This window comes from Haliotis rubra, unplaced genomic scaffold (assembly GCF_003918875.1).
Source record: "Haliotis rubra isolate DU_JTF1 unplaced genomic scaffold, ASM391887v1 Scf203, whole genome shotgun sequence".
NCBI lineage: Eukaryota > Metazoa > Mollusca > Gastropoda > Lepetellida > Haliotidae > Haliotis > Haliotis rubra.
In genome coordinates, this window is record NW_025766037.1 from 1211640 (window position 1) to 1274803 (window position 63164).

At 42.5% G+C, this 63164-nt stretch overlaps 1 protein-coding gene across 1 annotated transcript; it reads left to right on the top strand.

The window, feature by feature from the left end:
* Positions 1-10379: 10379 nt before the first annotated feature.
* Positions 10380-53756, top strand: LOC124275842 (epidermal growth factor-like protein 7). Its single transcript, XM_046711523.1, has 8 exons — positions 10380-11187; positions 45037-45162; positions 45858-45976; positions 46706-46801; positions 49763-49882; positions 50889-50977; positions 51393-51612; positions 52690-53756. Exons 1-8 carry the CDS (start codon positions 11084-11086, stop codon positions 52734-52736), a joined length of 921 nt encoding a protein of 306 aa, XP_046567479.1. The 5' UTR covers positions 10380-11083; the 3' UTR covers positions 52737-53756.
* Positions 53757-63164: the final 9408 nt, after the last annotated feature.

The window sequence follows — 63164 nt, forward strand, 5'->3', positions numbered from 1 at the left end:
ATACTCACCCCTCACCACATACTCACCACCCTCACCACATACTCACCCAACCCTCACCACATACTCACCATCCTCACCACATACTCACCCCTCACCACATACTAATCACCCCTCACCACATACTCACAAAACCTCACTACAAAATGCACTAACTCACCACATACTCACCCCCTCACCATATACATCACTTAAAGCTCACCTCACATACTTAAGAAATTCACTACATACTCAAAACCCCTCACCTGACATAATCACCACTCACCACATATTTCAAACCTCACAATACATATACTCACAAGTTCTCACCACATACCTAACATACCTCACCACATACTCACTGTACACTCCTCACCATAGATCCTAATATGCTCATCCCTCATGTTCACATACTTCAACCCTCATTACATACTCACCCCTCACCACATACTCACCATCCCTCAGTAGTCTTTCTCACATACTAGCATTTTCCCCTGTTAATTTCACCACATACTCACTAACCCCTCATAATATTCCACCCTCACCATATACTCACATTGTGAATTCACCACATACTCAAAACTCACCCCCTCACCACATACTACCACTCCCTCACCACATACTCACCACCCTCACCACATACTCACCCTCACCACATACTCACCCCCTCACCACATACTAACCACCACACAACCTCACCACATACTAACACCCCTCACCACATACTCACATACTCACCTCACTACACCACATACTCACCCTCACCACATACATCCAACCTTTTCACCACATACTCACCTCACCACATACTCACCCCATTCACCACATACTCTCACCCCTCACCACATACTCACCCTCACCACATACTCACCACCCTCACCACATACTCACCACCTCCCTCACCACATACTCACAACCCCTCACCACATACTCACCCTCACCACATACTCACAATCCCTCACCTACATATACCCTCACCACCACTCACACACATACTCACCACATACTCACACCCTCACCACATACTCACCACCTCACACCACATACTCACCCCTCACCACATACTCACCCTCTCACATACTCACCTGCCCCTCACTCACATACTCACCACCCTCACCACATACTCACCACCCTAACCACATACTCACCCTCACCCTCACCACACTCACCCTCACCCTCACCCATACTCACCCACCCTCACCACATACTCTCACCACCCTCACCACATACTCACCCCCTCACCTCATACTCACCCCCCTCACCACCCCATACTCACACACAATCACCACATACTCACCACTCTCACCACTCACCACTCACCACCTCATGACATACTCACCCCCTCACACCCATACTCACCACCCTCACCACATCACTCACCCTCACCACCCTCACCACATACTCACCCCCCCACCACATACTCACCACCTCACCACATACACTCACCTCCCTCACCACATACTCACCCCCTCACCACATACTCACCACCCTCACTCACTCACATACTCACCCCTCACCACATACTCACCACCCTCACCACATATACTCAACACCCCTCACCACATACTCACTCACTCCACCACCACATACCTCACTCCCACCCTCACCTCACTCACCACCCTCACACTCACCATACTCACCACCCTCACCTCATACTCACCATCATACTCACCACTCACACCCCCTCACCACATACTCACCACTCACCCTCACCACATACTCACCCCCTCACCATATCACTCACCCCTCACCCTCATACTCATACCTCACCACATCACCTCATCCCCCTCACCACATACTCACCACCCTCACTCACATACTCACCACCCTCACCACATCACCACCTCCACCACAAACTCACCACCACTCACCCTCACCTCATACTCATCACCCTCACCACATACTCAACCCTCACCACATACTCACCACCTTCACCACCGTCACCCGTCACCTCATACTCACCACCCTCACCACATACTCACCCCCTCACCATATACTCATACCTCACCACATACTCACCCCATTCACCACATACTCACCACATCCTCACCACCACCTCACCACATACTCACCACCCACTTGTGTGGACACACTCGCTGCAAGTGTTTCTGACACAGGACGTCTGGTTCCTCTCAGTCCGGCTGCCACTAAATCCCGGTAAAGAAGACAGACCTGCTGGGGCCGGGGATATCAAAACTAGCCTGGAATTAGCTAGCGAACTACTTGTTGTTAGCAGCTGTAAGAACATCACACCACATTGGCGGAATAGCATCATATAGCGTTCCTACTTAGCTGACCAGATGTTCTGAAGAGGCGGCGGAGGGACTTCGACGTCTGGCGGAGGTGTAACAGGGTCATGAGGCTTGAACCTCTATAAGAGTCTGGATAGGTGCGCTGTTTACAGTGTGACTTTGATTACTTCACTATCAAGTGTCCCACACAGGCTTACAATTGATGATGATGTGGGATGGGTGTTTATCCAGCTACCTTGCAAGTCACGCCTGGCGCACCCGGCCACCTGCTGACCACGTGTCCCAGCTACGGGCTTTCGTGTTAGTGTTGAGTAAATGTAGTGTCAGTGTTGTGTTGTATCAGTGTTGTATAAGTGTTGTGTTGCGACAGTGTTGCGTTTTGTCAGAGTAGCATTAGGGTTGTATTAGTGTTGTGTCAAGGTTGTGTCAATGTTGTATCTTTGTTATATTGTGCGAGTATAGCATTAGGGTTGTATTAGTGTTGTGTCAATGTTGTATATTTATTATATTGTGCGAGTGTAGCATTAGGGTTGTATTTGTGTTGTGTCAATGTTGTATATTTATTATATTGTGCGAGTGTAGTATTAGTGTTGTGTCAATGTTGTATCTTTATTATATTGTGCGAGTGTAGTGTTAGGGTTGTATCAGTGTTGTATCTTTATTATATTGTGTGAGTGTAGAATTAGTGTTGTATTTGTGTTGTGTCAATGTTGTATCTTAATTATATTGTGTGAGTGTAGCATTAGTGTTGTATTTGTGTTGTGTCAATGTTGTATCTTTATTATATTGTGCGAGTGTAGCATTAGGGTTGTATTTGTGTTGTGTCAATGTTGTATATTTATTATATTGTGCGAGTGTAGTGTTAGGGTTCTGTTAGTGTTGTGTCAATGTTGTATCTTAATTATATTGTGCGAGTGTAGTGTTAGTTGTTAGGGTTGTATTTGTTGTATCTTTGTCAATGTTGTATATTTATTATATTGTGTGAGTGTAGCATTAGGGTTGTATTTGTGTTGTGTCAATGTTGTATCTTTATTATATTGTGTGAGTGTAGCATTAGGGTTGTATTTGTGTTGTGTCAATGTTGTATCTTTATTATATTGTGTGAGTGTAGCATTAGGGTTGTATTTGTGTTGTGTCAATGTTGTATATTTATTATATTGTGCGAGTGTAGTGTTAGGGTTCTGTTAGTGTTGTGTCAATGTTGTATCTTTATTATATTGTGCAAGTATAGCATTAGGGTTGTATTTGTGTTGTGTCAATGTTGTATCTTTATTATATTGTGTGAGTGTAGCATTAGGGTTGTATTTGTGTTGTGTCAATGTTGTATATTTATTATATTGTGTGAGTGTAGCATTAGGGTTGTATTTGTGTTGTGTCAATGTTGTATCTTTATTATATTGTGTGAGTGTAGCATTAGGGTTGTATTTGTGTTGTGTCAATGTTGTATCTTTATTATATTGTGTGAGTGTAGCATTAGGGTTGTATTTGTGTTGTGTCAATGTTGTATATTTATCATATTGTGCGAGTGTAGTGTTAGGGTTCTGTTAGTGTTGTGTCAATGTTGTATCTTAATTATATTGTGTGAGTGTAGAATTAGTGTTGTATAAGTGTGTTGTGTCAATGTTGTATCTTTGTTAAATTGTGTCAGTGTAGCATTGGGGTTGTATTAGTGTTGTGTCAGTGTTGTATCTTTATTATATTATGCGAGTGTAGTGTTAGGGTTCTGTTAGTGTTGTGTCAATGTTGTATCTTTATTTTATTGTGCGAGTGTAGTGTTAGGGTTAAATTAGTGCCGTGTCAGTGTTGTATCTTTATTTTATTGTTTGAGTGTAGTATTAGGGTTGTATTAGTGTTGTGTTGTATCAGTGTTGTGTCAGTGCTATGCTGTGTCAGTATTGTATTTGTGTTGTGTCAGCATTGTATCAGATTGCATTCGTGTTGTAAAAGTGTTTCGTCGTGTCAGTACTGTGTTGTATGATTGTGTAGGTTGTGTCGGTGTTTTGTGATGTTGTGCCAGATGTTGTGCCAGTCATGATTCACGTCATACAAGTACCTCACAGACCATGTATACACACATGAATGAGAGTTTGTGCCTCCAGACAAACCAGTTGCTGGCTGCTAAACCACGTTACTCTCCAATACACAATCAGTTACGTGACAGTTGGTATGGTGTCAAATAACTATATCAAATCAGAATTTCTTCAAATGTTACATGGTCAAACAACGTATGTATTTATAAAATACTGTTATCTTAAAAGCAACAAACAACCACCCTAATCCTACAACCAGAGTGTCTGCATATAGAAATCCAAACTTCGGTCGAGTTGCCGGACAAAGAAGTAATTTTCTAATATATAGAGAAGACGCCAAACAGAACACGAAGCTTTGTGTTCAGCTAAACGAAGCTGGGTATCGATCCACAAAACGTTCGTATAGCTATGACATTCGTAATCCTACGATAAACTATAGACTTACGACAGGTCGTAACATTACGAAAAGTCTGTGGATCGGAACCCTGGGTGTACAGATTAGCATTTAGACTTTGAAAATGTGTAACTATGCAAGAAACAAAGAGCTCAGTTTCAACTGAAAAGGAGCTCAAGAGAAATAGGATATTCAGAACGTGAACCAGAGGAAATCTAGACTTGCTTCATTCAGAGCGTTTGCACGAGAGGCAGTGCTGAGTCAATGGGAAATACTATGATTCAGGGACTGAAGCACACTACTGGGTGTGCAGTAGGGGTGACTATTGATGGAGAAACAACTATTGCGATAGCGATAGCCTATTGCGACCAACTACTTTTTCTCTCCTTGAATTGTCTCATTTGAAGTCATTTCCCAAATGAATCTATACTTTATTTGAAATAAAACAACTTGAAGTAGTTTCAGTCTCTTTAAATAACTGACAAGAAGCTTGAAACCCAGATCAAGTTTGTTTAAGAGGTAACAGGGGCGGATAACTCTAAATCAAAGTGAACGAATCTGGTACTTCCTGTATTTTGCACTGCTCATTTATCACTTAGTCAATTACTAAACTATCGATAGTAACACATACTATCGATGCATCGATATATTTTCGTTTCTACTATCGATTAATTGCTATCGGAGACTCAACAATTGCAAATGGATCGATTGTTCGATGCATCGTTACAGCCCTTGTCTACAACAATACAAAGCTTGGTGTAATAAGACGTTTGGTGTACAACAATACGAAGCTGGGTGTACAACAATAGATGCTTGGTGTACAACAGTACAAAGTTGGATGTACGACAATAGAATGATGCTGGGTGTACAACAATACAAAGATGGATGTACGACAATAGATGCTGGGTGTACAACAATACAAGTTGGATGTACGACAATAGATGCTGGGTGTACAACATTACAAAGTTGGGTGTACGACAATAGATGCTGGGAGTGCAACAATAGTAAGTTGGGTGTACAACAATACAAAGTTGGGTGTACAACAATAGATGCTGGGAGTGCAACAATATTAAGTTGGGTGTACAACAATACAAAGTTGGGTGTACAACAGTAGATGCTAGGAGTGCAACAATAATAGAGTTGGGTGTACAACAATACAAAGTTGGATGTACAACAATAGATGCTGGGAGTGCAACAATATTAAGTTGGGTGTACAACAACAATACAAAGCTGGGTGTACAACAATAGATGCTGGAGTGCAACAATATTAAGTTGGGTGTACAACAATACAAAGTTAAGTGTACAACAATAGATGCTGGGAGTGCAACAATATTAAGTTGGGTGTACAACAATACAAAGCTGGGTGTACAACAGTAGATGCTAGTTGGGTGTGCAACAATAGTAAGTTGGGTGTACAACAATACAAAGCTGGATTGTACGACAATAGATGCTGGGTGTACAACAATATTAAGTTGGGTGTACAACAATACAAAGCTGGGTGTACAACAATAGATGCTGGGAGTGCAACAATATTACAAGTTGGGTGTACAACAATACAAAGCTGGGTGTACAACAGTAGATGCTAGGAGTGCAACAATAGTAAGTTAACAACAATACAAAAGCTGGGTGTACAACAATAGATGGTGGAGTGCAACAATATTAAGTTGCTGGTGTACAACAATACAAAGCTGGGTGTACAACAATAGATGCTGGGAGTGCAACAATACAAAGTTGTCTGTACAACAATACAAAGTTGAGTGTACAACAATAGATGCTGGGAGTGCAACAATAGTAAGTTGGGTGTACAACAATACAAAGTTGAGTGTACAACAATAGATGCTGGGAGTGCAACAATAGTAAGTTGGGTGTACAACAATACAAAGTTGAGTGTACAACAATAGATGCTGGGAGTGCAACAATAGTAAGTTGAGTGTACAACAATAGATGCTGGGAGTGCAACAATAGTAAGTTGGGTGTACAACAATACAAAGTTGGGTGTACAACAATAGATGCTGGGAGTACAACAATATTAAGCTGGGTGTACAACAATACAAAGTTGGGAGTACGACAATAGATACTGGGTGTACAGCATTACAAAGCTGGGTGTACAGCAATAGATGCTGTGAGTACAACAATATTAAGCTGGGCGTAATAATAGGAAGTACAACAGTAAACAAACTACCTGACATCAGTACCAAGTTATCATATAATAAACACAATAAACAACAATAAACAAACCGTGTACACAGCAATACCGTTGGTCTTTATGGTGCATCATGCCATACTACCTATATGGCAGATTAAAGGGCAGTCTGTACAGCTGCCAGATTCAACTATCTGGCAATTATGGCTTCTCCGCTCATAACGATATATCTACATTTAGGCTGAGATAGACTATCGGCAACCTCGTACGATCAAACGTTCGACGAGATCTTATCACACAGTACGCAAACTCGGGGCGCGCCATGTTGAACGTCAAGTGAGGGTTTTGTGTGTGACAACTAACTTATCGTGGCAATGCTTTGACGTAGTCTCGCGAGACCGGGGTTAACTATCGTAATGACTGCAGACGATAGCCCCCTGCTGCGCATGCGCCTTAGCGAGGAAGAAATGAAGTAGGCAACGAGTTATTGAAATTAGCGACCTGATGTAGATCAAGATCACCTGATAACGAGAGTTACGCCAAGTCATAGGCTTCCTGTATATGCTGACAGACAGGATTTGCGCTATTACAGATATTAAACGTTTACGCCAGGCAATCTCTTAAAGCGTGATGTATCTTTCTGAGAACAACTGCACCAGAAGCGGCTAGTATGGCGTGGAAGGAAGCTGACTGAGGACTTGTGGATATCAACAGGAATCCTTCTAGTTTGTTTGTTTAGTTTGTTGTTTAACGCCACACTCAGCAATATTCCAGCTATATGGAGGCGGTTTGTAAATAATCCAGTCTGGACCAGACAATCCACTGATCAACAGCATGAACATCCATTTACGCAACTTGGATGCGATGACATGTCAGCCAAGTCAGCGAGTCTGGCCACCCGGACCCGTTAGTCGCCTTTTATGATAATCATGGGTTGCTGAAGACCAGTTCTAACCCGGACCTTCTCAGGCATGCATCCCTTCAGATACAGTGTGCGGGGTCTGTTCTGGACACCGATTGGTTCACCCTTTGTAGTTACAGTGTGGGTGATCTCTTCAAGCTAAAGTTTTGTCATCCTTTCTAGATACAGTTTGGACCGACCCCTATTGAAACAGTGCTGGTTCTTTGTTATAGTCATCTCACTTATAAATTTAAAGATACAGCGTGGGTCATCTCACTTAGATACAGTGTGGGTCATCTCACTTAGATACAGTGTGGGTCATCTCACTTAGATACAGTGTGGGTCATCTCACTTAGATACAGTGTGGTCATCTCACTTAGATACAGTGTGGGTCATCTCACTTAGATACAGTGTGGGTCATCTCACTTAGATACAGTGGGTCATCTCACTTAGATACAGTGTGGGTCATCTCACTTAGATACAGTGTGGGTCATCTCACTTAGATACAGTGTGGGTCATCTCACTTAGATACAGTGTGGGTCATCTCACTTAGATACAGCGTGGGTCATCTCATAGATAGATACAGCGTGGGTCATCTCACTTAGATACAGTGTTGGTCATCTTACTTAGATACAGCTTGGGTCATCTCTTGGTCATATATACACAGTGTGGGTCATCTCACTTAGATACAGTGTTGGTCATCTTACCTAGATACAGTGTGGGTCATCTCACTTATATACAGTGTGGGTCATCTTACGTAGATACAGTGTGGGTCATCTCACCTAGATACAGCTTGGGTCATCTCACTTAGATACAGTGTGGTTCATCTCACTTAGATACAGTGTGGGTCATCTCATTTCACTTAGATACAGTGTGGGTCATCTCACTTAGATACAGTGTGGGTCATCTCACTTAGATACAGTGTGGGTCATCTCACTTAGATACAGTGTGGGTCATCTCACTTAGATACAGTGTGGGTCATCTCACTTAGATACAGCGTGGGTCATCTCATGGGTCTTAGATACAGTGTTGGTCATCTTCACTTAGATACAGTGTGGGTCATCTCACTTATATACAGTGTGGGTCATCTCACTTAGATACAGTGTTGGTCATCTTACCTAGATACAGCTTGGGTCATCTCACTTATATACGGTGTGGGTCATCTTACGTAGATACAGTGTGGGTCATCTCACTTAGATACAGCTTGGGTCATCTCACTTAGATACAGTGTGGGTCATCTCACTTAGATACAGTGTGGGTCATCTCACTTAGATACAGCGTGGGTCATCTCACTTAGCTACAGTGTGGGTCATCTCACTTAGCTACAGTCTGGGTCATCTCACTTAGATACAGTGTGGGTCATCTCACTTAGATACAGTGTGGGTCATCTCACTTAGATACAGCGTGGGTCATCTCACTTAGATACAGCGTGGGTCATCTCACTTAGATACAGTGTGGGTCATCTCACTTAGATACAGTGTGGGTCATCTCACTTAGATACAGTGTATGTCGTCTCTTCTAGACACAGTTTGTCACACCCAAAGATATACAATATGGGTCGTCTCTTGAAGATATAGCTTGGGTTATCTCACTCAGATACAGTGTGAGTAATCTCATCGAGACACAGTTTGGGTCACCCTTTATAGATACAGAGTGAACATCTCGTCTAGGTACAGTGTGGATGAATGAGATGGGGAGTTAACGACAGGCGAGGGCTGGAGGAGATTGATACGTACTGGGAAGAGTTGGGGGAGATTGATACGTATTGACACGAGTTGTGGAGATTGATATTTACTGAGACGAGTTAGGGAAGATTGATACGTATAGAGAAGAGTTGGGAAAGATTAATACGTACTGAGAAGGGTTGGGGAAGACTGATATGTAGTGAGAAGGGTTGGGGAAGATTGATACGTACTGAGAAGGCTTGGGGAAGATTGATATGTAGTGAGAAGGGTTGGGAAGCTTGGTACGTACTGAGATGAGTTGAGGGAGATTGGTACGTACTGAGATGAGTTGAGGGAGATCGATACGTACTGAGAAGAGTTGGCGGGAGATCGATACGTACTGAGAAGTGTTGGGGGAGATCGATACGTACTGAGAAGAGTTGGGGGAGATCGATACGTACTGAGAAGTGTTGGGGGAGATCGATACGTACTGAAGTTTGGGGAGGTTGATACGTACTGAGAAGTATTGGGGAAGATTGATACGTACTGACACGAGTTGGGGAGATCTAGACTGGCTGTATTTACGGCTGGGCGGAAGGGAAAATAATGAGGTTCAGGAACCGTGAGACAGACAAGATACAGACGGGATAGGTTTGTATGAGATTAATGCGGAACGGGAGCTGAGAGAAATAAAATGGATGCAAAAATGTTAGGTTGATACGGGTGGCAGCACAGCGATGTTGACTGGGAAACTCGATAGGCAGTTAAACACCCCCTATAGTCAGTAATAATGACTCCCCAGTACATATAGACCGCAATTTCACTGATTCCATCTCTAGTTGGTGTTTATAATGGAGATAATACCGATATTGTGTTTCACAGCTGCACAATTTAGTGTTTGTTTTGAAAGCAAACTAAGGGCATTTACCGACCAGGAATCTAACTTGACGATATTCCGGCGTCAGGACGTTGATCGCGGGAAGTCCGTCAATGCCGTCGTCCTCAGAGGCCACGCGCTGTTCTCAGAAGTAGCCACGCAGCAAATAGTTTCTCGGATACGTTAAGTAAAGTGTGTTATAGATGGATATAAGGCTAGCATCTGGTGAAATTCAACATCGTAGACTATCAGTTTAAAGCATATCAGGTGACAGAGAAAGAGATGAGCTGGCGCTGTGAATGAGTGGATGTTACACAAGTAGGTTCTCCACCAACTGCGGACTCGCTCCGAGGGTAGGACAGATCGGCTTGTCAGCTGCCGTCCCTCGACGTTTGACTATAGGAAAGAGCGAGAGGGAGAACTCTCTAACGGCCGGCTACTCGAGAGTTGAGAACGCACCCCCTCACAGACGGGAGTTGGAGCGGAGGTTTGGCTCTCCGTCGTCAGTCAAGTGTAGTAGCTGTGAAACTGTGAGCAGACGATCGTAGGCAGACGACAAGGAGCGCGCGCTGTGAAGACGGACGTCTCAGGTGGACACGAGACGGACTCGACTGTCGGTGTTTGCTGACAGATGTGCAAATATTTTTATACTCAGTGGAATTACTGTGAAGAAAATCAAATAGTCATTTCCATTTTTTTGTGATATTACCCACTGATTAATGTCCCCCGCGTCGGTGGGCAGTTGATTGTGTGGTCCAGTAGATGGCTGGCCAGTTGGCCGGAGGTTGATCAGTGGACGCGTGAGGATACCTGGGAGACTAGAGAGGACAACGTCGTGTGGACGAGATGGAGCTGAAGCCGTGGTGGTTGCTGTTGCTATTGGAGACTATTGGGATGTACGCCGTCGTGGACGCCGCACCGGACAACAGCACGAGGCACTTTCGTCATGGGTAAGTGCAATTTTATCAGCATGAACTGAATTCGTGTTGTGGGTCTTAATGACCAGCTGACCAAAAAGGAACAGGTGTCTCTTTCATCACCACACGTATCTGGATTTGGCGAATATGGGACATCAGATGTCTAATTAATCCCCATAAATACAACTAGGGTATGGGTTTTTAATAAACAGTGGACCAGATAATGGAAACATATGTCTTCTTCATCAAAATACCTTTAACTCATGTACAGTTCTTGCGACCATTGATGGATCAGATGTCATCTTCGTCACATTGCCTTTAACTCACGGTTTTGGCGACCATCGATGGATCAGATGTCATCTTCGTCACATTGCCTTTAACTTACGGTTTTGGCGACCATTGGGAGATCAGATGTTATGTTCGTCACATTGCCTTGAACTCATGTACAGTTTTTGCGACCATTGATGGATCAGATGTCGTCTTCGTCACATTGCCTTTGACTCATGTACAGTTTTGTCGACTATTGGGGCATCGGATGTACGATCTTCGTCACATTGCCTTTAATTCCTGTACGGTTTTGGTTATCACTGATGGATCAGATGCGATCTTCGTCACATTGCCTTTAACTCATGTACGGTTTTGGTTACCATTGGTGGATCAGATGTGATCTTCGTCACATTGCCTTTAACTCATGTACGGTTTTGGTTACCATTGATGAATCAGATGTGATCTTCGTCACATTGCCTTTAACTCATGTACGGTTTTGGTTACCGTTGATTAATCAGATGCGATCTTCGTCACATTGCCTTTAACTCATGTACGGTTTTGGTTACCATTGATGAATCAGATGTGATCTTCGTCACATTGCCTTGAACTCATGTACGGTTATGGTTACCACTGATGGATCAGATGTGATCTTCGTCACATTGCCTTTAACTCATGTATGGGGCATTGGCGACGATGGAGGGGTGACGTGTCTGTCGTACCTAAATCAACTACTCTCTATCACACATTACACAAACTCTTTTGTCACGTATTTGGGACGTTACTCCAGATCCCAAACGTGACATTAAACAGACTATAGTCTCGCCTACTAAAACACTACAGTATAAAGTACAAACAAAGTAAAATCTCCCTTCATTATACATTATACATTATACTCATATTCATGCTATACCTATACGTCTTTGCTTGTTTAATAGCACGCCCAATATCAGACAGTTGTCCCCCTAATTCACTCTTTTGTCACATCGTGTCGTATACTCGTGTTACCTTACATCACACAGGCACACGACGTCACAAATATTCCTGTTTACATGGCGGAAACTTCTTCTTATCATGGGCATAAATGTCAAAATGTCATGTCACACTTTGTGGAACGCCAGGACGAACATATTCATCTTTCAGTTGCTCACTTCCCAGGCATCGTGTTGCAGACGTGAACGACCTGACTTGCCAATGTATACTTCTTTATTAACCATATCACATCTCAACGTTATTTTTACATTATACCGGTATGAATATCACTGAATATACCACTGTATGTACCACTGTATGTACTACTGAATATACCACTGTATGTACCAATGAATATACCACTGTATGTACCAATGGATATACCACTGTATGTACCAATGAATATACCACAGTATAAACCACTGTATGTACCAGTGAATATACCACTGTATGTACCAATGAATATACCACTGTATAAACCGCTGTATGTACCACTGGATATACCACTTTATGTAACACTGAATATACCACTGTTATGTACTACTGAATATACAGACAGTTGCCCCCTAATTCACACTTTTGTCACATCTTGTCGTATATTCGTATGTACCTTACATCACAATATACACGACGTCACAAATATTCCTGTTTACATGGCTGAATATACCACTTATCATGGGCATAAATGTCACAATGTCATGTCACACTTTGTGGAACGCCAGGACGGGCATATTCATCTTTCAGTTGCTCACTTCCCAGGCATCGTGTTGCAGACGTGAACGACCTGACTTGCCGATGTATACTTCTTTATTAACCATATCACATCTCAACGGGTTTTTATATTATACCGGTATGAATATCACTGAATATACCACTGTATAAACCACTGTATGTACTACTAAGTAAACCACTGTATGTACCAGTGAATATACCACCGTATGTACCTGTGAATATACCACTGTATGTACCAATGAATATACCACTGTATAAACCACTGTATGTACCACTGTATGTACCACTGAATATACCTCTGTATGTACCACTGAATATACCACTGTATGTACCAGTGAATATACCACTGTATGTACCAATGAATATACCACTTTATCTAACACTGAATATACCACTGTATGTACCACTGTATGTACCAGTGTAAATGTCATTTTATAGGTCAATGAGTGAGTTTGAGTTTACGCCGCTTTTAGCAATATTCCAGCAATATCACCGCAGGGGACACCTGAAATGGGCTTCACACATTGTACCCATGTGGGGAATCGACTCCGGATCTTCAGCGTGACGATCGAACACTTTAACTACTAGGCTACCCCACAGCCCCATTTTATAGGTATACAAACAATAATCTATGTACCGCTCTATCCAATGACTATATAAAACTTAGACTAACACTTAGCCTCTGAATATATATATAATTTTGATTGTAACAAATAAATCCATTTAAAATGAAAAGGAGCCCCAGTGAGTTGGGAGATTCAGTCTGAACCTGAAGAAATCTAGACTTGCTTCATTTAGGGCTTTAGCATTGCAGAGAGGGCTAGCTGTAGGGAAAATAATATGGTTCATGGACTGTGAGACAGACTACATAAAACCCTATATACCATTTTATATACCATTGTTTAGACCTGTATCTTATACTCTATATATCGCTCTATCTACCAGGCTATGACCCGGGTTCGATGTGTGGAGCCCATTGCTGGTGTCCCCCACAGTGGTAATGCTGGAGGATGGCTAAAAGAGACATGAAACTAAACTCACTCACTCTTTCGACATGTATTATACTCTATATACCGCTCTATCTATTTTTGTACCTCTCTACCCTTGCTGTATACAAGTCCATATATATGTACAGCACAGTATGCTTTTGTACATACCACTCCGTATACAACTTTATATATCATCCAATATACCACTTTTCGAAATTCCACCCTATACCCCTATGGGTATAATGATCTATATACCACACTATATTCCGCTCTTGATTCAACTCTTTATCCGACTCTATATATCAATTGATCTATATATCTCTCTATATACCACCCCGTATGCCACGCTATAAACCACTCTATTCCACTCCATATTCCAGTCAGGGGCGGTTGGGTAGCCTAGTGGTTAAAGCGATCGCTCGTCACGTGGAAGACCCGGGTTCGATTCCCCACATGGGTATAATGTGTAGCCCATTTCTGGTGTCCCCCACTGTGATATTGCTGGAATATTGCTGGAATATTGCTATTGTACTGCTCTAAGATGTCTAAGTACACCTCTGTATGTCGCTTTATATCCTACTCTGTATGCCAGCAAGTATATCTCTATAGTCCACTTCATAAACCGCCCTATATACCATATATATGAGACTTTATTTATCTCATGCCGCGCAATATATCACTCTGTAACCACTACCATACTCTTTGTCTGTGTCGATACATGTTATCTGATACCTTTAGACCGATGCTCATAATGTCAATCACTGGATTGTTTGGACATTTAGCTGGAATATTACGGAGTACGGAGTTAAATGGCAAACTATATACAGCTCTAAATACCTCTATATACCACTTATACAACCCTTTATACACCGCTAGAGAATGTCTTAATCGTATCAATACAGTGTGACGTAATACAAAAGTGTAGGCGCATTTTATCTTTTAGCGAAGGATCTTAGAAACAAATATCTATCACTCCATGTCACACATGTATAGGGATCCATATGACATACATATGCATATACCACTCCACATGATCCTAAATCTAAGTCTCATAATATTACGTAATGTTGACGTCACACAGCAAGTTGATGACGTCAGAGTAAAGGATCTGACGACATGAATGGTAGTCTCTGTAAAAAGAGCAATCAGCAATGAAATACCAAAACTTGAACCGAATAGAAGCTAATAATTTCTACATTGTGATTTTAGCCGTTTTATTTGAAAATACTGCTATGCATTCGTCGTCTAAAACGTAGCCATCTGTGACACACTACGGGGAACAGTCCCCCAGCTCTCCGAGTAATTACGAAGGAATTGAGCCATGCATTCGGGATAGGCACTTACACTTACGCTTGGCTTGTAATGTGCAGTGATTAAGCGCGTAGCGTACACACGGTCTTTCCCTCAACACAGACCTCTCTATATACACGTATTAAAGCGATACATTGCACTGACAAAACGGTACGGTCCCGCCCACTGCTGCCGGTGCCTATCCTATAGACGTTACATCAGATCCAACGTGCTTACGATACCCCTGATATATCCCGGTCTGCATCAGATCCACTTGCATTTGGACTCCGGCATTGAAGACATTCTTGCTTTTTACGTGAAGATTCCGTCCATTACGACAAGCGCAGGCAACACGTAGAGTGCCATTCTGTTCGTTACAGACAGCGTGGCTGCAGTGTCACCTCCCGCCGAGCCGAGGGGCAGAGAATACTGAGGAAGGAATGGTCGGTCAAACTATCCCAGAAAAACGATTATGACTTTTGTGTATTGGTAACAAAGAAAATAGCATCGTGCCAGACAGCACGGGCTTGGAGGGATGGCGGTGACGGCTTCTGCTGCAACGTGCTGTGCTACGGCTGTGCTGTGGCTGTGGTTGGGGCATGCTGTGTCGGCAGGCATGAGAACATGGGTCCGGGCTTGTCGAGAGTTTCTAATGTTTAGACTGTGTGTTATGAATGACAACAAAATTGGGCATGATCGCGGGTAGTACACGTTTAGAAGTGTTCCCATGCCGTGGAGTGACGAGCTGTCGTTCTGTCCCGTCGTGTTGCTAGCCAACCATGGAGGTTTTTTATCGTTTTTGTTGCACGACTATACTTAACCACATTCAGGACGATACGCTTGCATGTATTATCCATACGTTCGAAATGAATTATTCTGTAGTTTTTGCCTTCATTGCTTAATTCGTTCATGACCATTTCTTATAGAATTCTGACACCGTTGTTGATGTGAAATGACGTCCTCTTATATCCTTGCTGACATATGGACAATGTTTGCAATGTTAGATATTGTCATTTCTCGAAATAATTATCTTGTAATACGACTGGCAAATTCGCGCCTCGGACATGACGTCATGGCTGACCGACCGACTATCTACCCACCTACCTTACCAACCTACCCACCCACCCACCTACCTACTCTACCTACCTACCTACCTAGCCTACCTACCTAAACCCACCTATCTACCTACCTACTACCTACCTACCTACCTACCCAACTAACTATCCATCAACCTACCTACCTACCCACCTAACTATCCATCAACCTACCTACCTACCTACCTATCCATCAACCTACCTACCTACCCACCTAACTATCCATCAACCTACCTACCTACCCACCTAACTATCCATCAACCTACCTACCTTCTACCCATGCACCTACCTACGTACCCACCGACTTAACCACCTACCTACCTATTTACCCAACCACCTACCAACCTACCTACCTTACCACCAAGCACCATCCTACCTACATACCTACATACCTAAAAATGCCACTCACCCAGTCACCCACCTAACTACCTACCCACCCTACTACCTACCTACCTACCTGCCACATCGTGGGGCGACCTCCCTGATCAACAAAGTCTCAGCTCCAGACAGACCCAAGACTCATGCATGGCATGCTGTTTATTTGGATGTTTATTTGATCACATTATTCCGCTATTGTCGATGCTTATTGCAAAGAATATCCCATTTCATCATTATTTCCATGCCCCCTCAGCGCCCTCTATACCACCCAGTCTGTGGCAGGTAACATTGGGTTACGTCCCCTTGTTACGTGGGTGTTTGTGTGTGTACGCCCGTCAGGATGTCAACAATGACGTGTCCCGTAGCTGCCAGACAGAATGATGCTCTACATGCACACTTCCGGTATCGTCGCCGCCTGGCGGACATACTCACAAGTCTAGACAGTATTCCTTAACTCACACCATCATGTCGTCGCCCAGTCATAATAGTAACATGTTAAGACGCCGTTTCAGACACTACTCTATACACAGTTTCAGACACTCCTCCATACACAGTTTCAGACACTCCTCCACACACAGATCCCAACACTGATTTGGTTTTAGCCCACAAGTGTTTGGTTTTCGCTGACGGATGTTTTGTCATTTTGCTAAAACACCACTAACCAGACCATTGTCAGATAAAACCTAACATCTGTCAGAACACGACATAATTGATCAGGACATTGTATAAAATGAATCTGACTGTGCTTTCTGGTTTGAATTGAATCATAAACTGGGAGCGTCGCAAATTTTGCTTGTTCAAGATCGTGTTTGCTGAAAACATTAACCGTTCGTCAGGAAAAAGGAAAAATCTGATAGCCATAACCAAACCTTCGTAAGAGAAAACCCTATATTCGACAGCTAAAACAAAACACGTCAGCGAAATCAAAAGTTTGGACCAGAAATCAGACATTGGTCAGGGAAATATAAGCATTGGTCAGATGAAACGAAATATTTGACAAGTAAAGCAAGACGCAAAAGCGGGCTGGATGAAAATGACTCTTTCATGTGTTAACTAGAGTCTTAACAAAACCGTCACAAAAAAAAAATTCAGAAAAAATGAAACGTTTGACATGGAAAACCATCCACTTGACACTTGAGACCAACGTTCATCAGGGAAACCCAGTCATCAGCCAGGGACATCCAAACATTTGACAGATAAAATTCGACAATCGTCAAGGAAAACTAAACATCTGTCTGCTAAAGCCAAATATTTGATAGATAAAACCAAATCTTTGACAGTACATGACAAAAGTGACCAGATTAGAATATTTCTGACTGCAATTCCCGTGTGACGCAAACAAAGGCATGCAGCGACTGTAACAAACATACTGGTATGCGTGTGTCCACTACCCATATGATGTTACATTCATTCTCTCAAACATCATCACACACGGTCTATATCTCTACGACAACGGATGTTGGGCACCTATTGATGTGCCGATGTTGCAAGCTAGACGCAGGTGGACCAGTGACGCCATGGCAAGTGGTAGAATCGTTAGCCCACTTCGCATCATATATTCCCATGCAATCCCTGGACGAGGAGAGATTTGTGTGAGTTATGGTGATGATCTGTCATGGTTCAGTTGCAGAAGGGAGCATAAATAGGGAATCTGCGTCTAAATCTATGTTCTGTCTGTCTGTATGTTGCGTGTCTGTATGCTGCTTGACTATGTGATGTCTGTCTGCATTCTGTCTGTCTGTCCATGTGCTGTCTGCTCTTGTGCAGTCTCTCCTTGTGCTGTCTGTATGTTGCGTGTCTGTATGATGCTTGACTATGTGATGTGCCTGACTGTATGATGCTTGACTATGTGATGTCTGTCTGCATTCTGTCTGTCTGTCCATGTGCTGTCTCTTCTTACACAGTCTATATATCTTTGTGCTGTCTGTCTGTGGGCTGTTTGTCTGTGGGCTGTCTATGCGCTTGCTGTCTTTGTGCTGTCTGTCTATGCTTTGTTTGTAAGTGCTTTTTCAGTGCGATGTTTGTGTGCTGCTTGTTGCTATGTTGTTTGTTTGTGCGCTCTTCGTCTGTGTGTGGTTTTGGCCCTCTGCGCGTTTCATTTCTGTGTTCTGCCTGTGTCCTGGTCCTTTGTGTTCGTTGTCTGTGTGTTGTTTGTGCGCATTGGGATTGTTTGTAGTGTTATTCTATGTGCTTTGCGTTTGTCTATGTGCTGTTTTCTGTCTGTTGTTCTTATGCTCTTTTTGCACTGCGTGTGTGCCTGTGCGAGAGAAATGGTAGAAACGTTAGCCTACATCGCATAATACGTTCCCTTGCAATCCCTGGACGAGGAGAGACTTGTGTGAGTTATGGTGATGATCTGTCGTGGTCCAATTCCAGAAGGGCGCATAAATGGGGAATAGGGAATCTAGTTCTTAATTTAACAGTATGTGTTCACTGTGTGTCTCTGTCTGTCTGTCCGTTTGTTTGTGTTCTGCTTGTCCGTGCGTTGTTTGTGTGCTGTCCGTGTGCTGTTTGTCAGCGCGTTGCTTGTGTGCTGTTTGTCTGTTCGTTGTTTGTGTGCTGTTTGTCAGTTCGTTGTTTGTGTGCTGTTTGTCTGTTCGTTGCTTGAGTGGTATTTGTGTGTTGTTGTTGTTTGTGTGCTGTTTGTCTGTTCGTTGTTTGTGTGCTGTTGTCTGTGTGTTGCTTGAGTGATATCTGTCTGTTCGTTGTTTGTGTGCTGTTTGTCTGTTCGTTGTTTGTGTGCTGTGTTGTTGTTTGTGTGTTCTGATTGATATGCTTGAGTGATATCTGTCTGTTCTGTTTGTGTTGCTGTTTGTCTGTTCGTTGTTTGTCTGTTCGTTGTGTGCTGTTTGTCTGTGTTGTTGTTGATTGCTGTTTGTTGTTTGTCTGTTCGTTGTTTTGTGCTGTTTCTGTTGCTTTTGTGTTTGTGTGCTGTTTGTTGGGCTGTTTGTCTGTTCGTTGTTTGTGTGCTGTTTGTCGTTGCTTGTTGTTCGTGCTTGTGTGCTGTTTGTTGTGTGCTGTTTGTCTGTTCGTTGTTTTGTGCTGTCTGTGTTGCTTGAGTGATATCTGTCTGTTCGTTGTTTGTGTGCTGTCCGTGTCTGCTGTTTGTGCTGTTTGTCTGTTCGTTGTTTGTGGGCTGTTTGTCTGTTCCTTGCTTTGAGCTGTTTGTCTGTTGCTGTTGTGTCTGTTTGTCTGTTCGTTGTTTGTGTGCTGTTGTCTCTCTTTATCTGGGTGCTGTTGTTCCTCTGCATTATATTCCTGGAGGATGTCTATGTGCTACTTCCATGTTGTTTCTCTGTGTTCTTGTTTGTCTATGTGCTACTTCCATGTTGTTTCTCTGTGTTCTTGTTTGTCTATGTGCTACTTCCATGTTGTTTCTCTGTGTTCTTGTTTGTCTATGTGCTACTTCCATGTTGTTTCTCTGTGTTCTTGTTTGTCTATGTGCTACTTCCATGTTGTTTCTCTGTGTTCTTGTTTGTCTATGTGCTACTTCCATGTTGTTTCTCTGTGTTCTTGTTTGTCTATGTGCTACTTCCATGTTGTTTCTCTGTGTTCTTGTTTGTCTATGTGCTACTTCCATGTTGTTTCTCTGTGTTCTTGTTTGTCTATGTGCTACTTCCATGTTGTTTCTCTGTGTTCTTGTTTGTCTATGTGCTACTTCCATGTTGTTTCTCTGTGTTCTGTTTGTTTGTCTCTGTTTGTGTGTGCTACTTCCATGTTGTTTCTCTGTGTTTTGTTTGTCTATGTGCTACTTCCATGTTGTTTCTCTGTGTTCTGGTTTTTGTCTGTTTGTGCTACTTCCATGTTGTTTCTCTGTGTTCTGTTTGTCATGTGCTGCTGTCTTTGTCTGTTTGTCAGTGTGCTTGCTGTCTTTGTTCTGTTTGTCAGTGTGCTTGCTATCTTTGGTCTGTTTGTCAGTGTGCTTGCTATCTTTGTTCTGTTTGTCAGTGTGCTTGCTGTCTTTGTTCTGTTTGTCAGTGTGCTTGCTGTCTTTGTTCTGTTTGTCAGTGTGCTTGCTTCTGTTTGTCAGTGTGCTTGCTATCTTTGTTCTGTTTGTCAGTGTGCTTGCTATCTTTGGTCTGTTTGTCAGTGTGTGCTTGCTGTCAGTGTCTTTGTTCTGTTTGTCAGTGTGCTCTGTTGCTCTTTGTTTTGTTCTGTTTGTCAGTGTGCTTGCTGTCTTTGTTCTGTTTGTCAGTGTGCTTGTTGTCTTTGTTCTGTTTGTCAGTGTGCTTGCTGTCTTTGTTCTGTTTGTCAGTGTGCTTGCTGTCTTTGTTCTGTTTGTCAGTGTGCTTGCTTGTCTTTGTTCTGTTTGTCAGTGTGCTTGCTGTCTTTGTTCTGTTTGTCAGTGTGCTTGCTGTCTTTGTTCTGTTTGTCAGTGTGCTTGCTGTCTTTGTTCTGTTTGTCAGTGTGCTTGTTGTCTTTGTTCTGTTTGTCAGTGTGCTTGCTGTCTTTGTTCTGTTTGTCAGTGTGCTTGCTGTCTTTGTTCAGTGTGTTTGTCAGTTCTGTTTGTCTTGTCTTTGTGTCTTTGTTCTGTTTGTCAGTGTGCTTGCTGTCTTTGTTCTGTTTGTCAGTGTGCTTGCTGTCTTTGTTCTGTTTGTCAGTGTGCTTGCTGTCTTTGTTCTGTTTGTCAGTGTGCTTGCTGTCTTTGTTCTGTTTGTCAGTGTGCTTGCTGTCTTTGTTCTGTTTGTCTGTGAATTGTTTGTGCGTGATTTATATTTGTTCTGTGTGCTTGCTGTCTTTGTTCTGTTTGTCTGTGAATTGTTTGTGCGTGATTTATATTTGTTCTGTTAGTCTGAGCGTTGTTTATATGTTGTTGGCCAATGCGATGTTTGTGTTCTATTTGCTCTCTCTGTGTTACTGCATTTAACTGCTTGATCTTGCTTGATGTGAATTTCGGGTGTGAATGCCGGGTGTGAATGTCGGTGTGAATGTCTGATGTGAATGTCGAGTGTGAATGTCGGGTGTGAATGCAGGTTTGTTTACGACATCAAGAACACAGGAGGGCATTGCAGTCGGAGCAGGAAAACCTATCATGTCTTCCACTTGTCAAGTGTTAAAGCTGCTCACAGTCTGAGGTTTTCAAAAAAGGAACGAAAAAAAGTTTCTAAGGAGATATCCCGTCTCTCTGGCAGATCTGTTATCTGCATAAATATAGGTCGAGTGTTTCCCTAATTCATACAGCAATGAAAGCTCAAAGAAGTAATCCACAGTTCACTGCAGCTATGAATACTTTCTCGGCAGCCTTATCAACAGGCAGTGATATCTAAAGGCATACTGTCTTTATAAACACTCTAGCCTACCCTGTATGTAACTGTCCTACCCTTCACGTCCTCCCAAATTGACTACCCTGTATGCATATACCCCTCTGCCATACCTTTAATATCCTTTCAAACTGACAGATTCTGTATGCAAAACCCCTCTGCCCTACCCTTAATGTCCTCCCAAAGTGACCTACCCTGTATGCAACACCCCTCTGTCCTACCCTTCACGTCCTCCCAAATTGACTACCCTGTATGCATATACCCCTCTGCCATACCTTTAATACCCTTTCAAACTGACAGATTCTGTATGCAAAACCCCTCTGCCCTACCCTTAATGTCCTCCCAAAGTGACCTACCCTGTATGCAACACCCCTCTGTCCTACCCTTGATGTCCTCCCAAAGTGACCTACCCTGTATGCAACACCCCTCTGTCCTACCCTTGATGTCCTCCCAAAGGGAACTACCTATGTCTTACGTATTAACTGATTGACCGACATCATTCTTCAGTATTTCCACTGAGTGGCCTACTTTATCTGGTTTACTAAACGGAAGAACGAAACGAATTTCCGCTCACATACCGGGCTCGCGTGCTATTTCCAAGTGTAATATATGCCGTAGCATTATATATTATTTTATGTCATCCTCAAACACTCCTATTAAAGCAAGAATGCTTATAACTTGAGATTATGTCAATTTTGCATAAATCCATCAGCGAGCAATTTCTCTTATCTCCACGGACCGCCAACATGCAGCCCGCTGCTGTTTACATTGAAGATCTGCCACCATGCCCCTCCCGTTGCCTCGGCATTGCGTGGACGACAGCAGCACCAACGGCACCTCAGACACTTGTGGGAAGACATTGTAACCACAAATAGGGAGCTCTGGAAAGACATTGTGACTAAAATAGGGAGCTCTGAGAAGATATTGTGACTAAAATAGGGAGCTCTGGAAGATGACCACAAATAGGGAGCTCTGGGAAGATACTGTGACCACAAATAGGGAGCTCTGAGAAGATGTTGTGACCACAAATAGGGAGCTCTTGGAAGATACTGTGACCACAAATAGGGAGCTCTGAGAGAGACTACAAATATTGGAAGATACTGTGACACAAATAGGGACAAATAGGGAGCTCTGAGAAGATACTGTGACCACAAATAGGGAGCTCTGAGAAGATATTGTGACCACAAATAGGGAGCTCTGAGGAAGATATTGTGACCACAAATAGGGAGCTCTGAGAAGATATTGTGACCACAAATAGGGAGCTCTGGGAAGATGTTGTGACCACAAATAGGGAGCTCTGAGAAGATATTGTGACCACAAATAGGGAGCTCCACAAATAGGGAGCTCTGAGAAGATGTCTGTGACCACAAATAGGGAGCTCTGAGAAGATATTGTGACCACAAATAGGGAGCTCTGGGAAGATGTTGTGACCACAAATAGATACTGTGACCACAAATAGGGAGCTCTGAGAAGATACTGTGACCACAAATAAGGAGCTCTGGAAAGATATTGTGACTAAAATAGGGAGCTCTGGGAAGATACTGTGACCACAAATAGGGAGTTCTGGGAAGATACTGTGACCACAAACAGATATTGCTGGAAAGATATTATAAAAACAACTATAGGGAGTTCTGAAAATACATTGTGACCACAAATAGGGAATTCTGGGAAGGCATTGTGACCACAATTTTGGAGCGTTGTGGAAGACATGGTGACCAAAATAGGGATCTCTAGGAAGATATTTTGACCACAAATAGGGAGCTCTTGGAAGATAGTGTTACCACAGATAGGGAGCTCTGAAAAGATATTGTAACTAAAATAGGGAACTCTTGGAAGATAGTGTTGCCAAAGATAGGGAGCTCTGAAAAGATATTGTGACCACAAATAGGGTGCTCTTGGAAGATAGTGTTACCAAAGATAGGGAGCTCTGGAAAGACATTGTAACTAAACTAGGGAGCTCTGGGATACGTAACCACAAATAGTGATCTCTGGGAAGATATTGTGACCACATATAGGCCGTTGTTGGAAGATTCTCTGCCTACAAATTTGGGATTATATCGACAAAACAATGGTCGCAGAAATGTCTGAAAAAAGTATTTTGCTTTAAAATATTATGGAAGATGATGGATCACATGCATAAAGACGGTAACACAGAATCTCGGGCGAAAGTTTCCTTTGGAAGAGAATGTCATGGCCCGTGATAATATACTATTTAGGGTCTTATGAGGGTGAATATCAGACCACAAGAGGGGATAACAGTGAGTCTTGTGACCTGGAGTGATGTAACATTGAGTCTCAGGTGCTGGAGCGGTATGGCAGTGAGCGTCATGGCCTATACTAGTACAGCATTGAGTTTCATTGCCTGGAGTGGTAGAACACTGACTCTTGACCTACGGGGGTACACGACCTCATGGTCTGGAGTGGTATAACACTGACTCTTGACCTACGGGATACACGGCCTCATGGGCTGGAGTGGTAGAACACTGACTCTTGACCTACGGGGTTACATGGCCTCGAGGTCTGGAGTGGTATAACACTGACTCTTGACCTACGGGGATACACGGCCTCATGGGCTGGAGTGGTAGAACCCTGACTCTTGACATATGGGGGTACACGGCCTCTTGGTCTGGAGTGGTATACCACTGACTCTTGACCTACGGCGGTACACGGCCTCATAGTCTGGAGTGGTAGAACACTGACTCTTGATCTACAGGGGTACACGGCCTCATGGTCTGGAGTGGTAGAACACTGACTCTTGATCTACGGAGGTACACGACCCCATGGTCTGGAGAGGTATACATCTGACTCTTGACCTAGGGTGGTTTAACTGTGAGTCTGATGGTCTGGGGTGGTAGAACTGTAATAATCATGGCTAGGGGTCCTATAACATTCAGACCCAGAGTTACACGAAAACATGTTGGTACTTAAACAAGTCACACTAAATATTATTCGGTAATTTCACCATCTAACTCGCCGAGATTGTCTACAACTCGAAATGTTTGGACAGTGCCGGAAGTGACGTCACATCAGTGCATTGTGGACAGAAGTGACGCCATAGCTGTGTATCATACTAGGACTTGGCGTCTGGGTATTCCTGACCTCACACAAATTATTTCCCCTTCAGTGTTATAAGTTATCAGTCCAACTAATGTAATAATAAATATTTCTGTCAGATCGCCTAACGGGGCACATGTCGACCGGGGGCGGGACGTGTCGTGTTTTTGCTACTTATATAGTTAATTAAGCGTCATAAATCTCTCGACAGGCTTATCTAATCCTGGCACGGAACATGTTTTTATGCCTTATTAGCCCACGGTATGGGTCCTCTTCCTCCGGAGCCGAAGTAATACCTGATGGGGGAGTAGTGATCTCGTTGCTCCCTCACATACCGCCTCTCGTTCTCAAAATATAATGTTAAAAGAGGAGATGCTGAAACGTAAATGGTAATATCAAGTAATAGAAGAATGATAAGTGTTGACGACAAAAGCGTTTGCAAGATCATCTATATCTGTACAAGTTAACACCTAAAGACTACATGCCCCGACCTCCTTACATACCGCCTCCCATCCTCAAAATATACTCTGAAAGGTATATTTGATAAGTGTTGACGACAAACATCGTATACAAGAGCGTCGGTTTCTAAAACTGAACACCGTAACTTCGTGTGCGGCGACCTCCTTACATACCGCCTCCCATTCTCAAAATATACTGTTAAAGGAGGAGATCTTGATACGCAAATGGTAATATCAAGTATTAGAACAATGATAAGTGTTGACGACAAAAGCGTGTGCAAGATCGTCTATATCTGTAAAACTGAACACCTGAAGACTACATGCCCGACCTCCTTACGCACCACCCATATCAACATACTCTTGAAACGTAGGAGATGTTGATATGTAAATTGTAATATCAAGTCAGAGAACAATGATAGTCTGTGTTTCTCAACTCAACACCAAAGGACAGTGTGCGCCGACCCAACACATACCGCCTCCCATCCTCAAAATATACTCTTTAAAAAGTAAGCAATGTTGTTATATAAATGATATAACAAGAATCAGAACAATGATGACGAAAAACATCGTGTGCGAAAAGGTTTGTCTGTAAAACTCAACACCAAAACAATCAGATAGTTTGCACGTGTTTCTCGCACAAACGCTACTCACGTCATTCTGGATTTTGACACTTTAAGGAATGTTAATTTATCTCAGTTGGCCTTTATTCCTGTCAGTCGGATTCATTCCCCTTATCATATTGGACCACAGACGCTCGGAACGAAGACATCCGCAGTCACAAGTATCGGGTTACAATTGATCTCCAGGAACCCATGCTTGTCGTAAGAGGCGACTAACGGGATCGGGTGGTCAGGCTCGCTGGCTTGGTTGACACATGTCATCGGTTCCCATTTGCGTAGATCGATGCTCATGCAGTTAATCAATGGATTGTCTGGTCCAGACTCAATATTTACAGACCGCCGTCATGTAGCTGGAATATTGCTGAGTGGCGTTAAACAACAAACAAACAAAACAAGCCAACCTAATCATACCATAGCGTTTTACATGATTTCATTTATTGTTTTGTATGAAATACAAAACATATCGTACAGCGATACGATACGTATCAGGATACTAAAACCTGTAATTCCAACACCAACTACAAAGAAACTTTAATTTGACAAAAACCAAATTTAACGTTTTTAAGGCAAGTTTTTAAAATATATAAAACATAATACTGTTATAAACAGAAAACATACATAAAAAATATCTTAATATCTGCATGTCGCTGGATTCTGTCACTGCAGTCACATAATACATGCGTATCGATGAATCGTCACACCACTAGCTCGAATGAGTGAATGTTTGAAATTCGTTGCGGTATTCAGCAGTGCTGACTTAAAGCTTCAACTTTAAGTTTTATGTCTATCGTCCTCCAAGATCGTAGGCGGTCATAACATCTATTGCCAAACTTAATTACCAGTATGTGATGTGTTTCAAGTCTGTATATTATTATCATACAATAACTACATACGGATATTTTTAATGGCCTACTTTACTTCAAGAGCGTGCAACTGAGGAACCACCATGTATCCCCCTCAATCCCGAGCACTCGTCATCACTGTCCCTAACATCCTTGAATCCTTATGGCTCGTCAGAATTACCCTCTTCAGCGAAAACCCACGTTCCTAGGTCATAAACGGGCGCAATAAAAGGTTGAATTACTGAAAAAGACATATACAAACTTTTTTTTCTGAAACATCAATGGTATTTTTTCAATGTGTAATCTGTGAACCAGAAACGATTTTATTTGCGTCCCGAGTACCACACTGCTGAGCCCCGAATATCCTCTAAATACCCCCCGAATATCGTTTAAATAACCCCCGAATTTCCTACCGAAATGGGGTTTGCAGCCTCATAATTCCTCCTTCCAATTATCCCTCCTCATTTCCCCCTCTCCCCACGTAACAGCCCCTTGATGCCACCCCTTCTGCCCACTCAACGTCCCAGGGGAGAAGTAAAACAGGTTCGATAAAGATAAATTGGAGTTATGACATTTCAGGGTTTACAGGCCCGCTAACTTCAGCAACAGATTCACACGAGGAGTGAGGCATCCTGGATGCTGATCCCTGATAGGGAGTGTGCCAGACTGCATGTAATGTTCTCTGTTGATGTGTATGAAACACGTTGTCAGGATCTGTGTAAGACACTGGTGAGGTATGTGTTGAACTGTTGAGTTATATAAATACACATATTCTCCTGGCGTATATTTTATGATTAGATATATCTTAAATGTATATACGTTTAAATTAACATTGCCTGTGGTGTAGCGCTGGTGTTGTGCAGCGTGGGTCTGGTTTAGTGTCGTAATCAGTGGTCTGGCTGACAATAGTCATCACGGGTCTGGTGAAGTTTGGTCATCACTGGTGTGGTGAAGTTTGGTCATCATTGGTGTGGTGAAGTTTGGTCATCATTGGTCAGGTGAAGTTTGGCCGTCACTGGTGTGGTGAAGTTTGGTCATCATTTGTCTGGTGAAGATTGGTCATCATTGGTCTGATGAAGTTTGGTCATCATTGGTCTGATGAAGTTTGGTCATCATTGGTCTGATGAAGATTGGTCATCATTGGTCTGATGAAGATTGGTCATCATTGGTCTGATGAAGATTGATCATCACTGGTCTGGTGAAGATTGGTCATCATTGGTCTGATGAAGATTGGTCATCATTGGTCTGGTGAAGATTGGTCATCATTGGTCTGGTGAAGATTGGTCATCATTGGTCTGGTAAAGATTGGTCATCATTGGTCTGGTGAAGTTTGGCCATCACTAGTCTGGTGAAGTTTGGCCATCACTGGTCTGGTGAAGTTTGGTCATCACTGGTCTGGTGAATGGTCTGGTGAAGTTTGGTCATCACTGGTCTGGTGAAGTTTGGTCATCATCGGGTTCTAGCGTAGTCATCACTGAAGTTGGTGTAGTTTTGTCATCACTGGTGCATTGTAGTCATCACTGATGTTGGTGTAATTTTGTCATCACTGGTTTAGTGTGATCATCACTGGTTTAGTGTGATCATCACTCGTGTAGTATGACCATTTCACTTTGGTGTAGTGTGGTAAGCGCTGTGTCTAGCCTACTGTGGTCACAACAAGGCCTGGGTTCCATGCCAGGGCTCCACCTGGCTCCCTCCACAACCTTCTCCCACAGTATTGTTTTAACATTTGTTCTGGCGAGGAGGCCTTTCGCCGAATCTGCTTCCAATTGTTTCGGAGTGAATGGTTGATTACACCCCCATTACAGACAGCAACATCCACCTCGCCGCGGGGATCGTGTTACTACTACTACTACTCTCCCCGCCAGTCATCAGGTGTTGGCTGCTCACGTTGCTTATATTGCTACTGATATCACACATTCGCCACTGTCAGGTGTGGTTGGATAATGTTGGCTGTACCGACAGCTCGGTTATCAAACACCGCCATTGATCACGTGGGTCGTACAGCAGGTGTTGAATGCCAGTACTGAGTGAGTGAGTGAGATTAGTTTTACGCCGCTTTTAGCAATATTCCAGCAATATCACGGCGGGGGACACCAGAAATTGGCTTCACACATTGTACCCATGTGGGGACTCGAGCTAAGGGCCCCGTTTCACAAAGCTCTCGTAAACCTAAGATCTCGTAACTTTTCTCGTAGCATTCGTATCTCCTATACTGAAGCATACACCTACGACAGTCGTAGTGCTACGATAGCTTTTTGAAACGGGGCCCTGGTCTTCGGCGTGACGAGCGAACGCTTTAACTACTAGGCTACCCTGCCGCCCCTGAATGCCAGTACTGAGCACAGTGAGTAGAACCGCTGTAGGATTTGTTTGTTTGTTTGTTTGTTTGTTTGCTGTCATATATAGAGAGTTATCCCCCTTTGTTTACTTGCTAGCAGACGACATTTTCAGTGATCCTCAGTATGGATGATTTAGAGAAGAGGAAGTTGATTTGAGAGTATTATAACAAGGACATCAGATCAGCTAAAGTGATTTAGTGTCAATAAGAAAAATCTGACAAATATTGCTGAAATGAAAGAAGAGGTGGTCCGATATTGGGACAGCATGGACCACGACTTTCTAACTTCTTTGATCAGTAGTATGCCCCGCCGCATTGAAGCCTGCATTGCTGCCCATGGTGACTTGACAAAAGACTAACTGTTCACCTGTCTTTGAATCTGGAGTTATGTTCTGCTAATATTCACATTTAATACGTGAGTAATGAGTGAAAAAATAAAAAATACAATCTTTAATTCTCAATAATTTCTGGTTGTACTCTATATATTCCAGCTATATGGCGGCGGTCTGTAAATAATCGAGTCTGGACAATACAATCCAGTGATCAACATCATGAGTATCGGTCTACGTAATTGGGATTTAAGGGCAGAGAAAGTCGATACGATGACATGTGTCAACCAAGTCAGTGAGTCTAACGCGTAGTCTCTGAATACATAATAATTTATATTTAAATTGAAAATGAGCCCCTGTGAAATGTGTGTTTGAGAACATAGACTTGGCTCATTTAGGACTTTAGCATTGCAGACACGGCTGGCCGGAAAATAATAATGCGTTTCAGGGACTGTGGGACAGACTAGGTGGGAGACTGTTGACACGCAGCTAGGGGAAGGGATTGTTATTTGGGTTTGTTTGACCATATAGGAGAATGGAGGGTGGTGACGTCGCTGCTAACAGGGATTGTGTGATGGGTGGGATTGTGGGAGAACGCTGGCTAAAAGGAAATGGACGGTTTGGAGAGTGATGACTAGTAACTGATTGTGTCTCGAAGGTGAGGTGAGGTGAAATTGGGTTTAACGTCGTGCTTGAGAATATTTCGCTCATATGACGACGTGCATGCGTGTGTATGTGTATATGCGGCTGCTTGTACTAGCCCAGACTTAAGCTGGTTTTATAGTGCTAGCTCACTGAGATACCATGCCGCAGTGAAGCATGAATATCCCAGTCAGACACAGTATACTAACTCCGAGCCGATCAGTCCTTGTTGTACCCATTAATGCCGAACGCCAGGCAGGGACCAACAAGTACCATATTTTAACGACTTTTGGTATGACGCGGTCGGGGATCGAACCCCGCGACCTTCCGCTCTCCGAGCGGACGCTCTAACCACTACACCACGGAGGCGGTCGTGTCTCGAAGGAGTTGAGTGAATGAGTTGGGTTTAACACCGCTTTTAGCAATATTCCACGGCGGGGGACACCAGAAATGGGCTGTCTCGAAGGAGCTTGTTGAGGGGTTGTGGTCGTCAGAACAGTGGAGGAGATTGTGGGGTGGATGATGCATGGGAGAGTGAGTGAGTGAGTTTCGTTTTACGCCGCACTCAGCAATATTCCAGCTAAATGGAGGCCGTCTGTAAAAATCGGGTCTGGACCAGACAATCCAGGGATCAATAGCATGAGCATCGAACTACGCAATTGGGATACGATGACATGTGTCAACCAAGTCAGCGACCCTGACCACCCGATCCCGTTAGTCGCCTCTTACGACAAGCATGGGTTACTGAAGATCAATTCTAACCCGGATCTTCACGGGTCTGATGCATTGGAGAGTAATGGCTAGTTTGCTTCTGCGGGAGGGAGTATTTGTGAGAGCATGGTGGCTGATTGTGTTGACTAGCTAGGAAGAATTGACTGGGTTGACTGATTTACATAATGGTCTGCTGGCACGTGTTGCGCGATGTACACGACTTGCGAACAGACACCATATTCCTCTTCTGTGACAGGAATTAAAAGCGTGTCCCTCGAGGGCAACAAAGTGTTCATTACATTCTTTGAAGATACAAAAGACTTCACAGGTTTAATTTGAAACTCATAACCGTCTTCAATTTGAGTGTCATATGTCCATATATGGTAACGTATACACGTCCATGTTTGGTTGTATAACGTGTCACCTATTGACGAGAGAGGTAATTAGAGCAAACACCTTGAGAGTGGGGTTTCCTACAGTAACAACCTGCTCACACCGAAAACAGGAAACTATTGACTTTCCATGCACCATCCCGTGAGGGTCGGGGACATGTAGGCCGCAGTTATGTGTACTATCAGGAACACGACGGTGCTAGGGGGTGCTAGGGGGTTCTTGAGGGTGCTTGAGTTGTTGGGGATGGGAGGTGGGGTGCTGTTCGTGGGGTGTTTACTGAGGGGAGCTTGCTTGGGGAGGGTTTGTTGGGGTGCAGGGGTGTTTGGTGTGCTATTGGTGCTGTGGAAAAAGTTTGTGTGTGTACGTGGGGGTGGTGGAGGGGGGTGTTGCTTCGGGAGAGGTCGTTGGGCGCTGGGGGTGCCGGGGTGTTGGGCGTGTTGGTGGTGTTGTGAAACAGCGTGTGGGGGGAGGGGAGGGTGTGTGTGTGTGTGTGTGTGTGTGTGTGCTTGGCGTGTTTTGGGAGGATGTATTCGTTGGTGGTGCTACTTGTGTTGTGGGAGGGGATGGTGCACGTTACAGGTGCTATTGGTGCTGAGGAAGGAGTTGGCGAGCGCTTGGGGTGATAGGGGTGTTGAGGACGAGGTGCTGTGCGCTGGGGGTGAGGGTTGGAGGGTGGGGTGGGGTTCGGTTTGGGGGATACCATTGAATGAGGTACGAGTCGGTTGGGGGAGGAGAAGGGGGGGTGCAGATGGCTGAGGTTCGGGATGATGAGAAACACGACTGCAAAACCGTTTACCATCAACATTGCACATAGGGAAATATAAATGTGCTTCCAGTTTATCAAAGCATCATTTCCGAACCAGATACAGATGGTGAATGTAACAGTCCACAGTATCACACCGAGGAAAGAGTTGCACTTCTGTCTAAACAGCACATTTGTCATCTTGAATAGATTAGCCAGAGCCTGAAGAGACAAACGTGGACTGGTATACATCTAAACAAATCAATATACACTGATTCTACACACTACAGTCACACATCAGCTACACCCCAGCTATATACACAACCTTTATACAGTAACCTACAGTCATGCGCCATAAGGTGGAGTATATTTTTTAAGACTTATTTTTACCGAAAGCATTAGTCTGTCATACAGACCCTGAAACAAATATACCCAATGCAGCCCATGCAAGTCTGGAATGTGTGGCAAGTCTAGATTACCGCAGTTTCTGAAATTGAAGAACGTCTCTTGGCTCCTTTGTATTGCATTTATAATTTTGATTTAAAAACTGTTATCTTCTGTAAAATATGTTCATTTCAGAGACTAGCTGTTAGTGTAAGAAAGTGATGGCAGGCGTCGAGTGAGTGAGTGAGTTCAGTTGTACGCCGCTTTTAGCAATATTCCAACCATATCTCGGCGGATGACACCATTGTACCCTTGTGGGGAATTGAACCCGGGTCTTCGGCGTGACGAGCAAACGCTTTCACCACTAGGCTACCCCACCGCCCCGGATGGGATAGGGGTTGGGGCCAGGGATTCTGAATGGAGACTAAATATTTTGTTGGTTATATCTTTAAGCCGTAATATTTATTTTAGAAACCCAACCTTCTTGCACCTGTGTACTTTCTGGTGATTTTTCAACAGACAGAAGCACAGTCAGATTCGGTAGTTTTTACGAGGACAAACCTTCAGTAAAGACTGAATCATTACACTTACGCTTGGTCTCTGAATATATATAATTTTGATAGTAACAAACAACCCCATTTAAATTGAGAAGGAGCCCCAGGGAGACCAGAGATTGCTGGACCTGACGAAATCTAGAATTCATTTACGGCTTCATTTACGGCCTTACCATTGCAGAGAGGGCTAAGATGTAGGGGAAATAATGTGGTTCAGGGAGTGTGAGACAGACTAACTGAATCATCTGACAGCTGTGATTGGGTGATTTTGTGTAAAAGTTTTGTGTTTTTAAAATGTACACCCATCCAGTAATTATAACTGGCCATATTTTTAAACATTTAGATCTGTCTTTTTTTACATGATGACTTATACTGATTGTGACCACAGGTATTTTCAAACAGTTGACATTTTGTGCGGAACTGGGGTTGGTCTGTTTGGCTTGCTGTACTCGGTAAAGGAACATCCAGAGTTGGTCATATTTAATATTTTATTGCTTCTTTACGACCAGACTATGTACATGTATCAGCTGTTGGGGTTTTGGTTCATTAAAAGATTTGACGTTAATATAGAAGTCAATGGAAAGAGGTTTAGGTGGCCTTAAACTAGCGCTGGCTGGAGGTAGGTTACTGAGTTGTCTCCCCCTGCTCTGAGTGTTGGTATTTGTGGCCGTTGTTCACTCCCTGACCCGGACAGATATCCTCTCAGTAATTAGCCTGGATAACAAAGGGGGGCAACTCGTGGGTGTCTAGTGTCACGTATTATTACCTCCATGTGAAATGTGACCTGTGACCTCCTCCAAGTATCGGAACTATTTCACGTGGCCTACTGACTGCAGCTTGTGGGGCACTGCTGACAAGGTACCACCTGACACAAGGCGATCCTAAATCTCGAACTTGACGAACCCGATGTGACTTGATATTCTCCGATTCTGTGAGAGGAGATATTGTCTCAGTTTACGCTTTGTATTGTTGTAATTCACTTACACACGCCATTGTCGTACCTAACTGACAATAATATGATCCGATTTGAATGAGAAACGCTATTGTCTGAGTAAACTGTGAAACGCTATTGTCTTACTTTACTGAGACAATCTATTGTTTGACTTAATTGTGACACGCTATAGTCTTACTTTACTGACATGCGATATTCTCCGACTGAAAGCCATACGTACGACCGTGTTACGTCGCGGTACCAAATACGTTTTCGTCTCGCTTCATGATAAGACGGCACTGTCTTACTTAACTGAAAACTGTATTGTCTTTATCACTCTTAAACGGAATTGAATCTCTTTACTAAAGATGTTAGGGCTCACTTTACTAAGTTTATCATCCCACTTTATTAAAGGGGGAGGTGGGGTATCCTTGTTGTTTAACCATGCCCAACACCCGGGTTCAATTTCCCACATGGGTACATTCTGTGTCCCACCGTGATATTGCTTAAAGCGGCACAAAAAAGAGAGCAGATTGCCTCTCACTTTACTAAAGACGGTATTGCCTTACGTTACTGAAGACGGTATTGCCTCACTTTACTAAAGACGGCATTGTCTCACTTCACTTAAGACAGCATTGCCTCACTTTACTGAAGACGGTGTTGTCTCACTTTACTAAATACATTATTGCCTCGCTTTACTAAAGACAATATTGACTCACTGTACTGAAAACGGTAGCTTTTTCGCTTTGCTAAAGACGGTATTGCCTGACTTTACTAAAGAGGGTATTGCCTCACTTTACTGAAGACAGTATTGCCTCATTTTACTGAAGACAGTATTGCCTCACTTTAAGATAAGATGGTATTTAAGCCATGTCTTTATCAACACATATCCGGAGCGTATACAAGCAGCACTTTTGACTTCATCCACGTGATAACGTTTGTCTACAGTCGACGCTTATAGCCAGGGTAGACACACTTAAGTAGACGCCAATGTTAGTTTTGGCTGATCCTTGCTACTGTTTCTGATCAAAGGACAGCGTGACATTTCCCCTGCTTTACGTGGTTTTGATACACTGACCTCCTAATGGCGGATGACCTTCTTGTAAGGTCGACACCCAATGTGAGAAGACATACTCCCGTACAGATATTTCACACTTACACTCCGCCTGGTAAAGGCCATTATGGCGAAGCCGTCTTCAACGAAGATCCCACGTTCCTCCTGCAGTGAAAGGTCAAAGGTCAAAGGTCAAAGTAGAAAGTCATGATGAAGATTAAAATAATTGAAGTTGGACTTCAAATTTTGTCATTTAGATTAACACCGTGCGTCTCATTATATACATCATTAGTTTGCTTGTGGGACGTTCACTCAAATACAGGATCTCTGTCTAGCTGAATTCGTTGTCTCCACAAAAAGTACAGGCCCCGATTTCTCGAAACAAACTTAAGTTTTTACTCAAATTTCAAACTGAGTTTGACAATTTGAAACATCTGAATTTTTAACTCAATTGCATTTTTAAAAGAGAAAGGCCCATACAACTTAAGTAATCTATCCACCAAAACCAAATTGTCTCTTATGTTTGAGTTTAATGTCAATTTCAGTTCAATCTGGGAAATGCATTTTCTCAAATGTGAGTAAAAACTTAAGTTTGTTTCGAGAAATCGGGGCCAGGTCCTCCTTTCACGAAGCACTAAGGTGATCGTAAGTCACTAAGATAACCTTAATGCATTGTTAAAGAATGGGAGTTAAGGTTAACCTTAGTAAAGGTTGCTTCGTGAAAGGAGCCCCAGATCTGTACCCCAGGTACGTTTCTGTACAGAAATGTACCCTAAACAAGGTCAAAATACAGAAAAGTACCCGGAACTCTAAACGGGCGACGAGTCATGCTCCCCAACCCAAAACCGAAACCATATATAGCTGTTCCCGTTCAACTTATTGCTAGTTGTATTGTGCATCGCGAAATGTTCGTTATACTGAGTGCTCCTTTCATATGTAACGCAACAAAATGCATGTAATATAACAGTATGACACTTCCGATAAAGAAAACGGCACAATGCGGAATCGACTCGTCCTCGGGTACTTTTCTATATTCTGATTTTGGCTAGGGTACAAAAACAACAACGTACCAGGGGTACATAATATTATGTGTAGTATCCGTGCCGATAGCCTGTCTCACAGTCCCTGAACCACATTATTTTCCCTACTGCCTAGCCGTCTCTGAAGTGCTAAAGCCCTAAATGAAGCAAGTCTAGATTTCATCAGGTTTTGAATCTCTGGTCTCCCTGGGGCTCCTTTTCAATTTAAATGGGGGTGTTTGTTACTATCAAAATTATATATATTCAGAGACTAAGCATTAGTCTACCGTGCCGACAACGACTCATTCAGCGTCAGTCTGTCACATAACCCGTGAGCCAGAGTACATTGCAACTGGTTCAATCCTTATTAAATTGTTGCAGTCCTAATGAACCAAGTCTAGATTGTCACTTGTTCGTCTACCATCTCGCTTGGGCTCCTAAAATATAAACATAGTTTGTTGTTTCTATCAAAGTTATATAATTTAAACGCTAGTCAAAACAGGGCACGTGCACACCGAGTTTAAGTAAAATGACTGCACTATACCACTCACGCAAATTTAGGAAACGAGTTCCGCAGATATGATTGGTTCTGACAATGCTTTTGTGGTGTTCCCCCATCTAATGTACAGTATACCAGTGTGTCAACGTGGATATGAGCAGTATATGTCTCTTGCTGTGATCACATTGTCCTGTAACCATGTGTTGAAAGACTTGAGGCAGCTTATTACGCTCACTCTTGGACAAAAGCATGTATACTTCGATGTTTATTCTGGGTGAAAAAATAAATAAAAGATAAAAATAAAAAACGCTTATCGATGGCGATGGATATGATCCGGGTGTGATAGCTGTGTATCAACTGTTCCGGCGTCTGGTTTCAACCCAGCATCGTTTTGAGGACGTTTGTAATATTTTTGTCCAACCTAATCTTCAAGTGTATACTTCCCTTCGCCCGCCAGTATATTTTCACACACAAAGGGTAACTCGGTTCACTGAAGCGACAAATTAATAACATAAGGAGCCTGGAAAATCTCTCTCTGTGTATGAATGTGTTACACTGGCTCCAGGTTCCCCCAACACAGATCCGGATATCTGTTGTTTACAGGGAGGTTCCCCCAACATAGATCCAGATATCTGTTGTTTACAGGGAGGTTCCCCCAACACAGATCCAGATATCTGTTGTTTACAGGGAGGTTCCCCCAACACAGATCCAGATATCTGTTGTTTACAGGGAGGTCCCCAAATACGGCTCTAGATATCTGTTGTATATAGGGAGGTTCCCCAATACGGCTCTAGATATCTGTTGTATATAGGGAGGTTCTGTCAACAAGGGAACTACATATCTGTTGTATATAGGGAGGTTCCCCAACTCAGATCCGGATATCTGTTGTTTACAGGGAGGTTCCCCAAATACGGCTCTAGATATCTGTTGTATATAGGGAGGTTCCCCCAATACGGCTCTAGATATCTGTTGTACATAGGGAGGTTCCCACAACTCAGATCCGGATATCTGTTGTTTACAGGGAGGTTCCCCAAATACGGCTCAAGATATATGTTGTATATAGGGAGGTTCCCCCAACTCAGATCCGGATATCTGTTGTTTACAGGGAGGTTCCCCCAATACGGCCCTAGATATCTGTTGTATATAGAGAGGTTCCCTCAACACGGAAGTACATATCTGTTGTATATAGGGAGGTTCCCCCAACACAGAATTACATGTCTGTTGTATATAGGCAGGTTCTGTCAACACAGAAGTACATATCTGTAGAGTATAGGGAGGTTCCCTCAACACAGAACTACATATCTGTTGCATATAGGGAGGTTCCCCCAACACGGAACTACATATATCTGTTGTATATAGGGAGATTCTGTCAACACGGAACTACATATCTGTTGTATATAGGGAGGTTCCCTCAACACGGAACTACATATCTGTTGTATATAGGGAGGTTCACTCAACACGGAACTACATATCTGTTGTTTATAGGGAGGTTCACTCAACACGGAACTACATATCTGTTGTATATAGGGAGGTTCCCTCAACACAGAACTATATATCTGTTGTATATAGAGAGGTTCCCTCAACACAGAACTATATATCTGTTGTATATAGAGAGGTTCAGTCCACACGGAACTACATATCTGTTGTAGATAGGGAGATTCTGTCAACACGGAACTACATATCTGTTGTATATAGAGAGTTTCAGTCAACACGGAACTACATATCTGTTGTATATAGGGAGGTTCCCTCAATACGGAACTACATATCTGTTGTATATAGGGAGGTTCCCTCAACACAGAACTATATATCTGTTGTATATAGAGAGGTTCCCTCAACACGGAACTATATATCTGTTGTATATAGAGAGGTTCAGTCCACACGGAACTACATATCTGTTGTATATAGGGAGATTCTGTCAACACAGAACTATATATCTGTTGTATATAGAGAGGTTCAGTCAACACGGAACTATATATCTGTTGTATATAGAGAGGTTCAGTCCACACGGAACTACATATCCGTTGTATATAGAGAGTTTCAGTCAACACGGAACTACATATCCGTTGTATATAGGGAGGTTCAGTCCACACGGAACTATATATCTGTTGTATATAGGGAGGTTCAGTCCACACGGAACTACATATCTGTTGTATATAGAGAGTTTCAGTCAACACGGAACTACATATCTGTTGTATATAGGGAGGTTCAGTCCACACGGAACTATATATCTGTTGTATATAGAGAGGTTCAGTCCACACGGAACTACATATCTGTTGTATATAGGGAGGTTCCCTCAACACAGAACTATATATCTGTTGTATATAGAGAGGTTCCCTCAACACAGAACTATATATCTGTTGTATATAGAGAGGTTCAGTCCACACGGAACTACATATCTGTTGTATATAGGGAGATTCTGTCAACACGGAACTACATATTTGTTGTATATAGAGAGTTTCAGTCAACAAGGAACTACATATCTGTTGTATATAGGGAGGTTCCCTCAATACGGAACTACATATCTGTTGTATATAGGGAGGTTCCCTCAACACAGAACTATATATCTGTTGTATATAGAGAGGTTCAGTCCACACGGAACTACATATCTGTTGTATATCGAGAGGTTCAGTCCACACGGAACTACATATCTGTTGTATATAGAGAGTTTCAGTCAACACGGAACTACATATGTGTTGTATAGAGAGAGGTTCCCTCAACACGGAACTATATATCTGTTGTATATAGAGAGGTTCAGTCCACACGGAACTACATATCTGTTGTATATAGAGAGGTTCCCTCAACACAGAACTATATATCTGTTGTATATAGAGAGGTTCAGTCCACACGGAACTACATATCTGTTGTATATAGAGAGGTTCCCTCAACACAGAACTATATATCTGTTGTATTTAGAGAGGTTCCCTCAACACAGAACTATATATCTGTTGTATATAGAGAGGTTCAGTCAACACGGAACTATATATCTGTTGTATATAGAGAGGTTCAGTCCACACGGAACTACATATCTGTTGTATATAGAGAGGTTCCCTCAACACAGAACTACATATCCGTTGTATATAGAGAGGTTCCCTCAACACAGAACTATATATCTGTTGTATATAGAGAGTTTCAGTCAACACGGAACTATATATCTGTTGTATATAGAGAGGTTCAGTCCACACGGAACTATATATCTGTTGTATATAGAGAGTTTCAGTCAACACGGAACTACATATCCGTTGTATATAGGGAGGTTCAGTCCACACGGAACTATATATCTGTTGTATATAGAGAGGTTCAGTCCACACGGAACTACATATCTGTTATATATAGGGAGATGCTCTCAACACGGAACTATATATCTGTTGTATATAGGGAGGTTCAGTCCACACGGAACTATATATCTGTTGTATATAGAGAGTTTCAGTCAACACGGAACTACATATCTGTTGTATATAGAGAGGTTCAGTCAACACGGAACTATATATCTGTTGTATATAGAGAGGTTCAGTCAACGCGGAACTATATATCTGTTGTATATAGGGAGGTTCTGTCAACACGGAACTATATATCTGTTATATATAGGGAGGTTCAGTCAACACGGAACAACATACCTGAGGTTTATCGGATGGTTTACCTTACTAAACTAAACATTTGTGATGTATAATGTGCCTCCGAGGCTCAGAACTATATTTCTGATGTATAATGTGCCTCCGAGACTCAGAACTATATTTCTGATGTATAATGTGCCTCCGAGACTCAGAACTATATTTCTGATGTATAATGTGCCTCCGAGACTCAGAACTATATTTCTGATGTATAATGTGCCTCCGAGACTCAGAACTATATTTCTGATGTATAATGTGCCTCGAGACTCAGAACTATATTTCTGATGTATAATGTGCCTCGAGACTCAGAACTATATTTCTGATGTATAATGTGCCTCCGAGACTCAGAACTATATTTCTGATGTATAATGTGCCTCCGAGACTCAGAACTATATTTCTAATGTATAATGTGCCTCCAAGACTCAGAACTATATTTCTAATGTATGATGTGCCTCCGAGACAGAGAACTATATTTCTAATGTATAATGTGCCTCCGAGACAGAGAACTATATTTCTAATGTATAATGTGCCTCCAAGACTCAGAACTATATTTCTAATGTATAATGTGCCTCCGAGACTCAGAACTATATTTCTAATGTATAATGTGCCTCCGAGGCTCAGAACTATATTTCTGATGTATAATGTGCCTCCGAGACTCAGAACTATATTTCTGATGTATAATGTGCCTCCGAGACTCAGAACTATATTTCTAATGTATAATGTGCCTCCGAGACTCAGAACTATATTTCTGATGTAAACCGGCGCCGTCGACACCTGGAGTCCACAGTGGTTCAATAGAAGGTATTTCAGAAAAGCCCCTTCCTTCTCACTGGATAGGGAGTGCCCATCAGAAGACATATTGTGTTAACGGATGTTGTTACGCTGTTGACGGTAAACTTACTCCCCGATCAGAGAGTGTTACGCGTTGTTGGTGTCAGAAGCGTACAACATTTTCATCTATTTCTTGAAGCTTTACGCAGCTTCAAAGTGGCAGACCGAAGCACTTCAAAGCCCTACGCCCTGAGCGACACTGGGATGTTGTGTCTGATTAGAACTTTCCTGCCCTGTTTATAAACATAAATAAACGGTTTTCCCAGCTGGACTGTCGTGGTCAGAGCAGTATGCAGTGTTTATTTTTTAAAAGAAATTCGGTAAGTAACCGGTACGAATATCCTGGTGTTTTGGCTCGGAATCGAAAAGTCAAGATATTATGAGCTTCTGAAGACACTACCTCCATAATTAACATCCATAATTAAGTTGATGATGTACTGACTGTATGACATCTATGGCTAATTGTGTTGATGCATGTATTGCCTTGTGATGAGTATGTAGTTTAACGAGGGTATGGGGGCGTTTACAGTGAACATTGTTGAATTCGTCCTCGGGGCAACATGGTGAGTTGACCTCTGTACATCACTTATACATTTCCGACACTGATTGCGACCATGTCTGTTTGTGGGTTTATTACAGCTATATGACTGTGGCCTGTAAATAATTGAGCTTGGACCAGACGGTAGAGAGATTGACATCACGAGCATCGTTCGACGTAATTGGGATACGATGACATTTGTAAACCAAGTCAGCGAGCCTGACCACCCGATCCCGTTAGTCGCATTTTACGACAAAAATGGGTTACTGAAGATCAATTGTAGACCGGATTTTCACGGGTATTGTGATCATGTAACTTGCGAATGCGGATGTTTGCGTTTCGAACGTCTGTGGTCCATATGTCACTGGTTAACGCAGACATGGGTCATCATCATCATCATCATCATCATCATCATCATCATCATCATCATCATCATCATCATCATCATCATCATCATCACGCTCACCACCGTGGTCGTTACCGTCGTCATCATCGTCGTCGTCGTCATCATCATCATCATCATCATCATCATCATCATCATCACCATTGTTGATGTAATCATCACTATAATCATCTCCATCTTCATCATCACCATTGTTGATGTAATCATCACTATAATCATCTCCATCTTTGTCGTCGCCGTCACCGTCGCCATCATCATAAGTTTGTATTAATCTGTGCAGGTTCTGGGTGATGTCACGTCAGTCTCTTTAACAGCAAACTCCTTTCAATGCGACACTGCAAAACAATTCGGGCTACACGTTTTCAAATGTTTCAATATCACAGTCTGTGAGACACCGACCTGCAAAGTCGCTATCATCTTTATCTGCATATAAATGCTTGTCTCCTCCCTGTCTTCATTACATCAAATCTGAAGAGATCTCGACCCACCTAGGTATGGTTTCACAAGATCGGCGTAAAATAGATCTCGTGGCTCGCGATGCTTTTAGAGGCTAAAAAGTCGACAAGCCACACAGTGGTGTAATTAAGATGGGAGGCTGATTGTCGAACAAAGACCCGCAGTTTGAACACGAACTTAGTGCTGCTTATACGAGGCTTGTGAAATGGAAGCTTTAGCTTTTCCTGAAGAATGTGTCTGGGGCTGGGGTTTCATAGAACAAATGGACAGGGAAATGATCTCTTCTTTTCTTTCTGAAGTACTTGTATGGAGCGTTGCTGAAGAGATAATTTCGCCAATTGATTTTATGAACGTTCTGATATAGGGGTGATGGTACATAGATAACCAGTCTGACATCTAGGTGATGACGCGAAAGTGATGTCCCACTGTATGTACGCTCTTACAGACGAGTGATGACTTACTGTATGTACCGTCTTACAAGCAGGTAATGGCTTACTGTACGTACAATATACAAACAGATGATGACTTACTGTATGCACACTCTTACAGACAGGTGATGACTTATGTTATGTACACTCTTACAGACAGGTAATAGACAGGTGATGACTTATGTTATGTACACTCTTACAGACAGGTGATGACTTACGTTATGTCCACTCTTACAGACAGGTGATGACTTACGTTATGTCCACTCTTACAGACACGGGATGACTTACGTTATGTCTACTCTCACAGACAGGTGATGACTTACGTTATGTCCACTCTTACAGACAGGTGATGACTTATGTTATGTACACTCTTACAGACAGGTAATAGACAGGTGATGACTTACGTTATGTCCACTCTTACAGACAGGTGATGACTTACGTTATGTCCACTCTTACAGACAGGTGATGACTTACGTTATGTCCACTCTTACAGACACGGGATGACTTACGTTATGTCTACTCTTACAGACAGGTGATGACTTACGTTATGTCCACTCTTACAGACAGGTGATGACTTACTGTATGTACATTCTTGCAGACAGGTGATGACTTACTGTATATACACTCTTGCAGACAGGTGATGACTAACTGTATGTACACTCTTATAGACAACTGACGACTTACAGTATGTAACAGACAGGTGATGACTTACTGTATGTAACAGACAACTGATGACTTACTGTATGTAACAGACAGGTGATGACCTGCTGTATGTAAGACAAGTGATGACGTACGGGTGATGTCTGTGTACCTACACTAATCTCTGCAGTACAAACCCAAGATGGACCTGCTACACTCAATGTATCCTGCAGGGGAATGTCTGTATAATGGGGTTCCAGACTCTTCACAGCGGTTTATTAGCTAAAACAATGGAAACAAAAACAGCCCTACGGGCATATTTAGCGGGAAAAACTGCAGCATCAGCACGACCCTCACCTCGGCAGGAAACTATAAGCACAAACCTTCCTGTTTCTGGGAGAGAAGAAGCCGGCCGTCTCCACACTAGGGAGTTCTCATAACACAGCCCAACAAAAACATATGCTTATAAAGAGATTCATTTCATAGCTTCAAACATGCTTGACTTGTTAGTTCAAGTGTGTGGAATTTTTGCAGTAGCAACTTGCGATACATGCTACGTTTTCTTCAGAGGGGAATAATATCCAAAGAAGTTTTCATATATTATTTCGGTGTTTGTTTAAGTGTTCTCATACGGGCACTGCAGGTGACACTTTGGGTTCAGAGGTCACTGTTTCAATATGGTACTAAAGAACGACACGTGGTGTTTTTCCTTGTGAGGAGTACATCGTCATTTTATCGTTGTCTTGTACTGGTGAAGCCTTCACCTAGACTAATGCTTAGTCTCTGAATATATATAAGTTTGATACTAACAAACAAGCCCATTTAAATTGAAAAGGAGCCCCAGGGAGACCAGAGATTCAGAACCTGAGGAGATCTAGACTTGCTTTATTTAGGGCTTTACAACTGCAGAGAGGGCTTGGCAGTAGGAAAAATAATGTGGTTCAGGGACTGTTAGACAGACCCACGTCCTGTCCGGTCTTGACGTTATCCTTAGGATGACACTTAAATGACAGAATTACTCCGTCACCAACTCGAAACACCAACTCCTAGACCCTTTGTTCTAACTAACATACTTGCTCTTCTGAGCACTGCAGTCCGAGAGCGGTGGTGTAGCCAAGTGGTTACAGCGTTCGCTCATAACACACTGAGTGAGTGAGTGAGTGAGTTGGGTTTTACGCCGCCTTTAGCAACATTCCAACAGTACATGTGGGGAATCACGGCGGGGGACACCAGAAATGGGCTTCACACATTTTACCCATGTGGGGAATCGAACTCGGGCGAACGCTTTAACCACTAGGCTGAGTTCGGCGTAAAACTAAACTCACTCACTCATTTTATCAATATGTAGTATAGTCATTCAAGTTGACAGACCATTACCTTGGTTGAGTGTCTGAATAACGCGTTAAACCTTTGTCTCCATTTACAGGCGTCACGTGTGTGTTCATCACCGTCAGATGGCGCAACCCATCCCCGTGCGGCAAAGCTACATCCGACCTATATACCGCCAGACCATGGGCATGTGTGAGAACTACAGAATCTGTCCCCGATATAGGTAAGTTAGCCAGGATCTGTACGGCTGTCTGAAATGATCGATAATCGGAAATATCGTCAATAGGAAACATTATTAATGATTAAAGATAAGAAAATTGTGCTATCGATAATATTGTAGATTAATATTTGTGATATTTTTGTCATTTTTGCTCAGAGTTACGTTTCCGATATTTATCAATAATCGATCGATATTAAGATTACAATTATAGATCTCTATGATCTATATCGATAGCCAGCTCTAGATAGGTATGTTACACACAGATAAGGGAGTCTGTTACAACTAAAGGTTTGGTTTGGTTATTGTCTTACGCCGCACTCAGCAATATTCCAGCTATATGACGGCGGGCAGCCTGTAAATATTCGAGTCTGGACCAGACAATCCAGTGATTAACATGAAGATGACATGTGTCAACCCAGTCGGCGAGCCTAACCACCCGACTCCGTTAGTCGCCTCTAACGACAAGCATGGGTTTCTGAAGACCTATTCTAACCCGGATCTTCACGGGTCGACAACAAGGATCTCAAATATGGATATAGAAGATCAATAGCATTTATGATGTACAGACTATCAATGTATACAGCATGTAAATTCACGCAGCTTGTGCATTTTAAAAAGTTAATAATATTTACATGGTAAATAATTGACTTAAGGTGTTGCCGTGGATACTGATTGTGCTTCATCTTCTGCTACTACAGTTTAGCTTACGCGGTAGCGTTCCGAACCATCTTCCACGTCCGCATCAGCACGAAGAGTGTCCACGACTGCTGCCCCGGCTGGGGAAGGAAGTCAAAGCGAGACAAGGACTGCATGAAACGTAAGTAGGAACACGCGTGAGGAGACGTTTCTGTATATGAACAACTCCCTCGACTGGTAAACTGCTATACTGTTACGGTGTGAAGGCGCTTTACGCCGCCCTCAGTCTTCACAGACGTTGTTTTCAAAGACGTCTCAGACGCCATTTTGCCTCAGAACTCCTGATCACACCCAAACGGGAAGCGTTTCGACCTTCCTCCGCCGGACGATGATCCCGTCATTACGTACACATAACCAAAGACGAAAATACATTCTATATACGTCTTTGACATAAGCGACCGGAAGTTGCAGACGTTCAGATCGAGGCTGCCAGAAATGAAGCTCGTTGGTAAATAGTGACATTGTGACAGACAGCACCGCTAATTCGACTCTACCAGCAATTGTAGGTGCAATTACATTAAAATGTTAACAACGTCAACTATGACAGGTGTCACGTGACCTGTGTTATCATGGCTGCAGCTGCAGGGCGGGCCAGCGTCAACTTGGCGGAGATGTTGAGAAAATATTTCCTCAAGTGAAGATGTATCGGTTTTCGTAATATACGTTTCCAATCCAAATGCTGCATGTCTGATTTCAGTTGTGGAAACAGCTCAATGACATGCTCCATAGTTCAAAGGAAATCGGTCTGGCATTTCGTTACCCACGCAGATTGTCCTCAATATGAGAGGGTGAAGTAACCGTGGTTGGTATTTGACGATGTATCTCCTGACTGTGTGTGTGCTTGTTGCAGCGGTGTGTCAAGGTGGCTGCTTCAATGGCGGTCAGTGCACGGCTCCCCACACATGTGAGTGCTCGGAGGGGTGGACAGGCAAGAGTTGTGACCAGGGTATGTACAGCAAGCACAGATACAGCATTTGATATATTTGTGGTGGTAGTAAACATTAGATGTAAAGTAGTAAGTATTTGGAATTTCTTTATATTTCATCAGGTTTTTCGGTTATATATTGTTTTTAGATGTAAAGGTTGGTATGTTATGAACGTTTAATTAAATGTCAGGGCTAGGCGTACGTAAATAACAGCGAGATCATAGCGTATTGCATCAGTCAGAGCAGGGCATGTTGTATCACAGAAACATCATGGCAGCGAGATCCTGGCGTACTTCATCACAGCCAGATTGTGGCGTATGATAATACCACAGTTTGATCCTGGCGTATTGCATCACAGCCAGATCATGGCGTATATATACCACAGTGAGATCCTAGCGTATTGCATCACAGCCAGATCGTGGTGTATATATACCACAGTGAGATCCTGGCGTACTTCATCACAGCCAGATCATGGCGTATATATTCCACAGTGAGATCCTGGCGTACTACATCACAGCCAGATCATGGCGTATATATTCCACAGTGAGATCCTAGCGTACTTCATCACAGCCAGATCGTGGCGTATGATAATACCACAGTTTGATCTTGGCGTATTGCATCACTCCGATGCCAACAGCGTGTAATATCAATCATATCACAGCGAATAGTATCCTCACAAATAGGTTTTTACATTATGGTGTAGTGTCCTTACGAATAGGTTGATACATCATGGTGTCGTAGTTTCAAATAGATTAATGGTGCAGTATCTTTAAAAATAGGTTGATGGTGAAGTACCTTTACAAATAGGTTGATGGTGAAGTACCTTTACAAATAGGTTGATGGTGAAGTACCTTTACAAATAGGTTGATGGTGAAGTACCTTTACAAATAGGTTGATGGTGAAGTACCTTTTACAAATTGGTTGATGGTCTAGTACCTTTACAAATAGGTTGATGGTGTCGTAGTTTCAAATAGATTGATGGTGAAGTACCTTTACAAATAGGTTGATGGTGTAGAACCTTTACAAATAGATTGATGGTGGAATAACTTTACAAATAGGTTGATTGTGTAGAACCTTTACAAATAGGTTGATGGTCTAGTACCTTTACAAATAGGTTGATGGTGTCGTAGTTTCAAATAGATTGATGGTGAAGTACCTTTACAAATAGGTTGATGGTGATGGAGAAGAACCTTTACAAATAGGTTGATGGTCTAGTACCTTTACAAATAGGTTGATGGTGTCGTAGTTTCAAATAGATTGATGGTGAAGTACCTTTACAAATAGGTTGATGGTGCAGTACCTTTACAAATAGGTTGATGGTCTAGTACCTTTACAAATAGGTTGATGGTGTCGTAGTTTCAAATAGATTGATGGTGAAGTACCTTTACAAATAGGTTGATGGTGCAGTACCTTTTCAAATAGGTTGATGGTCTAGTACCTTTACAAATAGGTTGATGGTGTCGTAGTTTCAAATAGATTGATGGTGAAGTACCTTTACAAATAGGTTGATGGTGCAGTACCTTTACAAATAGGTTGATTGTGTAGAACCTTTACAAATAGGTTGATGGTCTAGTACCTTTACAAATAGGTTGATGGTGTCGTAGTTTCAAATAGATTGATGGTGAAGTAAGTGTCCCTTTACAAATAGGTTGATGGTGCAGTACCTTTTCAAATGGGTTGATGGTCTAGTACCTTTACAAATAGGTTGATGGTGTCGTAGTTTCAAATAGATTGATGGTGAAGTACCTTTACAAATAGGTTGATGGTGCAGTACCTTTTCAAATAGGTTGATGGTCTAGTACCTTTACAAATAGGTTGATGGTGTCGTAGTTTCAAATAGATTGATGGTGAAGTACCTTTACAAATAGGTTGATGGTGCAGTACCTTTACAAATAGGTTGATGGTGCAGTACCTTTACAAATAGGTTGATGGTGTCGTAGTTTCAAATAGATTGATGGTGCAGTACCTTTACAAATAGATTGATGGTGCAGTACCTTTACAAATAGGTTGATGGTGTAGTACCTTTACAAATAGGTTGATGGTGCAGTACCTTTACAAATAGGTTGATGGTGTCGTAGTTTCAAATAGATTGATGGTGAAGTACCTTTACAAATAGGTTGATGGTGGAATAACTTTACAAATAGATTGATGGTGAAGTACCTTTACAAATAGATTGATGGTGAAGTACCTTTACAAATAGGTTGATGGTCTAGTACCTTTACAAATAGGTTGATGGTGTCGTAGTTTCAAATAGATTGATGGTGAAGTACCTTTACAAATAGGTTGATGGTGCAGTACCTTTACAAATAGGTTGATGGTGAAGTACCTTTACAAATAGATTGATGGTGTCGTAGTTTCAAATAGATTGATGGTGAAGTACCTTTACAAATAGGTTGATGGTGCAGTACCTTTACAAATAGGTTGATTGTGTAGAACCTTTACAAATAGGTTGATGGTCTAGTACCTTTACAAATAGGTTGATGGTGAAGTACCTTTTACAAATTGGTTGATGGTCTAGTACCTTTACAAATAGGTTGATGGTGTCGTAGTTTCAAATAGATTGATGGTGCAGTACCTTTACAAATTGATTGATGGTGCAGTGCCCTTACAAATAGGCTGATGGTGTAGTACCTTTACAAATAGGCTGATGGTGAAGTACCTTTACAAATAGGTTGATGGTTCAGTACCTTTACAAATAGATTGATGGTCTAGTACCTTTACAAATAGATTGATGGTGCAGTACCTTTACAAATAGATTGATGGTGCAGTACCTTTACAAATAGGCTGATGGTGTAGTACCTTTAGACATAGGTTGATGGTGAAGTACCTTTAGACATAGGTTGATGGTGAAGTACCTTCACATATAAGTTGATACATCATGATGTAGATCCTTTTTAAATATGTTTACACAACATGGTGTAGACCATCCAATAGGTTTATCTACCATGGTATGATGATATCTCTGACCGGATTACCTGCAGATATCAACGAGTGTGCTACACCCAACAACTGTCAACAGGTGTGTCACAATCTACCCGGGCGATACGAGTGTGGATGTCACGATGGATTCGATCTTCTTCCGGACAAAGTGACGTGTAAATGTGAGTAGATATGTCATGACACCATGTATATCTGTGTATGATAGCACTGTATGTCCATGTCAGTCTGAAGGTCTGTATATTCATGGCAGTTAAGGGTTGTGGGGTAGCCTAGTGGTTATAGCGTCCGCTCGTCACGATGAAGACCCGGGTTCGATTTCCTACATGGGTACAATGTGTAGCGGCGTAAAACCATACTCACTCACTTATGGCTGTTAAATATTATTTATTTCACTGTGTTTCCCGTTCATAAATGCAGAAGTTTATGTCTGTTAAGACTATGTGTACTTCCTTTAATGATTGGTACTGGGAGGCCATGTGGCATTGCCCGCTGTAATAGATTATGTATATTTTGTACACAGAGATTTAGAAGATGACTGACACTTCGTAATAAAATGTCCATTCTATTCACATTTTAGGCTAAATTATAAATATTTGGTTAGGTGTTGCGAAACATGTTAGAGAAACTTCAAATTACGAAATGTCAATAGTTAACTCAAACCCATCTGTCACATATGATGATACGTATGATAATATTATTTTGTTTTATTATACATGGGGCTACGGCCTTTAGTATGCATAGAAGAATTGATGTTAGTGTGAGCCTCTGAATATCTTGGTTGCTTGGTTTGTTGTTTAACGCCGCACTCAGCAATATTCCAGCTATATGGCGGCAGTCTGTAAATAATCGAATCCAAACCAGACAATCCAGTGATCAACATCATGAGCATCGTTCGACGTAATTGGAATACGAGGCCATGTGTCAAGGAAGTCGCCTCTTACGACAAGCATGGGTTACTGAAGACCATCACGCCGAAGACCCGGGTTCGAATCCCCACATGGGTACAATGTGTGAAGCCCATTTCTGGTGTCCCCGCCGTGATATTGCTGGAACTTTGCTAAAAGCGGCATAAAACCAAACTGACCAATTCTAACCCGGATCTTCACGGGTTCTGAATACCTGTGTAAACGTGACACTGTGTGACAATCCGTGACCCTGTTGTTTCAGTGTGCATCTCCTGCATGTCGGAGTACAAGGAGATGAAGAAGACCATCAGCAGCCTCATGGTCAAGGTGAAGAATCTCGAGGATGAAAAGGTAACCGTTGCTACACAGAAACCCCTTGACAATTTGCAACACAAAATCCTTGCGGCAGGTAGCCGATGAATTAATGTGACGCTGTGGTAACACAGTAAGGATGCAAGCATGTTTAATTGACTGAGTGAGTGAGTTTAATTTTACGTCGCACTCAACAATATTACAGCTATATGGCGGCAGTCTGTAAATAATCGAATCTGGACCAAACAATCCAGTGATCAGTAGTATGAGCATCGGCCTACGCAATTGGGATACGATGACGTGTAGTCAGCAAGCCTGACCACCCGATCCCGTTAGTCGCCTCTTACGACAAGCAAGGATTATTGAAGATCCATTCTAACCCGGATCTTCACGAGTCGCAAGGATGTTTAATGGATGTTTTGTTTCCATGGAATAACTCGGTGTCCTCTTTCAGAACTTCCTGATGGGGAATGTATCCTACCTGGCTGACCATTACCAGGAAGCCATGGTAACCATGCACGAGCTGAAGTCAGCTACCAGACCCCCTCCCACCACAACAACGCCCGACCCCATCAAATTTCATCCGGCCTACGACCAGCATGGCTCCATCCCATTGGACAGGATAGCCTCGCTGAGTGAACAGATCTCACTGCTGGAAGAGAGATTAGAAGGATGTGAGTAGTAGCAGCAATAGCAGTTGTAGTAGTCGTAGCAGCAGTAGTAGTAGTAGTTGATATTGTAGTAGTAGTAACAGTAGTAATAGTAACATCAGTAATAGTAGTTTTAGAAGTAGCAGTAGCACCAATAGTAGTAGTAGTAGCAGCAGTAGTAGTAGTAGTAGTAGCAGCAGCAGCAGTTGTAGTTGTTGTAGTAGTAGTAGTTACAGCAGTAGTAGTAGCAGCAGCAGTAGTAGTAGTAGTATCAGTAATAGTAGCAGTAGCAGCAGCAGTAGTAGTAGAAGTTGTAGCAGCAGCAGCAGCAGTAGTAGTAGTAGCAGTAGTAGTAGTAGTAGTAGCAGCAGTAGTAGTAGTAGTATCAGTAATAGTAGTAGTAGCAGCAGCAGCAGCAGCAGTAGTAGTAGTAGTAGCAGCAGTAGTAGTAGTAGTATCAGTAATAGTAGTAGCAGCAGCAGCAGCAGCAGTAGTAGTAGTAGTAGCAGCAGTAGTAGTAGTATCAGTGATAGTAGCAGTAGCAGCAGCAGCAGCAGTAGTAGTGGTAGTAGTAGTAGCAGCAGCAGCAGCAGTAGTAGTAGTAGTAGCAGCAGCAGCAGCAGTAGTAGTAGTAGCAGCAGTAGTAATGGTAGTAGTAGTAGCAGCAGCAGTAGTAGTAGTAGTAGCAGCAGCAGCAGTAGTAGAAGTAGTAGTAGTAGCAGCAGCAGTAGTAGTAGTAGTAGCAGTTATAGTAGCAGTAGCAGCAGCAGCAGCAGTAGTAGTAGTAGCAGCAGCAGCAGCAGCAGTAGTAGTAGTAGTAGTAGCAGCAGCAGCAGTAGTAATAGTAGTAGTAGTCGCAGCAGCAGTAGTAGTAGTAGTAGCAGCAGCAGCAGCAGCAGTAGTAGAAGTAGTAGTAGCAGCAGTAGTAGTAGTAGTAGCAGTTATAGTAGCAGTAGCAGCAGCAGCAGCAGCAGTAGTAGTAGTAGTAGCAGCAGCAGCAGTAGTAGTAGTAGTAGTAGCAGCAGCAACAGTAGTAATAGTAGTAGTAGCATGGAACAGAACACGTTTTTTGCCCACCTACAATATCTGTCTTGTCAACAGGTACCTGCCGAAACAACGAAAAAAGACGAGGGCGGGGAAACTACTGAAGATGAAGATGATGTGGCGTTGACACTGACGTGGTGGTGACAATGTGCTGTCCATATTGACATGGCGCTGATCCTGACGTCGTGTGAACATTGACGTGACCTTGACACTGACGCCATGTACATATTGACGTGATCTTGACTCTGGCGTTGTGTTAACATGGACGTGGTGTTTTGTGGTGAATGTAGACCATTCAACCACCTGAGTGACTGGACACTCCAAGCTTATGTGTTCTACCTTTTCAACACCGGAAGTGTTCATTGTGTACGACAACAAACTATAGACACGTAGCAACATCCAGCATGGCCACATACACGTGACGATGCTTAGTTTGTTCATCCCGGAAGTGACGTCAACTGCATCTACCGGAAGAAGATGGCTGCTTGGTGGTCGGTACAGACACGCCCCTGCCAGTGTAGACAAGCTGTTCCTGTACAAACATACTATGTTCTGTACAGACACACGACCTCCTGTACAGACCTCTGTTCGTCCATGTCATGTGCCTTTTCACGGACGGTCCGAGAGCATTCTCAGATCGAGCTTTATTTCTCAGGAAAATCGAATGTGTTACTCATGCTACAGATTTATTGCTTGTGTACTGATAGATGTATCAGGTGTGCTATATCTTCCATGCAAGTGTATTCAATATGTTGTATTTGATATCTGATATAGTGGAACCCGTTAATCCAGACTACGTCGGTTTGGAAAACTCAGCTTAATCTCCATGTTGGTTGGGTTTAAACTGAGGGACAAAAGAAAGTGTACCGAGTTTGTTTAGATGTAAAAAATCTAGAAAGACCTCTTCTTAATTTGAATATGTTTATTCAAACATCACTAATATTTGCAACTGTTAGTGAAATTTTGTGAAAAATATTTTTGTGGAAATTTTGTGGAAATATATTCTTTCAGTGAAACACGTGACCATCTATAAAATGTAAATTTGTGCAAAAACCCCCAAATTTATTGATTTCCAATGATAACAGTTGTAGGATAACCGTGAGCAATAGTGTATTCTGTGCATTAATTTTTTTTCTTAAAACAAAATTTTAAATAACATTCAGAAATAAAACTGTGCAGATGTATTTTCGCGTGCTGACTAAGTGCAATAACGTTATTTCATATGTAAGCTTGCTGAAATCAAGATATTTGCAACTGAAAATAACACATATGATGAAAACAACAGGGAGGTATAGTTACTTTTGCTCCTCGGGTTATATAAACATGACCCCATGCCTCAGATAATACAAGAAAAATCGGCAAGTCTTGATGTGCTTTCGGTGTTGTACTATGCCGTAATCTGGCAATCCCGAATTGGTCCAGAGAGTTTCAAGTGATACCCTGTACAGGGGTTGATTGATAAACATAGTTGTCAGGTGCTGCCCTCTACTTTACAGTGGCGTTTGAAGGTACATCCCTACATAGTGCAATTCTCATATCTTCACATGTGGTTGGGCACCTGGGATTTCATGAAAAAAAAAATGTTGGCACATTAGATGCTTGAAAAAATAATTCTGCTTCCGACCGTTATAAATGATTTTTTCAGCCACAAACATACATTGCTGCAAGATGTTTTTTGGAAAAATAGTATTTAGGCTAATAGGTTTAGCTGATATCAGGTTCTGCAGCTGCAAGTAAAAAATGTATAGTCTTCTACAAAATCCCAGCCATGGTCGGTCCCGAAACCCCTTGTCTGCAAATGCTTGATCACTACAGTTTTTCACAAGTCCTTGCTTATTTTAGGGGGATTTGTCACAGAAAGCCAATTTGATGATTTTAAAAAAAATAAAATAGCGCCATTACATCATACAATTTCCACAGGAGGAGATTTCACTTTAAAGGAATCCTTCGATTAGAGGCTCAGAACTTACCAATTAACCCTTGTATTACATGTAAATCTCACTTTCTTTAACGTTACATAACTGATTAGGTATACATATAGGAGTTAGTTCTACACCGGTATGAAGGTCAGCGAAAATCAATCGCGGCATCGTCCCGTGGCTTTAAGATCGCCTACGTGTAAAAATAAAGTTCCTGAAGTTAAATATATAACGTTGAAGAAGATGGGTTTTACTTACATATGCATGTCTCCTCTGAACAGTTTGATCACAATGATAACCTATGCCTTCTGTACTATGGTATTTAATTATGATAACGAATTAGCTTGGTGGGGTATAGCCAACGTCACTTCAGCGTGGAAATAATTCTACGTAACCATGATAATTTTGCATATGTGGAAAATATCCTACGTATCTATGGTAATGAGGTCTATGTGGAAATATATTCACATAACCATGATACCGTGGTCTATGTGGAACTATATCCGACGTAATTATGGTAATGAGGTCTATGTGGTAATAATTCTACGTAACCATGGTAACCTGGTGTGTGTGGAAATATATCCTACGCAACTGTGGTAACGAAGTCTATGTGGAAATATATTCCCCGTAACTACTATAGCGTGGTGTATGTGGAAATATATCCTACTTAACTATGATTATGAGGTCTATGTGGAAATATATCCCACATAAACATAACATGGTCTATGTGGAAATATATCTTACGTAACTATGGTAGCGCCCATATAGCTACTACCTTAATAGATACTTCCGAGAAATATATTAACTAATATATAACTACTGGTTTGGTGTAGATCTTTCTCGTTATAACTGCTATTACGCTTCATGGTGAGACAAAGTTAAGACGTCATCATAATTATGCACTGGGCGTCCTCAACGTAATAGGGATGTTGTGAGACAATGGAGTGACGTAATACGGTCACGTAGACTCGACGAAAAATTGTCACGACGTAATGAAGTCGACCTGGAAAGACGTAATGACGTATTACTGTCGACCTGGTGAAGCTGTGAAGTGTTATAATATCGCCACGGAGAGATCGTAATGACGCAAGAACGTCGATGTTGTGAAACACTGTAATGACGTAATATTGTCGACGTGCTTAAACAATGTAATGACTAAGTTATGTCGACGTGGTGAAACAGTGTAGCGGTAAGGTCATGTCGCCATGAAGAGACATTATCGTGACGTCATATGTCACATGGTGAGACAATGTCATGACGTTATCGGTTGTAAACGTTACAGTTTGTTTGAAGTAGATATGCTGCCTTATCCTGTTGAAAGTCTGTTCTCGTAGACATTGAAACTGTTGTAATTTAGAATGTTTACTATGTCTTGCTAGATAAACAATGCAACAGCCATATTGCAACATATAACAGTAAATCATGTATAGAAACATGTCTGTCGGATCTCGTGTGTAGATGCACGTGCTTGGATGACTGTGTATTTTATATGTCTTGGTTGTTTTGAACTATACTGATGTACAAAAGAAAGTACACACCTGCTGTTTTGAGACTATTTATAAAAATACATATTTTGCTAGCAATGTTCCAGTTGGGTACGGTATCTATGGTGTTATTGCAACACGTACACAATGTTTGTGACTTGTGTGTCACAATCAAAACACTTTTCTTAATATTACGCTGTTTTTAGGAAAACATTTTACCAAAGCATCAGGTGCGTACTTTCTTTTGTACGTCGGTTTATGTATGTAAATATTACAAAAAATGATTTTTATTACGATGTCTCTCTGTCGCTGATTCCTCTGCGTGCTTTGTAATAATGTGAGAATATAGACTAGCACTACGAGAGTATAGATTTATACTGTAAAGACGTAGACGTGCTTAGTGAGTACTGTAAGAATACTGAATATATATATTAATATTGTAAAAATATGATGGAATACAGTGAACAATTTGAGGAAGAAGAATGAGGACTATTTTTATACCACTTGCTTTTTATACCACCATGTGATACCACTTGCTTGTCAACGACATTAGAATCTATGTCGAAACGTTACCTATACGGAATAGAGAAGTTGTATATCCATAAAAATAGTCCTCATTCTTTTTGTCCTCAACTTCTAGAATGCCAATCAAAGAAGTCAATTTGAGGAAGAAAATGGTGGAACATTGTGAGCTTGTAGACGTGCATATGCCTAAAGAGTATGAATTAGATTAATGTATGAATTAAGTTTCCATTCTAGGAATTTAAATAAAGGAGTTATAATATATCGACGTCCAAGTTAAGTAAATATGTTACAGGGAATATGTGTAAACAGGGCAGGCCTATAAGCAGGGTATTTTCTGGAAGTGTTTGGGTCTCCGTGTAATTCCTGATTTTACTCGAGGAAATATGCCTGACATCTGGAACTTTAAAACACATCACTTATGTCCAAGAGTGAGTGAGTGAGTGAGTATGGTTTTACGCCGCTTTTAGCAATATTCCAGCAACATCACGGCGGGGGACACCAGAAATGGGCTTCACACATTGTGCCCATGTGGGGATTCGAACCCGGGACTTCGGCGTGACGAGCGAACGCTTTAACCACGAGGCTACCCCACCGCCCCCTTATGTCCAAGAAACATTTATAAAGGTATTATCACTGTTTTGGTGCCATGCTGTTTCCAAGGGTGAATAATTTAAGATATTTCCTAATGCATGTTCCCTGTGGCATACTCACTGGTACTCTGACTTGGTGAAGAAACATTTGTTTTGTTAGATAAATTGAAAACACTCGTACGTAAGTTAACATGCATTATATCATTGAAAAGAAAGTATACCTAGCAATGGTATGGTAGCTACGCTCTGTATATCTTAGCTGTTAGTTATAATCTTTGTCATGCAAGAATTCCAGACGAATAAACACATTTGTTCGTTATAGATGTTCAGTGGTTCCTGGGTGGTTGACGGTGGTGGGTATTGAAGAGGGTTGAAGGATCGTGAATAAAGTGCATGTAGAAGAGTGATGGTGCGTGGACTTTAGTGGAGCGTTGAGATGGTTGATGGGGCGTGAATATTGATTGAACGCTGAGATTGTTGATGGGAAGATAAGAGGGTTGATTTACCGTAAAGTGAGTTGATGAGACGTGGAGACGGTTGATGGGAAGATTGTTAGGGCGTAGAGTTAAAGGGTTGATGGGACGCTGAGGTGCTTAAATGAACATTCTGATGGTTGATAGGCAATTAGAAGTTGGACGAACGTGAATCCATAAATCGTGTCATGTATTCAGATTGATATGATGATTGAAAGCTGAGAGGTTTGCTGGAAGGCTGAAGCGCTTCAAGGAACAGGAACATTCATATGGTTGATAGGATGATTGAAAACTGAGAGGTTTAGATGAAATGTTGGCGAGCTTAATGAACAGGAACAAACAGATGGTTTATAGGATGATTGATAGCTGAGAGAATTGATGGAGAGTTGATCGAGGGTCTTAAGGAACATTCAGATGGTTGATTGGATGATGGATAGCAGACAGGTTTGATGGAGTGTTGATCGAGGGTCTTAAGGAACATTCAGATGGTTGATAGGATGATAGATAGCTGAGAGGATTGTTGCAAAGTTGAGAAGGTTGATGAAACGTTGAGAGGCGTGAAGAAAGTTGATGAATCGTTAAGAGGATTGATGGACTGTCGAGAGTGGTACTCAGGTGGCTGTGTGCCAGTATAGGTTAAATAGACAATCATAAGTTGGGTGACAGGTTAAAAGGGTGGATGGACCGGTAAGAAATTCAATGGATGACGGAGAAGTTGTTGCAACGTTAAATGCGTTGATTAGACATGGATAGAGGAGTGCTTCGGGGGTGGTGGAACATGACGATGGTTCATAGAAGGTTGAGAGGGTTGATGGAACATGGACAAAACTGATTGGGCGTGGAGAGTGAATGTTGATGGATACACTGAAAATGTTGATGGAACGTTGATAGTGTTGATGGAAGATTCAGAAAGCTGAGAAGGTTGACGGAACGTTGAAAAGGTTTGATGGGGCGTGTTAAAGGTTGATTTGACGTCAGGAAGCTGACAGAAAGGTGAGAGGTTGGACTGGAGGTTGAGAGGTGAGGTGAGGTGAAATTGGGTTTAACATCGTGCTTGAGAATATTTCGCTCATATGACGCCGTGCATGCGTGTGCATGTGTATGTGCGGTTGCTTGTACTAGCCCAGACTAAAGCTGGTTTTATAGTGCTAGCCCACTGAGATACCATGCCGCAGCGAGCATGAATACCCCACTCAGACACATTATACTGACTCCGAGCCGACCAGTCCTTGTTGTACCCATTAATGCCGAGCGCCAGACAGGGACCAACAAGTACCATATTTTACGTCTTTTGGTATGACGCGGTCGGGGATCAAGCCCGCGACCTTCCGCTCTCCGGGTGGACGCTCTAACCACTAGACCACGGAGGCGGTCGAAGGTTGAGAGGGTCTCATTAATATGCAACTCTAGAACATATAACTCCTGCAACACTCTCTCCGATTCTTTGATCGGCATTCTCGAAGTCAATAACGAAAAGTACAACTTTATGGATGACAACTTCTTGTTTATTGCATAGAGCGACGTTTCGCTGTAGATTCTTACAAAGCTATCAAGCTTGTAAAAATCTATACTGAAACGTATCTCTATGCAGTAAATTAATTTGTTATCCATAAAGTCGTATGCTTCATTAAGGTTCTCTCCGGTCAAACAGTGTAAACATGTTGCGTTAATTATGTTTCACTCATTGGGATAACGTAACCTTTACGTTGAATGTATCCTGTACACCTGTCAGACTCTGTCTCAGTCCACGCTGGTGTATGGAAGCTGTGTAGAATGATATGTGGAATGCAAGACTGACTGACTGACTGAATTTGGTTTTACGCCGCTTTTAGCAATATTCCAGCAACGTCACTGCGGGGGACACCAGAAATGGGCTTCACAAATTTTACCCATGTGGGAATTCGAACCCGGGTCTTCAGTGTGACGAGCCAACGCTTTAACCACTAGGCTACCCCACCGCCCCTGGAATGCAAGAAGTATGGAACCCTAAAATTTAGAAGGGACATGGACGCGCTGTCGCCATTATAAAAAAAACAAAACAAAAAATGCCAAAATTACCTAAAGTAACGACAATGCCACAACGTGACATTTTGACCGTTTGTCGCTTTGTTGTATTTTCAATGATTTTGACACAGATCTCTTTCTCCAAACAATGTCTTTCTCCAAACAATGTGGTGTCGCTGGTGTCGTAGACACTTCGATGTGGTATGGGTTTTTATCGGGAAATATAGACATGTTTGTATATTCTCTGAGTTAAGTTAAAGTTGTGTTATCTAAATCTAAATCACAGTGCTGACAATATACATGAAATATCAGCAGCTTATTATCATGACCATCAGCACAGCCATGTACAGATCAGCTGCCTGCGTGTAATTAACCCTAATGAACCTTAAAGTATGGCCGGTTGGCCACAGAAGTTTAACATTGTGGATGAGGTGCATGCTGGATACTGCAGGTTGACCATACATGTATCGTAAGACGATACAGGGCAGCCTGACAGTCAGTAGTATATAGACAATGAATTCTTAATGTGACGGGACTTGACCCTCGGACAGCGGCTAGGCAGGTTGGCTGACGATCGCCTCTGTGATGCTGCCTGGCCGTTGCTGCACTATCATGTAATTACATACTTAGCTGCCGAATAGAGTGTTGTGGACCCTCTGAAGGACTTCTGTGTTTGAAGAGACAGATATCCAAAAAACGCTTTAACAGCTCGGGATACTGGCTTAAACTGTTGCAGCAGTTAATGCTGGAGATCCGAAGAGTCTCTACAGAAGCGTGTGATGCTGGCTGGCGTTTACAGTGTCCAATACACAATACTGTCACAGTTCTGTACACAGGGAACCCTGTCAAACACGTGCATTCCATGGCTGTACAGACAGGGGGTTGGGTAGACTAAGGCTTAGTCTCTGAATATATATAATTTTGATAGTAACAAACAAGCCCATTTAAATTGAAAAGGAGCCCTAGGGAGACCAGAGATTCAGAACCTGAGGAAATCTAGACTTGCTTTATTTAGGGCTTTAGCACTGCAGAGATGGCTAAGCAGTAGGGAAAATAATGTGGTTCAGGGACTGTGAGACAGACTAGGGGTTGGGAAACACGTGCATCTAAGACCTGTGTACATAAGAGTTGTGAACACACGTGCATCTAAGACCTGTACACTTAAATGGTTGTCAAGCAAGAGCATCTTGGAACTGTACACACGAAAAGGTTGTCAAGCACGTGTAGCTTAGCGGTCTTCACACAGGGTTGTCAAGCATGTGCATTTTAGAGCTCTACAAACAGGGGGTTGTCAAACACGTGTTTAATTGCGCTGTACACACAGATGGTTGTCAAACACGTACATCTTAAGTAGCGCTGTACACATATGCACACACAGATGGTTGACAAATACGTACATCTTAGCACTGTACACATATGCACACACAAATGGTTGACAAACACGTGCATCTAAGTGCTGTACACACAAATGGTTGACAAACACGTGTATCTCAGCGCTGTACACACAAAGGATTGTCAAGCAGGCGTATCTCAGTCATGTAGACCTCTGTCCAGCATGTGTCTCTGAGAACTGTAACATACAGACAAATTTCAGAGATATTTGAGGGTGAATCGTCACCACGGCTAGTTCTGTGAAGAATTGTCAGACACGTCTGTCTCCACATCCCGTCAAAACAGCTTGTACACCTGTCAGCTTGTCAGAATGAACACCTGAGTATGTCGCTGCGGCTTAAACACCTGTTAACTTGTCAACACGACCTGAACACCTGTCTACTGTCAACATGACTTTAACAACTATCAGACCGTCACGTTACGGAGGTCCCCGAAGGCATATTGTACAATCTGAACTCACTTCCGGTTTCTGCTGTTCAGCCTTTGCGACTCAGTCATCAGACTTCAGTTCAAAGAAGATGGATGTGCTGAAACAACATTGCCGTCCGTCCACATGGCCGGCAGATCCCCGTCAGCCGACTGGGGGATCAGGTTGTCTGATCGCAAGCCGAGGGGAAAGATAATGAAATTTCTTTGAACATATTTTTGATGTAATACCGCGAGAGTTATGAACTCAATATCCTGCCTCGGCCCGCAAACCAGGTGTGTGGCCAGCCTCGTTCTGAAATAGCCGAAATAACATGGCCCCATTTATATCCGGAGCGGAAAAGGGAGTTATTTAAAGACAATGTTTCTTCTTGGTATATAAATATAGCACGGTAGCCTCTACAAGTCGATTGACGTACGGGTCTTACAATACATCGGCGACTGCATGACAAATCGTTCTCGACTCCCACACACGTGTGAGGCTGACCTCGACAGATGGTCGAGTTATGACGAGAACCAGGTGCCTGCATTCTACTGACATACAGGAACAAGATGTAGACCATGGAATACTCGGCGCCTTCTGTGGTACACGTGTGTGAGGTGCCACACGTGAAGCTTAATTTGCATAGACGAGTGAAATGGAGAAGAACGGTCATTTTGATTCTACGATGATGATATTTGACACGTGTGCTAGATTTACGTTTAGTCTCTGAAGATCCGGGTTAGAATTGGTCTTCAGTAACCCACGCTTGTCGTAACCCATGCCGCAACTAACGGGATCAGGTGGTCTCGCTGACTTGGTTGAAACATGTCATTGTATCCCAATTGCATAGATCGATGCTCATGTTGTTGATCACTGCGTTGTCTGGTCCAGACTCGATAATTTACAGACCGCCGTCATACCTGGAATATTGCTGAGTGCGGCGTTAGACAACAGACAAGCAGTCTCTGAATATATATATTTTTGGCAGCAGAAACAAATAGTTCCTTTTAAGTTGAAAAGGAACCCCAGTGAGATTGAGAACCCGAGGAAACCTGGACTTGCTTTATTTGGGGTTTTAACATTGCAAGAAAGGCTGGGCAGAAGGGAACTAATGCGGTTAAGAGATTATGAGACAGACTTGTCATGTGCGTGCATATGTTTTGTTGGTTGTTTGTCCGCCCTCTCGATGATATTCTCGACATATGACGGCGACTGGTGAAGTCAATATAGTCAGTCTTACTGTCCCTGAACCATATTACATTCCCTACAGCCTAGCCCTTCCTGCAATGAAGCAAGTCGAGATTTCCCCAGGTTCAGGATCTCTGGTCTCCCTGGGGCTCCTTTTCAATTTAAATGGTTTTATTGGGGTGAGTGAGTTTAGGTTTACGCCGCACTCAGCAATATTCCAGCTATATGGTGGCGGTCTGTAAATAATCAAGTCTGGACCAGACAATCCTGTGATAAACAGCATGAGCATTGATCTACGCAATTGGGATACGATGACATGTGTCAACCGAGTCAGCGAGCCTGACCACCCGATCCCGTTAGTCGAGTCTTACGACAAGCATGGGTTGCTGATTCTAACCCGGATTTTCACGGATCAAATGGTTTTATTTGTTACAATTAAAATCATATATACTAGCCACATAAAGAAACTGTGCACACAGAAAATGCCTTCAGAATTGGAATACAACACACCAAAGACAACATGATGTAGACACTTTATGATATCGTGT

Bases quoted from the DNA above. Each gene is read 5' to 3' on its own strand.
- LOC124275842 (XM_046711523.1), top strand. From the start codon at position 11,084: ATGGAGCTGAAGCCGTGGTGGTTGCTGTTGCTATTGGAGACTATTGGG. The intron at 45,163-45,857 runs GTAAGTTAGCCA...CTGCTACTACAG, and splicing joins AGAATCTGTCCCCGATATAG to TTTAGCTTACGCGGTAGCGT. The intron at 45,977-46,705 runs GTAAGTAGGAAC...TGCTTGTTGCAG, and splicing joins AGACAAGGACTGCATGAAAC to CGGTGTGTCAAGGTGGCTGC.